Source organism: Momordica charantia, assembly GCF_013281855.1.
Source record: "Momordica charantia cultivar OHB3-1 chromosome 1 unlocalized genomic scaffold, Mcharantia_2.0 BLBB01000001.1, whole genome shotgun sequence".
Lineage (NCBI taxonomy): Eukaryota > Viridiplantae > Streptophyta > Magnoliopsida > Cucurbitales > Cucurbitaceae > Momordica > Momordica charantia.
In genome coordinates, this window is record NW_028275157.1 from 2408055 (window position 1) to 2460193 (window position 52139).

The window sequence follows — 52139 nt, forward strand, 5'->3', positions numbered from 1 at the left end:
CCACGTCATCACTAACCTCCCACTCCCCTGCTATTAAGTCTGAGAATGTGTTATATTAATATTAATTATATTATTAATAATAAATAATATATATATATATATAATTAATTAATTAATTAATTAATTAATCTTAGTAATTAGATAATTATTAATCTAATTAACAATTAATTAATTATATATATATATATATATATTAATCAAATAAATAATTCACATTTAATTATTTATTACCAAATAAAAATCATATTCTAAAGTATTTCTCTCGTATAACCTATAGTTGTAAAGTACATCTTATGCATATTATTTGTAACCTATATTTTTAATATGAATCCTATTCATATTAATTGTTTATTTGAATCTCATTCAAATAATTTCTCACATAATATATGGTATTAAGTTTGAACATTTATCGAACATTAATATATATTTATATATAATGTATCAATATACATTATATGCATCTCCAAAGCGAGCATAGCTCAGTGATAATTGGCATATACCTCCAACCAAAAGGTTGTGAGTACGAATCCCCTCCCCAACATGTTGTACTAAAAAAAAATACATTATATACATCCCCTTATATAATTTGAAAATTTCAAATTATTTCATAATTCTTGATCCTCGTTACCTGTACAAGGAATGTGAAAAATAAAAAATAAATAGAAAACAAATAAAAAAACGATATTTCCCTTAAATTGTCAACTTGCTAATCAAGTAAGACAATCCTTTCCTAAAACTAATTTTGATAAAAATAAAATAAATAAAAGGAAAGTCAAATAAAGATCTTTCTTAAAATCCACCAACTTGCTACCCAAACAAGGAAAATTATTCCTTAAATGTAATTTGATAAATAAAAAATGAAACCAATGAAAATATAAAAAATATAAAGGCAATAATTTCCTTATTTGTGAAAACTAGGTGGCAACCAACATCCAAGGAGGCACACACGTGGGGGCGAAAGCTGACGGGGCATGATGGGGCGCTAAGCGTGCAAGCATGGTACTGAGGGGACGTGGGCGTGGCGTTGAGTAGGTAGGACGTGCGCGCAGGTGTGGGCGACATATCGGTAGACGGGCGTGCGGAAAAAGGCGCTGGGCAGCAGGTCGGCAGGTGGGCATGCAGATGAAGCTGGTGCCTTCGGATGGGCATTGCAAGGTTACCATTGGCCGGGGCATGTGGTAGGACGTAATAGGCGCACAGGTTGGGCATGCGGGAGGTGTGGACTGACACAGGAACTGTGTAACGCCCCAAGATTTTCAACATTCAAACAAGGAACATTACTAAAAGCCACTTAAAAAGTATCACTCGTACTAAAGAGTTAAACCACTGGAAATACAAACTTTGACAAATTCTCACCACGCTTCCGCTATGCTACTCTGATTAATAACACTTACAAAAGCTTGCACTAAACAAATCAAACACCAATAAAGTTCTAACGAAACTCAAATTCTTCTCAGTTAATAATTTAGTAACAATCGAACCTTATAAAAACTTTGCACCAAAATCTTCACTAACCATAAACTATCCACTACACAAAATTAACTTTCTTGAATAACAGCGACGCAAAGGCTAATTCAAGTTCAGCTTGAACAAACGTATTATCCTAATAAATAACCTCAATAGATCACATCATCAAAGTTCAAGTAGCTAAACAAAATTAATTTTCTTAAACGAATCGTGAACTGTCAGCCCTAAAACATCCTTTAAAAAAAAAGAACTTAACAACCCAATTTAATAATCTAACAACAGACTCAGTTACAAATAAACAACTATAACTATCATATCCTAATTGAAACATAACCATGCAACGTTAAATGGTCTCTCTAGTCAAGTCTCCTCCCCGCCATCACCATCTCAAGAGCTAGATCGGTACCTACAAAACTGGAGGGGGAAAAGAGGGATGAGTACAACCACAGTACTCAGCAAGCAGCCCTTATCTGAAGGGTCACGCACAAACAGCATGCTTATCAAGGATACAACGTGTCATGCTTATCAAAGAATCAACACATCATGCTTATCATTAATCTCGAGCCTTAAATGAAAGAAACATATTTCAAGAAGCAGTTTATGTATAAGTTTAACTAAAAATATACCATACATGTCAAACTCAGCCTCACATCTTAACTCACTAGTGCTCTTTCTTGATTTCTCCAAGACTTACTCCTTCGAGTCGTACCGACCCCTGACCTCGCGTAGTTAAAGCATCAACACTTTTTTACGGTGCTCGGTGTTGGACCTTGACATTTATCCCCAAGGCCTCAACTACTACTCAACGTATTGGTCCTTGGCCTCCAAACAACTCCTAACCTATCACACTATGTTAGTCCTCCAAGTCTAACTCCTCGAATCATATCGGCCTTTGCCATTTATCCCCAAGGCCCGACACTCATCTACAGAGGCTTGGCGTTAGACCTTGCCATTTATCCCAAGGCTTCAAACTGTCCATCACATTATATTAGTCCTCCAAGTCTAACTCCTCGAATCGTATCAGCCCTTGCCATTTATCCCCAAGGCCCGACACTCATCTACAGAAGCTTGGCGTTTGACCTTGCCATTTATCCCCAAAGCCTTGAACTGTGCATCGACCCTTGACATTTATCCCCAAGGTATCAACGGCTACTCAATGTATTGGTCATTGACCGCCACCACATCAAGACCCAATACTAATTCAACAAAATAGAATCACTGTGCCGACCCCCGACCCTTAGTACCCGGAGCCTCGACACTCATCTCTATCAAGTTGGGGTATCGATCCCCGACCTTTGCAGCTGGAGCCTCGTTACCCAACTAGTGACGTGCCAGCCTTTTTGTCCCGGTTAGTTCTCCATTTACTTTATTACATCCCGGAACTTTCACCAGAGTCCTACTACATACTTTCTAGGCCATGACCCATGCAGAAATTATCTCACAACAATGGAACATACGTTATGCACAACACCTATGTCACTATCATCCAGACATGGCCATCCAACATCACGAGGACACCCTTCTCTCAACACTCAACATGCTTTACACACGATAGCGCAGATAATTCACAAAAGAAACGTAACCGACATATATCCATATACGCATCCAACACTCTAAAAATTTCATAGTAACCAGAACACAACCTAACTCATCCACTTCATTAAGGACCAAACTCCCACCAGAGTCCTACTACATACTTTCTAGGCCATGACCCATGCAGCACTCAACTCACAATAAAACCAGCATGCTTCCGGAACAAAAAACAGTAAGCTAAAAAAAATGAAATGACAGGTCCCCATGCATGCGCAACACAACAGATTTCTCCCACATTATTTCAGTATGCTTTTATAAACACAACCATACAACGATAAAATCATTCATAATCCATAATGCTTTCAGAAATACCAGTAAGCATCAAATCCAACAACGAAAAGCAAATCAATTATAAACAACCAGAACCAACATGATTTCATTCAAACTACTTATAATCATTAGCCAATATTCACAAAGACACAATCAACTTACATATTAATCAATAATAAACACGCCGAAAGCACCAAACAATTTATACATATTCATACAACAAACATCCCCCAAGTAAGAACTACTTACCCACTCTCAATGTTCCTAATTCTTCAGTTGATTCGACACCTAGGCATTCAAATAAAAAAACAGCATGTCAAGAAGACAGTTTCAGTCATAAAAAATCAATTATAAGGAGGGTTCGAAGGGTCCGTTAACACAAAAACGATTTCGTTTGAGTGTGGGTAACTCATATCTAACTTGAGCAAGGGTGGGTAACATAGATCGGGTTTCAAACGAGTGTGGGTAACCGCCAAACACCACGAAACTGCTGCTGTCCACGTTTTGCAGCAGAGGAACGCGTCGAAACAACTTCCAACGACTTCGTTTTGCTATCTGTTACTACAAAACGACTTCGCTTAGGTGTGGGTAACTCTTATCTAACTCGAGCAGGGGTGGGTAACGTGAATCGGGCTTCGAACGGGTGTGGATAAGCACGAAACTGCTGCTTTCCACGTTTTGCAGCAGAGGAATGCGTCGAAACGTCTTCCAACAACTTCGTTTTGCTGTCCGCTACCACAAAACAACTTCGCTTAGGTGTGGGTAACTTAGATCTAGCTTGAAAAGGTGTGGGTAGTGTAAATCGAACTTCGAACGGGCATGGGTGATTGCTGAACACCAAGAACTAAGTTGTTTTTTTTTTGCGTTTTTACAGCAGCAAAACGCACCGAAAACACCCCAACCGACACAAATCAGTGCTGCACACCACCGGAACACCCGAATTGATGGGCCGCCATTGCTACAAGTCGTCTTGAGTCGTTTTCGTCGTTGATGACGGCGGTGCTGCACGGGTCGCTGGGGGTGGGGGCGGCTGCAATGGTGAGAAGGAAGAATAAGAAATCGAGGGGGGTGGGGGGGAGCGGCTACAAGGAAGAGGGAGGAGGAATAGGGTTTGTTTTATTTAAAAACATTTTCCTTTAATTTCTTTTCTTTTATTCCAACTTCTTAATTTTGGTTTTAAACTAAAAAGCCCAAATTCTCAATTTTACAAGAAGGCGCAAAACAAAACCCCAAAGAAAACACTTTAGTAATTAAGAATAAAATCCACCACAACCAAACACAAAATGATTAACTTAACTCTAAGACGCAAGAATAAAATCCAAAACTTAAAGATTTAAATTTCTGAAAACCTTGGATTTAAGATTTAATTAAAACTCTCCTCCAAAGTTCGAAAACTTAAATTATTTAAATCAAAGAAATTAAACTTAATTCTAATTTACCCAAAATTAGAACTCCCAATTAAAAATCAAATAATTTAATTTAACAACTTAAAGGGAAAAAATCCAAACGCTCAATGTAAAACTTAAAATAAAAATAACCCGAAAACTCGGGGCGTTACACACTGGCAGAAAGATGGGCTATGGGGGGTCACTACGAGGTTGTCGAAGAGGGGGATGCAGGCGCGCGGCAGACAGGACGCTATGAGGTTCGTGCCTAGTGGGTGCAGGGGCACATGCACAGTGGGGCGTGCGCCTGGTGCGTCTGGTTAGGTGTGCATGGGTATGAATGCACGTGGTGGATCGTAGGCGTGCGTGTAGCGAAGTTTGCATGCACTTGATGGCATTGAGCGTGCGGTGATTCTCTCCTCTTAGCTTAACTCGGTTCCAAAGATTTTAGGCCAATTATGATCACATCATTAGATGCCAATTGTATAAATGAAATATGCCTAAAAAACCCAATGTAAGAAAAAAAAAATTCTACTCAAGGAAAAAAGGTACATATTTGATATAATCTAATAAACCCAAAAAATACAATATATTTTACTCTCCCTCGTGAAAACATCACTTTAGATCTCTAAGCCACCCTATTCCAATGTCATGTACCAATTATTCAAATATTGCAGTAAGTAATGTCTCTGTAAATACACATGTCAGGTTATCTTTCGAACAAATTTGTTGAATAGTGATGTTGTCAGTCTCTTCAAGTTCATGAGTGTAGAAGAGCTTATGTGAAATATGGTTTATTATATCTCCTTTAATATATCATCTTTTGATTTGGACTATACATGTTGTGTTATCTTCGTATAATAACGTTAGAAGATTATTAAGAGATAAGTCACATGTTTTACGAATGTGTTGAGTCATTGATCTTAACCATACACACTCTCGACTAGCCTGATGAATTGTAAGAATTTCAGTATGATTTGAAGAGGTAGCTATTATGGTACGTTTCACTGATCACCATGATGTAATAGTCTCCCCACATGTGAATAACTAACCTATTTTAGATCTAGCTTTGCGGAGATTAGATGAATATCTAACATTTACATAACCAACTAGATTAAATTTCAATTTGTTTGAATAAAAAAGCTCATATCCGTCGTTCGTTTAAGATAAAAGAAATATATGCTTAACTCCATTCCAATGTCTTTTTATTGGAGAATAACTATATCTAGCTAATTAATTAACTGAAAATGTGATATTTGATTTTGTATTATTATCAAGATACATAACTGCACTAATAGCACTAAGATATGGTACTTCAAGACCAAGAAGTTTTTCATTATCTTCTCGAGGTCAAAATATATCTTTCTTCACATCAAGTGATCGAACTTACATTGGAATGTTTAATGGATGTGCTTTGTCGATATAAAATTTTTTTAAAATTTTCCCTGTATAAGTTGATTGATGCACAAATATCCCATTTGCTAAATGCTCGATTTGCAAAGCAAAACAATTTGTTTTTCCGAGATCTTAATTTCATTTCAAATTCTTTCTTAAGATACTCTATTTCCTTTGAAGTCTCTTTGCATGTTCCAATTATATTCAAGTCACCAACATACACAGTTATAATAGCAAATCTTGACTATGATTCCTTTTTAAAAATACACGGACAAATTGAATTATTTTGATATCCTTCTTTAAGCAAATATCCACTTAGTTGATTGTACCACATTCTCATTGATTGTTTTAATTCATATAATGATCTATATAACTTTATGGAATACAATTCCTGAGAACTTGAATTATATGTTTTAGATACCTTAAAAACTTATGAGATTTTAAATGATGTGAATCTCGGAGCGGAAGCAGTAGAACGTGTTCTTGAATTTATTTTGAAATTTAATACACAGAAAAATATAAAACAGGGAAGAACGTTGGATTTTACCTTTGAAGACTCTTCTTCGTGTAAACCCAATGAGACAACACCACTTGATCTTCCTCGTTAAGTCTCTTGATCGAGAATCCGAATTGTGGGATTCAATTGCAAGGGATTGAGAGAGTAAGAGTGTTGCGAGAGTTTTAGCGTTCCTTTAGGGTTCAACTTACTGTTATATTTATAGAGAGAAAATCCTAAGATCATTAGGATATCTTGTCCTTTTGGATATATGATGTCTTCTCTTGAATCTTGAGGAAATCCCAAGAGCATCAGGATATCTTCTTCTTTTTAGTTACTAGTAGGAAATTCAAAAGTAGAAAATAGAGATATTTCCCATATATCCATAACATTTTCCCACACTCTCAAAATACATAGTATTCATTTTTAATCGTTATCGAAAATCAACATATATTTTTATAATGTATCAATATACATTATACACATTCCCTTAGATAATTTAAACATTTGAAACAATTTCATAATTCTTGATCCTCGTTTTACCCGTTGTGACCTAGCAAAGGGACCTCATGGACCTATAGATCAGAAGCTCTAATTATACGAGATTAGTTACTCAAACTCATTAACCGAGTTAATCAACATCCGTTAACTGCGGGTCACTCCAATAAAGACCCCCAGTTGCACTGTAACGCCTCGCGTTCTCTTGTTAGTTTATTTTAAGATTTAAATTGAGTCATTGGATTTTCCCCCTAATTGGATAATTTAAATTATTGGATTTTATAATTTTAAAGTTCTAATTTTGGGTAAATTATAATTTAAATTTAGTTTAGTTGGATTAAGATAAATTAACTTTTCGAATTTTGGAAAGAGATTTTAATTAAATCTTAATTCAAAGTTTTGGAAATTTAATTTTTCCTTTTTTGATTTTATTCTTAAGTTTTAAAATCAAGTTAAATCTCTTAAATAAAATTTTCAAAACCTTTTTAAACTACGTTTTCTTTTTCAAAGAGATTGGCCTTAAATATTATTTTGTTATATTATTTTTGCTTGGAAAAGAAACGAAAAGAAAAAAAGTGAAATTGAAAAGAAAGCAAAACAAACCTTAGTCCCTCTTTGACATATTGCGATTGACTCCACGGCGACCCAAGCCCCGATTTGGTGCGGCAACGCGTTCCTGACGAGTATTGAAGCGACGGTGGCGGTGGTTTGCAACGCCAGCCCCTGTAGTAGCATTTTCCGATGGCCTGAGTAGAGATTCGACTTATTTGCGACGTTCTTTGGCTCGACAACCTACGGCCACCAAGCATTGGCTTGAATCCGGCAACCCCGAGTCTAGATCTACGATGCCCAGCCCAGTTTCGTTGACGATTCCTTCGTTCCAGCTACATTCAGTGTTGACCCAACCTTGTTCGAGCTAGTTTTGAGTTACCCGATTCCTTCGGCACCCATTCGACACTTACCCATACTCAAACGAAGCTCAACCTGAGTTACCCATCATTTTTTGGTATCAGGCCGGCAAGTTCGAGTCTTTTCAAACTGAGTTTTGAAGTGTCGGGCTCATTCGACATCGACCCACTCTTAACTCAAGAGGTTTTAGTGTGAGCTACTAGGTAATGACTCACCTAAACTAAGTTTCAATTAAATTTAGATATTTCTAAGTGGTTTCTAACCCGAATTGTGATCTCGTTTATTGTAGCAATCCACTGAGCATCCACATACACTCCACTCCTGCAACATGCACTGCCCATACTCGTCGTGTTGTAAAACTTTGCTCCAAGACCCCAACCGTGTCGCACTCTAATACAACATTGCATCGTCACAACCATGGCCTAGACTAAATCCACCTAGCCACTTATGCTCATTTTCACCCTTGTAACATAATGCCACAAGAAACATTAAATGGATTAGTAATATTGTCTATTGAAAAGAGCATATTAATGATGATATGATCATAATTGACCCCAAATCCTTGAAACCAAGTGCAGCCAAGAAGAGAGCATAGTGCACCCGTCTATGCCATCAACAGTCAGCTAACCTAGCTCGCAAGGTGTCACCTCACGCACGTCATCCAGCACATTCTATAGCACCTGCACGCATGTCAGCATCCAGCTCGTGCATGTCTACGCCCTTCCATCTGAATGCATGCCCTTTGCCTGCACACTCAATCACTCACTTGCCTGCTGCCTCAACAATGCATGCACTCCAACTCCATGCCCCTCCGCACGCATTGCCTCCGCCTGCACGACCATGCCATGAGTGCCTTGTCGCATGCCTCACCTCAATGCTCATCGCGTCCGCCTATAGCTTGCACATATACAGCCCGCGTGCCTGCTCACCATCGCCTTAGCTCCCTCATCTACTGTGCCATGCCGTCTGCGTGCTCTCGCTTGCCACCCACGCCATGCATCCATACTCCGTGCGTGCCCCTTTCCCTTTTGCACCAAAATACTTGCTTGCTTCCCACTCCACCCCTTCTAAGGAAAATATTTCCTTTTTATTTTTCCTTGGTTTAATTTTTGATTTATTAAATTACATTTAAGTAATAATTTTCCTTGCTTCATTAGCAACTTGGTGGATTTTTGGAAAGATCTTTATTAGGATTTTCCTTAGTTTATTTTATTTATATCCAAAATAGTTTAAGGAATAGATCGTCTTACTTGATTAGCAAAATGACAATTTAACGGAAATATCTTTTCATTTTTTTTACCTTAGATTTTAGGATTATTTCAATTTGTAAAGACCATGAGCCGTAGTCTATAAATAGGCATGTACCCCCGTTTTAGAGACACTTAAACCCCCTTTGATTTGATATAGAATACGAAAATTGAGAGTTTTCTCACCCTTTGCATTGTGCAAATCCGCCCCCCCTAAATATTGTTTTCTTTTGTGTGGTTGGAGTTAGGAATTCATATTTTACCCCTCGGAGCATGCTTGTTTACCATTGATTATTTGCATACATTTCACCAATGTGTTATATGCATAATTATTTCGATGATATTTACACTTCGGTAAATATGCATAAAACCAACAATAATATGCATTAAAGGTTGAGAGTCGATGATCATTAGAAAATCTAAGTAAAATGAGAGGTAAATATTATTGAGGTAGTTAGGCTTATATACAAAAAAATAAATTCCATAATCTAAAAACGAGAGGTAAAAATGCATTCACGTAAATAGATCAAAAATCTTTTCATAATTAAAAGCAACATATGTAAATAGAAGTAGTTCCATAAATCCATAAACGAGAGATAAACTACCTCAATGATAGTTGCACTTAGCTAAATATGCATAAAACCAAGCAAATGAAAGACTGAGAGTCAATAATCATAAGTAAATCCATCGAGAATGATTCAAACAACTGTTTATTTAAGCTTCTTCTTCCATTCATAAATCTAAAAACGAGAAGTGTAAATATCCATAAACAAGAATAATTTTATAAATAAAAAAATGAGAGGTAAATATGCATAAATCCAAGTAAGGAAAATAGCAATACAAGTTCTAAACACAATAAATAAATATAATAGTTTATTCAATTTCAAAGAAACATAAGTTATTATATGGGTCTGAACATTTCCCTTCCTCTTCCTCATTTTCTAATTAAGGTAATGAATCATATTTCTTTTGAATACGCTTTAGAAGAATATGTTATACCAACGACTTTTGAGCCTATTTTGACCTTTAAAAAATTATTCTACTTATATTTATGTAAATATACCAAGTAGTTGAAAATTATTTATATAAAAGTTAATAATACAAGAATTGACATTTCACTAACATCCCTAACAATATCCAAAAATATATATATAGGAAATGGGTTAGGGAATATTTAAAAAAAATTAACCATTTTTTAATTTTTATAAATGAAGTCTCATTTAAATAGAGTTATGAAATCTCAGTTTGTACATAAACCTACAGACAATCCACCATTAATGTGTTTTCTAAATTTGGAAATCCTTGCCCACTGGAAGACGACTCGATTTAAAGAATGATTGTCGCATGAAAAAGCAACCTCGGTTGGGCGATGGAAGAGGATGGGGTACTAGGTAGCAGGACAACTGCTTGAACGAGCGAAAGAGGGAAGGACGACATACGAAACAATGACAGACAAGAACAACGGATGAAATGGCTATGGGAGCATGTAGAATGGGACAACAGACGGTGTGTAGACTGATTTCTGGCGGGTTGCAACGATGGATGAGTGTTCCCTTACATGCAGATTCCTGGACTTGAACAAGGGACCCCACCCTCTCACTGGCCTGAGAGGGACTTCCGGTTATTGGTCGGACTATAACCGAGTTGTTCATTAGAGGAGCAGTAGTATTTAAGGAACAAGATGTAATTCAGGGGTAAAACGGTAATTTGATCAAACTAGAGTTACGAGCACTCGTGAAAGATTGACTTGCCGTTAATGGTCATACATCCGTGGACACACATATATTCTGTAGTGAGAAGAGTGCAACTACGGGTCTTTAGTGGAGTGACCTGCGGTTAACGAATGTTGATTAACTCGATTAATGAGTTTGAATGATTAATCTCGCATTGTTAGATTTTCTGATCTGTAGGCCTATTAGGTCCCCTTGCTAGCTCACAACGGCTAAAATGAGGATCAAGAATTGTAAAATAATTTAAAATGTTCAAATTATACAAGAGAATGTATATAATGTATATGATACATTATATAAAATATATGTTAATTTTGGATAAAGATTCAAAATTAATACTATGTATTTTAAGAGTGGGGGCTAATGTTATGGATAGAAAAAATCTCTATTTTCTACCTAGAAATTCAAAAGAAGAACATATCCTAATGATCTTGGGATTTCCCCTAGATTCAGGAGAATGTATCCTATATCTAAAAGGATAAGATATCCTGATGGTTTTAGGATTTTCCCTCTATAAATATTACAGGAATCTGAACCTTAAAGGTACACTAAAAATCTCTCAACTCTCTTACTCACTCAATCCCTTGCAATTGGATCCCACAATCTGGATTCTCGACCGAGAGATTTAGCAAGAAGATCAAATGGTGTTGTCTCATTGGGTTTACACAAAGAAGAGTCTTTAAAGGTAAAATCCAACATTCTTCCATGTTTTATATTTTTATGTGTTTTAAATTTTCAAAAGAAATTCAAGAATGTGTTCTACTGCTTCCGCTCCAGGATTGGATTCACATTCCTTCAGGTTTTGGGTGCATAGGCACGCCAAGCTGTACGAAGCCCTGATGGATGGTCGGACGCTCTAGACAGTTAGTGGGTGGTGCCTCCACCTACAGGTATGTTCCCGGCAGACTGCAGGTTTCAGGCTACAATCCACGGTATCTCCCCCGTACAACCATGGTGGTGACCCATTTGTGCGGCCGCACAAAGTATGGTGTTCACCATCTGTAGTCCTGTACCTTGTTGTCGCTCTCGAAATCCGACGTGTGTGCTCCTTAGGTTTCTCTCTCAATAGTCAGCCCTCTTTCGGAGTCAAAATACCTCACTTATGTTCAGAGACATCATGTAAATGTTGTTGAAAATGGGTATTAGCGACGACGTGGGCCGTCGTTAATACCCATTTTCAGTGACGCGCAAATGTTGTTGCTGAAAGCTAAAACGATGCATTTTTAGCGACGAATTATAGTTTGTTGTTAAATGATTCAACGACGCAATGAAGCTTTCAGCGACATTTTTGCACGTCTCTGAAACCCTTTTTTCTTATAGTGAGTATGTACCATGTATTGACCTCCTAATTTTGACAATTGAGTTTCATTGTGATACATATATGTATTGACCTCCTAATTTTGATATTTGAGTTGCATTGTGATATATACATATATTGATCTCCTAAAATTTATAATTGAGTTGCATTATGATATATACATGTATTGATCTCATAAATTTGATAATTGAGTTGTATTGTGATATATATGTGTATTGACATCCTAATTTTGATAATTCTTGAATTTGTATTTACATGTATTGTCCTTCTAATTTTAGTAATTGAGTTGCATAGTTCTATATACTAGTGTTGCCATTCTAAATTTAATAATTCTTCAATTGGTACATACATTTATTAACCTTTTAATTTTGATAATTGAGTTGTATTGTCCTTCTAAGTTTTATAATTCTTCAATTGGAATAGAAATTTATTGACATTCAAATTTTAATAATTCATCAAATCTTTCAAGGGATGACACAAAGTCTGATGAAGATCGATGAGATGGAGACAGTAGAACAATGACAAATCATTTAAATTAATTCAAATTCAATACAAAATAACTAAAATAATATATTTAGGAAACAACTTAAAAATCCGTTGAATGTAGGAAAGGTAAATTCAAATCAAGTTTGTTAGGTGGTTGAATATGAGAAAAACCAAAAACACGTGTAAAAATGTAAAGTTGGAAAATCACCATATTTTTAAAACTCCTAAAATACTCTTTAGCCATTTGAACAAAATTAAAAAGTAATTGTCATTTTTTTAAATGGGTGCCAAAATTTAGCCACCCACCTAAATTATCCCTTTTTGAATTGGGTGATCTTGGCTGCATGCACTTGACCCAAATCAAGTTTGTTAGCTAGTTGAATATGAGAAAAATCCAAAAAAACATAGGAAAGGGTAAAGTTGGAAAATCACCATATTTTTTAGAACTCCTAAAATACATTTTAGCCATTTGAACAAAATTTAAAAACTAGTGGTCATTTTTTTAAAATGGGTGCCAAATTTTAGCCACCCACGTAAATTATTGGGATAAGAACAGATATAACCATTTAAAATAGACAATTTCAAAAGATGGCTAAACAACTTTAAGTTTTCAATAATCGCCAACGTAAAAATAGAAAAATCTCTATTAATCTTTTAGTTACGAAACTACCCTCCCTTAAATGATTTTAAAAGGAATATATTATTTTCCGTTTTTTATAGGAGAATCCTACCTATATTTTTCTCTACCACGGATAATTTAAATATTATTAAAATCTTACCTAACTCAAATATTTTCCCAATAAATTTTCAGGAGCATTATACTAACAAATCTAAAAAACTTATATTCATTAAACAATAAAATCATTATCGAAAATGATACTAAAAATCTTGAATAATATATAATAAACTTCAATAAACAAAATGTAATTAGAAACACAAATACTAAGACTCAAGACAACGTAGTTAGAAACACAAATACTAAGACCCAAAACAAATAGATGAACATGGAACAAAGGAACAAATAACAAATACGGTGAACAGAGGAACAGATAACAAATATGATGAACAAATAACAAATATGGCGAACAGAGGAATAAATAAGAAATACGGCGAACAGAGCAACAAATAAGAAATACGGCGAATAAAGGAACAAATAACAAATACTACGACGAACAGATGAACAAATACGGTGAATAGAGGAACAAAAGAGAAACAAATACAGTAAATGGTGAATAAAAAATGTGAACAAATAAGGTGAACATATAACGTAAGTGTTATGTATGGAACAATACAACTACATCAAGAAAGACAACCAGGACCATCGACAGGCAGAGTCGGCCCAAGACACGGAGGCCGGCCCAACAAAGGGCCAACCCCACCTCAACGTCGAGGCGCCGACCCCTTCTCAGCCTTAGGTCGAGAAGGCCTCGGCGCTCTCCTTTTTTCCTCTTGATCCCTCTTTCAAGTGTGTGGCGTTCGGGCCCCAAAGCCGAGCCCTGTTCCCGTTCCTCTACCGATGTTGGAGGCATCCTGGCCCAAAGCCCACGAATATCAAACCTAGGGTTGACATCTTGAGAAACCCTAGGGAGGCCAAATCGACTATAAATAGGGAGGGGGTCACCCCTTGAAGGTAAGCCAGAACTATACTTTCAAGTATCTTATTTGTTTAGTAATCTCTCATTTTGCTAACTTAGGCATCGTAGCCGGTGTGACTGTGTTTTACTCATTTTTGCAGGTATCCGGTCCCATAATATTCGAGTCTGGTGCATGGAATGGAGTAAGCCGGTCTACTAGAATCCAAGCATCAACAATTGGTCTTGTCTATGGGAAATGATACAAGATTAAGCAAGAACCGAGACGAAGCCCAAATCCGAGGAAGGTTGGAATGAAACGAGTTGATACGAACTCCGAAGGACAACAGTGTTTCGAAGAAGAGAGCCCCGAGGTGGCAGTCAACGGCTCGGGAGAAATATGCCCGAGCCCTTGTCATCAACCAAACCTGAACACCTTCGACAAGGGAAAACCAGAAGAAGGGGTAGAATCCATATCCTGACACCCGATGATAGGGCAGTCGACGATTCGGGAGAGATATGTTCGAGCCCTGATTAACTACCAAATTCAGCCTCCTTCGATAGGGGAGAGCCGGCTGAAGAGGTGGAATTCATCCCCTTGACATCCGATGATCGATGGGTCAACACTGGAACCAAGTTGGGAAACAAGGAGAGAGCGAACCTTACCTTAGAAGCAATGTCGATGTATTCGCATGGTCACATGAGGATATGCCCGGAACTGATCGAGGAGTCATGGTCTACCGACTCAATGTCGACGAGAGCTGTAAACCAGTAAAACAGAAGCATCACGCTTTCAACCAGGAAAGAAACGAGATCGTGGCTGAACAGGTGGAGTAACTACTAAAAGCGGGTTTCATCCAAGAGTTCCATTATCCCCGATGGATATCCAATATGGCCATGGTATGGAAGCCAAATGGCAAATGGCGAATGTGCATCGACTTTACGGACTTAAACAAAGCTTGCCCAAAGGATTCTTTTCCTTTACCTCGTATAGCTCAACTAGTTGACGCCACCGTTGGATATGAAAGGTTGAGTTCCATGGATGCCTACTTCGAATATAATCAGATTAAGATGCATCTACCGGATCAAGAGAAGACGTCATTCGTCATTGTCGCAACGTCATCGCGACGCGGAGCGGCCGACATCATCCCCTGAAGGGTCTCTTTCGAGATAAAGGTTTGGAGTCGCCACCAATCATCTATGAGGTGTGATTGGTCACCTAAAAATAAAGACAAGGTCTGCGAAAGCAGATTGTTGGTTGAGCGTAGGGAAAGGTGTTAACACCCTACGACACCCGTTCGAAAATGGTATCACATTTTGTCAAAAATTATCCTATTATTTTATCTGGTCCAAAAGAAATGTTTTTATTTTATTTAAATATCTCATATTATATTAATTCACATTTTGTTATAAGATATGAATTAATAGGTATGAGTGGCATGAAGGCCGCTAGAAAAATTTTGACACCTCGAGAATATTGAAAGGTTTCAATTCCGTCATTAGAGTTTTTGAAATAATTATTTAGCAAACAAAATAATCAATAAAAATAATTTTAATTTTAGGGAATATCAAGACTTGAACTTACGACATGAGTGCTGACACTAAAACATCACACCAATGTGCCACCACTTTGAGATATAAGCTATGCTCTTTTTTAAAATACATATTTTATATTTTTGAATTTTGTTTAAAAAAACAAGAAAAAAAACTCTAAATGAAATCTTTTATTTAAAATAATTATTTAGTAAAAACAATGATAAAATGAGGCATTCAAAGATTCAAACTTGGGTCAGGTACATTAAAAATCAAACATCTTATCACTATGCCAACATCTAAAGATGTAAACATTATATTCTTTTACACAAACAAAAGTTTTAATTTATTTTTTTAAACTAAAAAAAATTACGAATTTTGTTAAATTAAAACAAAAAAAAAACTTTTTTTATTTATTTCGAAATTAACAAGATTATTTAAAAAAAAACTTTTATTTAAAAATAAAGTCAAATTTACTTGAACAAAACTTGTGTGCTAAAAAATTGATTTTTTTTGTTAAGATTCTTTCCAAAACCATAACCACCAAATCATTAAAAGAAAATTAAAAAAAAAAAGAGATTTTATTATAGAAAAACTATGTTTTTATCTCCTCCTTTTTTAAAATCCTGCAGGAAGACTCTTTTTAATTAAAAGATAAAACAAAGTTGACCAAAAAAAAGTAAATCTTGTTAAAAAATTTAAATAAAAACTAACTTTTAAAGTTTGAATTGAAATTTAAAAGAATCCAAATTTTTTTTAAACCAAGATTTATTTTATAAACCGCTTTTTTTTCAACGTATTTTAACCAAAATTTTAAAGTAAAATCTTTTATTAAAATAAAATTAAGTTTAAGATTTATTTCATTAAAAAAAAACTCTTATTTATTAGAAAAAGAAAAACCTTTTTATTTTAAAACAAATTTTAAAATATCAAAATCCTTATTTTATTTTCAAAAACTTATTTAAAATTAATTTAGAAGATTTTTTTATCTTAAAAAAAAGGTTTCTTAATAAAAGCATTTTCTTTAAAAAAAAAGTAAAAAAAAAAACTTTTTCTTAAAAAAAACATTTTTTTCCTAAAAAAATCTTTTCATAGAAACAAAAGAATTTGTTTCAAATTAAAAGCATTATTTTCAAAGCCTTTCCGTTATTTAAAAAAAAAAATCTTTCCAACGTATTTGATACTTACTTAAAACGCACTACTGGAAACGAAATCGTCGGAGTGCCAGCGGGCTTGGAAGAAGCTGTGAAGAAGGTTGTTGCTGCTGTCGTTCACACCGTTCCCTTGCGTCGTCGGAGGTCGTGGGTATGAAGGAGAAAAGTGGTGATGTGGGATAAGAGGGATTGAGAGAAGAAGATACGGTGATGGGTTTCTAACTCTCTGCACTGTGTTCTTCTGTACGTTGTGTGCCCTTTAAATACAAAAAAAAAAATAACAATAACAATGAGATGGTTAGAGAAGAGAGATGGAGGAAATGAAGGAGAAAATGACACGTTACGTTCCTTTGACGAGGAAAAAATCAAAGAGGAAAAACAATCAAAGGTTTTGTTAAAATGAAATCTTTATTTAATTAAAACAAAATCCTTTTTTTTAAATAAAATTATTTAGTTAAAAACAAATCATTTTTAATTTAATAATAAAATAAAATCTAAACAAACATTTTTTTAGTTTCTTATTAATAAAATTAAACATTTAAATAAATCCTTATTAATAAAATTAAACATTTAAATAAATCTAACATTTTAATTTTAGTTAAACTTTATATTAAAACTAATAATAAAGTAAACCTATGTTATTCTTTAATTAAAATAAAACTCAATAAAGTAAAATACAATAATATAAATTAAAATTAAAAATAAGCCAGACCAAATACGGTGTCTACAGTCACAAATCGAGGCCTATATTACTACACAGTAATGCCTTTTGGGTTGAAGAATGCAGGCGCGACTTATCAACGAATGGTAAACCGAATGTTTGCGACGTTGATTGGCAGAAATATGGAGGTCTGCGTAGATGATATGTTAGTAAAAAGCCGGAAAAGCAATCAACACGAAGCAGATCTGGCAGAAGCATTTGGGGTTTTTAGAAAGTACAAGATGAAGTTGAATCCCAATAAGTGCACGTTTGGGGTGACCTTAGGGAGATTCCTCGGATTATTGGTACACCAACAGGGAATTGAAGCCAACCCATATAAAATCAAAGTTGTGTTGGAGATGAGTCCCCCTAGAGATTTAAAGCAACTACAAGGGCTCAATGGGAGAATAGCGACACTCAACACATTCGTCAATCGCTCAACCGACAAGTGCTTGTCATTCTTTAAAGTCCTAAGGAAAAAAGGACAATTTGAATGGACTGAAGAGTGTGAGATTGCATTCAGGGAGTTAAAACAATACCTGGGGGCAACCCCGCTCCCCTCAAAATTAGTCACGGGAGATGAACTCTACTTGTACCTAGCCGTATCCGACACCGCAGTGAGTTCGGCGTTGATAAAGGAAGAAAACGGGCGACGATCTCCAATCTACTACACCGACAAATCAATGGTGGTTGCAGAAGTTAGATATCCTTAAATGGAAAAGCTGGCATTGGCATTAGTTACCTCGGCTTGGAGATTACGCCCATATTTCCAAGCCCACAAGATAACTGTCTGCACCAACTTTCCTCTACGGCAGATTCTGCAAAGGCCCGAGACTTCTGGCCGACTGGTAAAATGGACTGTGGAGCTCAGCGAATACGACATCCACAACAAACCGTGAACTACAATGAAGGGGCAAGACATAGCAACTTCATAGCAGAATTAACACCAGTAGAACATCAATCATGTAGCATCATTTCACAGGCTGCTGAAGTAGAGCAGCCCTGGACCTTGTACGTAGATGGGTCCTCAAACTTCAGAGGCTGCGGGGCGGGATTTCTGTTAGTTTCCCCAGATACAGAGAGGTTCGAATATCCGCTACGATTTAGTTTCCACGCCTCCAATAACGAGGCTGAGTATGAAGCTCTACTAGCAATTTTGAGAGTAGCCAGGTATATCGGAGTCACGAACATATTAATACTTAGTGATTCACAGTTGATTGTGAGTCAGGTGAAAGAGGAATTGCAAGCTAGAGAGCCATGGATGGCGAGGTACCTTTCCCAGGTAAGAGACCAATTCGGCCAATTCTCGAAATACGAGATCTGATAAATTCCACATACTCAGAATGTCAACGCAGATGCATTAGACGACTGGCGGTAGCCTATGAAACCGACCTGGAAAGAACCGTACCAGTGGAGATTTTACTCGAGCCGAGCATAGAGGTCCAAGATGCAATGGAAATAGACGAACCAGGTCAACCCGATTAGAATTGGATGAACCCTTTGATTGAGTATTTAAAAGATGGGACCCTGCTTGATGAAAGGATAGAGGCCTAGCAACTCCAACGGCTAGCAGCTAGGTATGTGCTTAGAGATGGAAGTCTGTATAAAAGAAGCTACTCTTTGCCACTTTTAAAATGTTTAGCGCCAGAAGAAGCCGACCATGTTATGAGGGAGATACAGGAAGGCGTTTGTGGTAACCACTCTAGGGCACGATCCCTGAGCCACAAAATCATCCGACAGGGGTATTACTAGCCGACCATGTTAAGCGATGCAACACAGTTCACGAGGAAATGCGACAAATGTCAATGGTTTGTAACTGAAGGGATGTGAATCCCGGAGCGGAAGCGGATCTTCGTTGCCGATTTTCGGGATAAAAAATCGAATTACAAATAAGAAAAATACAGGGGAAAAACAAACCTTTGAAGAACGTTTCTTCAGTGAATTCCCCTTGAACACCACCACCGGATCTTCCTCGCTATCATCTTGGGTCTCGAGATCGTGCTTGTAGTAGCACCTTGATCGAAGAGAGGGAGAGATTGAGAGAAGTTGAGAGAAATTGCAACGACCCAGAATTTTTTCCGTGCACCTCTAGGTCACATTAACTACCCAACTAATCAAATTTAACCTCGGCTACATCCTGCCAACTTTCAATGCACATAAACTTATAAAAAATCAAGTTCCAATCCTCATCAAATTAACGATAAACCAATCTCATGGAATAACATTCAACAACATTCGTGGACCACCTCACGAGGCAAGTTTATTAATCAATCTATATGAATCTAAACAAAAGGAATAAAACTCAAATAGGCACCTACCCCGAAGCAAGACTAACAACAAGGAAAAATCTCTCAATTATTCAAATGCAAATAAACCGTTTATTGGCCACAACATAAGGCCCTAACCAATGAATTAAACTAAACAGGAAAACTAAGCAGTCTATGGTCCTTGCTCGTCAGGTCTCCTCCGTCCCATCACCACGGTCACCCACAAGTCCTTCACCTGAAACAATCATTGTAGAGGGGGGGGGGGGGGGTGAGTATATAAAATATACTCCGTAAGTAGCCCTCATCAAGCACACACAAACATCATGCTCATGACCATAAAGGAAACATACATCGTCATGCTCTATCAGTACAATATACGAACAACCATAGACATGCTCTACTAATACATTATACATTCATCCATAAACATGCTCTACAAGACCCGATGCTAACCACAATCATATAAAAACCATTGCCGTCCACCTGGCTCCCTAACACCTCACATACAACTATGTTCACCTCAGTTATTCGAGCTCTTCGAAACCATTCTTTTGATAGTGTCGGCCCCTGACCATTTATACCCAGAGCCCCAACACTAGTGCATCGACCTTCGACCATTTATACCCGAGGCCTCGATGTCTTACAATCTATTGGCCCTTGACCATTTATACCCAAGACCCCAATAGTTCTCCCTTTCGAAAGACTCCTCGCATCTACCCCCGACCATTTATATCCGAGGCCTCGACGCTCATCTTTATCCAATATTGGCGTATCGACCCCCGGCCATTTATACCCGAGGCCTCGATACCCAATTAGTGACATATCAGCCCCCGACCATTTATACCCGAGGCCCTGACACTCACCCATTCACTTCATAATTTGCAAAACTCCACATATCGTTTCTAGCCTCCAACCAAGATTCCAGTACTAACCCCTTAATACCACCAACCACCACAACGCCCCTCAACAACACCACCACTAGTATGATTTCAATGCATCTCACAACTCCCCAATACATTTCAGCATGCTTCCACAACATAAACATTATTCTAATAGCAAAACAATAAACCAAACATGTTTTCACAACATACCAAATCTTAACAACAGCGCCACAGTGAGTTTAGTCATAATGGAGCATAGTCAACAAATTTCAAACGATTGGAGCCCAACACAATTCATCCGAACACTTAATATCCAACGTCCATAATAAACACTACTAGATATAATAAAAACTCATGAGACACGCCAAACACTTCATACGAATTCAGACAACGTACATTTCCAAAATAAATTCACTTTCACGAACATTCACTACAATCATACGTCATTCTACAATAGATCGCAGCAGTTCAACAATGCAGAATTCACACTATTAACACCAACGGACATTTAACACTAACCAGGCATACAAAACTACATAAACAAGAGTAACACTGCACAACCACGTATCAGAACCAATATTAAGCATCATAGACAGTACATCGGCAACCAAATAACATACACCAACTCACGCACCCGCCCCCGTGCTACTTACACACAACCGCGCCCTTAAGTTTTGAGTCGACCTCACCCTAAGCACACCAAAACAGAAAATGCAGCATGTTACGTACGTTATTTATCCTTCGAAATTAACTCTAAAAGGGTTCGAATGACGCATTACCACCAAAACCGACTTCGTATATATGTGGGTCACCTAGATCTAACTCGCCAAGGTGTGCGTAGCCTAAATCGAGCTTCGAACGGATGTGGGTCGCCGCCAAACGTCCAAAACACCGCTGTAACGTTCAAACTCTGCCGCCGTTCCGCTGCTGTACGCCGTTCGCCGTGCGCCGCCGCGAGGAGGAGGCCGCGCTGGTTCTTGCAGATCCCGGGGGCGCCGCCGCTGCTGCAGACCGTCGGAATGTCGGGGATGAAGAACGCTGCCGTGCTCGCCGCTGTACCTGTTCGCAGCCGCTGGAGCGCCGGGTGTCCGGCCGCCGCTGCTCGAACGCCGCCAAGGGGAAGGTCGCGCCGTCGCTGCTCGTGGAACCCAGGTCGCGCCGCCGCTGCTCGTCGGACTTACCGTTCGCGGAGGACCGCCGCTGCGTCGCACGCACAAGGAATGCCGGAGAAGGGCCGCGGCCTGCTGGGTGTCGCCGAATCTGAAGACGCCGTCGTCGGAGGGGGCTGGGTCGCCGGAAAACGAAGGGGGCGGCTGGGCAAGGGAGAGGGGGAAAAGAAGATGGAGCTTAGGGTTTATTTTGTTTTCCCCTTTTGTTTTTCTTTCTTTTTGTTTTAAAATCAACCCAACCCAAAAGCCCAACATACCCAAGCCCAAGAGGAGAAAAGAGTCCATTCCATCCTTAAAACAAGGCCCACTACACGAAGTCCGACGAATATAAATTTAAATTGGAGTTTAGAGCCCGATAGTAAAGATAAATTTAATTAACAATCAATAATTTTAATTAACAATAAATTTAAAATTAAATGAAGGAGAGAAAGAGAAAAAAAAATAAAAAGAAAAAAAATCTCCTTATTCGATACTAACTAACCTGAGGGACTCGAGGTGTTACAGAAATCCAGGGAGTTTTTTTTTTCTGTAACAAAACCTCTTCTTCACCTTCTCCAACACTTGAAGAAGAAGGGTGACGTGGGGTAACTCCCCACGTCACAACACCTCCCAGTCCCCTGCAATTTTGCAGGGGAGTTTAATAATAATAATAATATTATTATTATTAATAAATAATATATATAATATATATATATATAACAATTAATATATATATATAATTAATTAATCAAATTAATTAATAAATATAATTAACTATTAATCAAATAAATAATTAATAAATATATATATACATAAATAATTAACACTTAATTATTTATGATAAAATTAGAATCATATTCTAAAACATTTCTCTCGTATAACCTATAGTTCTAATGTACATCTTATACACATTATTTTTAACCTATAGTTTTAACATGAATCTTATTCATATTAATTTTATTTGAATCTCATTCAAATAATATCTCTCATAATATATAGTTTTAATTGACAATTAACTATATATTATAATATATCAATATACATATAATCCCTTAAGTAATTTGAACAATTCAAATTCTTCCAAAAACTTGATCCTCGTTTTACCCGTTATGAGCTAGCAAGGGGACCTAATGGACCTACAGATCCGAAGCTCCAACGATGCAAGATTAATTGGTCAAACTCATTGACCGAGTTAATCTAGATTCGTTAACTACGGGTCATTCCACTAAAGACCCGCAGTTGCACTCTTCTCACTGCAGAATGTTTTCGTGTCCATGGATATACGACCATTAATGACGAGTCAATCCTTCACGAGTGTTCGTAACTCAAGTTGGGTCAAATTACCGTTTTACCCCTGAGTTACATCTTACTCCTTAAACACCACTGCTCCTCTAATGAACAACCCGGTTATGGTTCAACCAATAACCGGAAGTCCCTCTCGACCTATGAGAGGGTGTGGCTCCTTGTTCAAGTCCCGGAGTCAGCATTTAAGGGAGCACTCATCTACTCCCCTAAAGTCGGGGAGGAGTGAATTCCATCTTGTGAAGTTATGTTCCCAGCTCCCCACTCGGTCTCATCCCCAAAATGGTAGGAATGTTGAGTCGGCGACTCGGGCCACTCTCACCCATACAGATCAAAGGACGAGCCCTCACGGGCAGGAGTCCATAACTCACTCAGGATTGAGAATGAGTTGCCTGGTCATCCTAAGAAATAGCAACCTATTAGTTAACAGTGTTACATCTAAAGATTGCCTATTTCGTGGTCCGGTCTTATACAAACTCATTGTATAGGATACCCCCACTCGCATGTCTCCACACGAACGACCTGGATCCAGTCGTCTGTAACCTTTACAGAGTGGGCCGTATCCATAGTGTTGCCAGGATAAGGTACCCAACCTTATCCATATACTATAGACCCTTTAGGTTATTCACAGGATATTATCCATTCATATATTAGGGGTATATCAAATATATACCTCGTATATCAACTATATACCCAGTATATATACTGTCCCGATTACATCATAAATAACCTTGGATATTTAGTTTATTGGATTTTGGACAATGCAAAGCTATGATTCAACAACAAATTTATTGAATAAACTTTATTAAATAGAAATTTGTTTTTACAGAATACAAACTACGAGTTTAGGGCAACACACCCAACAGCAACAGTGCCTAGGCAATCGCCAGAACCATTAACCAACAAAATAAGTCCCTGGCCATTTGCCTAATAGGGAATAGACCTCATAGGATCTCTCCCACAAGGAAAAGGTCAGACAAAGTTTGCAGTCGTAGTAGTTGATTATTTCACCAAATGGGCCAAGGCTAAAGCCCTGGCAACAATCACCGAGAAGATCATCGACTTTATTTGGAGAAGCATGATTTGCCGCTTTGGGATACCCTACACCATTATTAGTGATAATGGAAAACAATTCGATAATGTAGCTTTTCGGGACTTTTGTTGAGAGTTGGGTATCAAGCACATCTGCTCTTCGCTAGCACACCCGCAAGCTAACGGCCAGGTCAAGCAATTAACAATATTATCAAAAGAACTCTAAAAACTAGATTAGAAAAGCTTAAGAGGCAGTGGGCATAAGAACTTCCCAGTGCACTATGGGCCTACAAAACAACACCCTGCACATCAACTGGTGAAACACCATTTTGATTGTCATTTGGTTCTGAGGCAGTAGTGCAAGTGGAAACCAGACTTCCTTCCCCAAGGGTAGAACGATTCAATCTACCTGAAAACGACGAGTCTATACAACTCAACCTTGATCTACTAGAGGAACATCGAGAGGTAGCACGACTACGAACGGCCGAGTACAAAAATCAGATCGCTCGATATTATGACTCAAAGGTCAAAAAGCGTAGCTTTAGAGAAGGCGACTTGGTATTAAGGAAATTCATGCCTAATACGAAAGACCCGACTAGCGGGGTTCTTGGACTGACAGAAGAGGGCCCATACAAGGTCACCAAAATGGTTTTGACAGGCACCTATGCTTTGGAAGATTAATTCACATGGAAAAATCCTACCTCATCCATGGCATGCACAGCATCTCAAGAAGTACTACCACTAGCTTGTTGACGCATTCCATTTATTTTATGAGCGACTGTTGCACTTGTTTATGTCAAACGACTGGTTATTTTATTGTGTTAGAACAATTTTCGTTTTAATGAAAGTTTACGCCCTTTAACATGATACTTGAGCTCTTATGTTTATGTGAAAACAAATTTCTCAAGTAGGGGACATGGTCAAAATAAAGGCAGACGAATAAGGTCAGGATATAAAACCGTTTGGCGAATGCCAAACAGGTTGGAAATCCAAAGACTTCAATACTAGCTCTGCTAAAGTTAGATCCCAAGGCCGAAAAGGAATGGTGAAAACCAGATGGGTAAGAAATCCGGCCCTGGAGACTTGATCATAATCAGGAAATTCAACAAAACATGAAAACTGGAAAGACTTCTAATTCATGAGACAACTCGGTGTTGGTACACAACTAGTAACAAAAACCCGGTCTTTTAAATCCAAAAGCTGGATACAAAAGTTTTGGTAGAAGCTCAGTAAATTAGGAACCTTGGCATCAGCTAAGAATTCGATACTAATGACACATATAAACTACTTTGCAAACAAGCTTCATAGCAACCACGAATAACGAATACTCTCAAAACATGAATCTGAGCTTGATCACAAATTTCATATTCAGTTTTGAGAGTGGGGACTACTGTTATGTATGGAACAATACGACTACATCAAGAAGGACAATCGGGACCATCGACAAGCAGAGCCGGCACAAGAGACGGAGGCCGGCCCAACAAAGGGTTGACCCGCCTCAACGTCGACCCCACCTCAGCACCGAGGCGCCGACGCCTGTCGAGAATGCCCTCGGCGCTCTCTTTTTTCCCTCTCGGTCCCTGTTTCAGGTGTGTGGCGTTCAGGCCCCAAAGCTGAGCCCTGTTCCCGTTCTTCTACCGATGCTGGAGGCATCCCGGCCCAAAGCCTACGAATATCAAACCTAGGGTTGACATCCTGAGAAACCCCTAGGGGGGCAAATCGATTATAAATAGGGAGGGAATCACCCCTTGAAGGTAAGCCAAAACTACACTTTCAAGTATCTTACTTGCTTAGTAATCTCTCCTTTTGCTAACTTAGACATTGGAGCTAGTGTGACTGAAGTCATACCGGGTTAGGGTTTTATTCGGTTTTGCAGGTATCCGGTCCCGTAATATCCGAGTCTGGTGCATGGAATGGAGTAAGCTGGTCTACCAAAATCCAAGCATCAACAGTAAGAAACAAGGTGTATTTTTGTAAACAATTAATATAAAAAAAATATAAAAAGTACTCTACCTACACAATCTGTAGAAACTCAACATATAGGCCTCTCTCTCCTCCGCTACCCGCCGCTCCACTTGCAACAAGCTCTATCACCCACCGCGTTGCCCCACCATTGTTCCCCCACCTAATAAGATCTTCTTTGCTATCTCTGTTTCTCCCTCCCCTCTCCCCCACTCTTACCGTCTCCCTCCATGATCTTCTTCGGTGTGATGTCTCCTGGTGAGTTCTGTCTCCACGCATATATCAAAGAATAGTGGTTAGAAAAAAAACTAGAATCAAGGAGGGATAGAATCTAGGAAAGAAAATGGAAGTTAGAATATTTGATTTTAAAAATAATAACAAAAGAAAAAGGGTAAAAGTGTCAAAATCAAACCTGCAAAATAGTTAGAAAAATATGAACGTACATTTTTCATTATCCAATATAATTTAGCCATTTTTAAAAATTGGATGATAAATAGGGACACCTATTGTAAATTCTCTAAATTATTCCTTTTTGAATTGGGTGATCCGGGTTGCATGCACTTCACCCATTAGGTGGGCTCGTTAAAAAATGGTGGCCTTAATAAAGCTTAAAATCCGTTTTTCTAATGGAATAATTTAGCATTACCTTCTTTTTCTTTTTTTAACTTATCTAGTACTATGTTTTGTGCTTAAAAGTCCATGAATTAAAATAAATGTTTATTCCATTTAGCTGTTATTGTAGCATTAATTAAGGTGTTCATGGGTTGGGTCGGGTCCGGTTAAGGGTGTTTTCTGGACCAGTCCGAATTTTCAGGTTGGTCAGTTTCGGGACTCGATGGAACCAAAGTATATTTGCAACCCAACCCAACTCAACCCTTATATTTTCGGGTCAGATTGTCGGGTTGCTAATAAATTAATTTTTTTGCAGAGGAGACGAGAAATGGGAGGGTTTCCTAAGAGCTTTCTCGCAAGATTTGGAAGTGAAGCAAAAAATTAAACCATCGTTGAAAAGAAATATCAATTAAACACATATCATTAGAGAAATCATCACTATAAAACGCCTATCGCAAGATTCAAAGCTTTCATGGCGGTCTCAACTTCTTTGAAGGACTTGAGAGGTGAGGGAGATCGAGACATAGAAGGGATGAAAAATAGAGGGAGAGAGATGGAATATTGGAGAAAGAGGGGAGAGAGGTGAGAGAAAGTGGAGGGAGACAAAGGAGGAGGAGGGACGTGAGAGAGAACAACAGCAAGGGGTAGAAGAGAAACAAAGGTGGAGACGGCTAACCCTAATAGTTAGTATATATATGTTTTGTCTTTAATTTAACGTTGAGTTCGATTCAATTCGGGTTGAGCCGGCCAACTTGATTTCTAAAAAAAACAAACGAACAAAAAAAAAAAGAACAAAACAAAGCAAAACAACATTAATTGCCCACTTGAGTATGGTTAAACTAGTTAAAGCACTTATCTTCAACCAAAATGTCATGAATTCGCCTATATGTTGTTCTCATAATAATAATAATAATAATTCAACTCAATTAATTTATATAGTTTCATTACATGTTTGCATCCCCATAATTTCCACATCTTATGTTAAAAAGAAAAAAGTCGTGAACTTAAATCTCCATTTTTACGTGCTATACTAAAAAAAATACATCTTTACATGCTACCATGAGTATTTGGGGTGGGAAGCAGAGATAATATGAGGTCTACAACTAGTTAAGGCACCCCATATTGTACTAAAACAAATTTGAATTCAGGGAAAAAAAGTACAATGGTAAATTTCATTAAATAGAAGAACTATGGTAAATTTCATCAAATTCATAATTGTTGCTCCTCAGCATTACCTTTTTTTTTAGGTGTATATATATATTTGAATAAGCTTTTAGATACTTCTTGATGATTCATTAAAATAACTCTACAATTATTGTTAAGTTAAAATCAATTTTTGTCCTTTGTACTTTTATTGGGGTAACAACTTAGTCACTGAACATTAATTTGTAATGATTCAATCCTTATATTTTGAAATTTATAAGAAAAATTTTAGTAGGTGACAATTAGTATAGCGAAAAATCAATAAAATGATAAAGAATCAAATGTGTTTTATAAATTACACACAAACTAAATAATTAAAAATAATAAAAATTGACTCTTAATTTTGATAAGATTTTTCATCAAGGACTAAATTATTACAAAATTCTAACTACAGGGATAAAATTATTATATACTAAAGTACAGATACTAAATTGTTACAAATTGGAATGTATAATATAAACTAAAGTTTGACTAAAAAGTATTTCTTTTTAAAGTTCCGTCCATATGACATTCTCATCTATCTGTGGGTTCGACATCGACATGGAAGGTAAATCGACATTTCCATTTTACTACAGAAAAGAAAAGGCTGAAAAAATATGAAAAATGTCAACAAAATGTCACTAATATAATATATGCATAATATTAATATTAATCATTTTTAACCTATTAAAAAATATCTAAAAAACTTATTCAGAAATAGAAAAATTTTATTTGTTAATCTAAATAATTTTTAATTTTTTAACTTTTACAAAAATATCTATCAATTTGATATTTTACAGATATTTCCATGAAATCGACATCTCCAACTTTTTATATAGTGATCCACATTTATAAGTTTGATTATTATTACAATGGGATTAGTATAGTCTATTTAGAAATCATAATTACGTAAAAGGATGGAAAAGTATACAATTTACATTTTGTGATGAACCAATCCCTAATTAGATGGTACCCATAACACAAATTACTAGTATATTCTTAGGGTCCATCTCAATATTAAATAATTATTAAAATTTAGAGTTGGTAAATTAGGAGGTCAAATCCCTTAAAATGTGCTAATCATACTTTCCAAAATTAAAAAATCCAAAACCCAAAAACTCATCCATTTTCGAAATACACCCCTTTCTTCTTCCTCGTTTTTCTTTTCTTCCTCCGACTGTCGGTTTTCCATCCTCCGTTCCTCTTATCCGATCGTCCGTTCCTCTTCTCCGACCGTCTGCCTTCCTCTCCGGCCAACTCTGTTTTTCTTTGTCGCAAGAGCATTTCATCTCCGGCTGCCTTTGAAAAGAGATTTCTGTTGGTTCTTATTCTCCGGACATTTCTGCTTGCTTTCGTCTCCAGTCAACGTTTGCCTGCCTTCATCTCCAACCGCCTCTATTTTTCTCAGTCGCTAGAGCAATTCATCTCCAGGTTGAAAGGTTTGCATTCCAATAAATGTTTTCAATTTCTGATTTGGTGTGAAATATTGTATATGTGAGGATATATACTATAACGATTTGATTATGATATATCTTATAACTCAACTTGTATATATGCCGATATATACCATAGTGATTTTGAATGTATATATACGGATATATAAGTGGATATATCTTATAACTCAACTTGTATATATGCAGATATGCGGATATATACTATAGTGATTTTGAATGTATATATGCAGATATATAAGTAGATGTATACTGTGATTTTGAATATGCGGATACATAAGTGGATATATACTGTGATTTTGAATATGCGGATATATGTTTATTGAAACTTTAAAAGATGTTTATGTAATTTTGAATTGTCTTGAAGATTGAGCATGGAGTGAATTAAGGAAAAATCAATTTGATTGAAGTAGTAAATTAAGATTTTGAAGGAGTGAATTAAGGGATTTATGGCCCATAATAATTAAAGGATTATGATAATAATTTATTAAATTAAATCTTTTATATTTCAAGAAAAACAAATAACTATAATAAATATTAATGCACGGATAAAATCAGAATTAAAATAAAAACGTACCATATGAAATTAGAAAAATTTAGATATTTGTATAAATAAATGTTTTGAATTTTTAAAACAGTCCAAAACAATTTAAAAATAAAACAGAAATCGATTAGAATAGAATAGGGCTTGGGCCGATTGAAGCAAAGATTATATTGGTATATTTAGAGGAGAGGAATTAGGGTTTTTGTTCTTGTAATTCCGAGAAACCACCACACGGAGCCTCCAGAGCTCTAAATCGTCGCAAATGGTTACTTTCAGGGTAAACCCTAATTCCACTCTCAACTTCAATTCTTTCTTCATCTTTGGCTCTACTTTGATGATGCAAAGCCCTCTTTCTCTGCGTTTTTTCTTTTGCAGTTCCACCAGTACCAGGTTGTGGGTAGGGCTCTCCCATCCGAATCGGATGAGCATCCCAAGATTTACAGAATGAAGCTTTGGGCCACTAACGAAGTTCGCGCTAAATCCAAGTTTTGGTGAGTTTTTTCTATCGTGTTTTTGTTTGAAGAGGGGTATTGTGTTCTTTGGCTTATCGATTAATACAATCGATACTCTACGCTTACTTGATTTCTCTTTTTTCCTGTTTTCGTGTTAGGTATTTTCTGCGGAAGCTGAAGAAAGTCAAGAAGAGCAACGGTCAGGTGCTCGCTATCAATGAGGTAATCTTCATTTTATCTGATCATTGGTTTAGGTGGTCTTCATTTTCCATGAGAAAATTGAGGCCTTCATGCTGAGCCCTTTTCCTTGTTACCAGTTACTGTGTTATTCTAATTTTCTGAACGATCTTAGGCAATTATTAACTTCTTGTTCCTTTGTTGATCCATACATCCTTTATCCGTTTGATTGTAATAGTGAAAACTTGGATGGGGTTTCGATTCTCATCCAGTGTTTGTTTGGTGTGGCATCGCCTTTAGAACTTCTGGAAGTATTGTTATTATAGTGAATATTTTATTGCTGAAGAACTTATGGCAGATGAGGAACTGTGGGTTTTTGCTTGTATTTATGTACTGTTGTGAATAGTATTTGGATTAACTATACACTCTCTCTATTCTATTAATTTCTTGGGTAGTTTATTGATTAATGATTTTGAATGCTTTTTGAAATGTGAATATTGGAGAAAAAAAAGTATCAACTATGTAAATGAATGCATTTGATGTGTCCATATGGTGGAAGATTTTTGTGATCTATCAATATAGCAGACCACTGATTCTTGGTGGAACAAAATTTGACATGATTGTGATTCTTATTTCTGAGTTTGTTTTGGTAAGCATTTACTTAATGGTGTTGAGTTCCTGACCTATTTCTGGTTTGCTAAGTTTTCGCATAACATACTGCAACATCATTAGCTTTATTTTTTACTTGGGCCGTTCTTATCGAATTGTCATTTTCTGTAGATCTTTGAGAAGAATCCAACAAAGATCAAGAACTATGGTATTTGGTTGCGGTACCAAAGTCGTACAGGATATCACAACATGTACAAGGAATACCGTGACACGACCTTAAATGGAGCTGTGGAAGCAATGTACAACGAAATGGCTTCTCGCCATAGGGTCAGGTATCCTTGCATCCAAATCATTAAGACGGCAACCGTCCCTGCGAAGCTTTGCAAGAGGGAAAGCACCAAGCAATTCCATGACTCCAAGATCAAGTTCCCCTTGGTATTCAAGACAGTTAGGCCACCCTCCAGAAAGCTGAAGACCACATACAAGGCTTCAAGGCCCAATTTGTTTATGTAATTTGTTTGCTTGTTTGAGGAATGACGAAAAAAGGTAACAGAGTTGTTTTATTTTGAAAATTTTGGTAGAGACCATCATATCAGTGGTTCTTCAACGTTTATCTTCTTTTTACCAGACATTAATTTATGGGGTTTATTGCCATGTGTTTTTGTTTCTGATGGAAGTATATGGTCGTTACCTTATGAAGTCTATGGATATCATATTGTTTTGCATACTTGTGTTAGTCTTGTTGTGGCTGGTTGTGTCACGACCCCAAAAGTTGATGTTGGGGGTGTGATTTTTGGATGATAAGGTTCATAACCATGTTGATCTTATGACCATGCTTAGTAGACGTGCATGTGGTGGGCTATTGTTATACTCTTATGCCTCCTGTTGTTGAAGCGTGCTACAGTAATTGTACTCGATTGACCCTTAATCGATGCATCTAGTTCGCATGGGCCTTACCACTGGTTGCCACGGGTTAGACGTTCGTAACAGTACCCACTTCGCTGAGTACTATGTGGCTTGCCTTTGGTGAGATCAGGCTTGACCAGCTCTTATAACAATAGCTAAATTGTACCAATTAGCAACAAAGAGGAGGCCGGGCTTGTGAGGTAAACTGACGAACAGTATTAATGAGAAGAATAAATGCCACTCGGGGCTACATTGAAAGAAACACCTTCAATAGCACCTGAAAGATTCCTATAGCACGCTTGTTTTGAGAGTTGAAGCTACGATTAATGTATTCAAAACGCAGATCACTATGCTTCCCAGATATCCTCCAGCCAAACTCCACATCCTTCGGCCCGACCGACCTCCAAGACCTTGGCAAGAAGAGCTTGGTTAAACCCCTCGAGATCCTGAAAATTTGAACCCCCTAGTTCTTTAGGCCAACACAATTTCTCCCATCTAAACCACTGAATTTTCCTTTTTTCAGCGGAAGAACCCCACCAAAATCTCGCACACATCCTCATCAGATCGTCACAACAGACCTTAGGCAAACAAAAAACCTCCATTGCATAGGTAGGAATAGCCTGCCCTATATGCTTTTTGTAAGAATCTCTTTGCCCACAACTGAGAAAAAATGGCTCTTCCAACCCACTTTATCCTTCAGGAGCTTCCAGTCATTTGATTTGCTCTTAGAGAAAGCAGAAGGGAGGCCCAAATACGATCCTAAAGAATCCGCCACTCGCACTCCAAGAATGGACTTGTCAAAATTAATAAATGATTCAATAAATAATGCAATTATACTAATATTTGGGATTCTAATTACGCAAAATTCTGAATGTAATTCCTTCCATTTTTTAACCTATTGTTCCCTGTTTCCTATTGTTCATGCTTCCTTCTAGCAGCTTTTTTTTTTCTTTTTTTTCCTCAAGCATCTGGCAGTAAAGCTCTCTTCTCAAGGTTCCAGTGATTACTATTTTCCGACGTTCTTGTTTTATCCGGCGACCACGACATTTCCGGCGGCTCTACTGTTTTCAAACAACTCTTAATTTTCTCCGACGACTCACGTCATTGATATGTTTTCTTGTTCTTATCATTTTTAATATTATTTAATCTATGTAATTTTCATGTTTATTTACCCAGCAAATTTCTATAAATTTTTTTGTAACTAAATGATTATGGCTGCCTAAATAACTGGATTCCCCAAAAATTTACTGTAAATTGTTCGGAAATACCTCTGGTATATTAATATCTCTTAGAGAAACTTTCTATAAAATATATGATAAAAATATACTCGTCCAATAGATTATATAATATATATTTTTTATTGGTATATACTGGGTTATATAATATATATCATCTAAAATTTTTACTCTAATCATATGTCTATATATCTTATGTATAATTATTATCTATATATGTTTGGTATAATTTTCCTTGTTACAATATATTTCTAAGAATCTTTTGTGGTAGTGCTTGAATTCCTATTTGCATGCTACATGGTGAAATTAAGTATACAAATTGCTATGGGAGAAATAAAACTCTTTATTTTTAGCAAGCTACAGAAACGAACATTAAGCCGAGTTAAGACAGGGCCAGTAAATGTCCAAAGAGTTGAACTCCAAGGTGCTAGGTCAAGGTCGAGATCAGGTCGTGGGCTAGCCTACCCATGAGATAGTCCTGGTGCCTCAATGCTGGGCCGAGACTAACTAACCGAGGCATACTAACCCTAGTGCTGGTGCCTTGGAGCGGCCGAGGTTGACCAACCATAATAGTTTGGTTGGTCATCCAATTAGCCTCTGGATTCCTACCCAAAGAGTGTTCTAAGCCCAATTACTCGAGATAGTTTAAAAAATAAGTCCAACCATTCAAAAAGGAGAAGTATCTTAGTAACAGAATGATTTTCTCCTCTATAAATAAGAGAAGAGAACTCGTATTCAAGGTACACTAAAAAAATTATATTTCTTTGTTATGCTTCACATAAACTCAATTGTAACTTAAGCATCTGAGTGTGTGGCTGTTAACATTTTTGTTTTGCAAGTTCGTCAAATTCATTTTTATTCTAGAAAATTGGTACGAACATAGAGATTTTTTTAATAATGTTTCTTTTAAAACTTTTTTCAAAAATATATTCTCCACCAAACTTTTTACAAGAATAATCCTTGGAAATAGTTTGTCAGTCTCTTCCTAGTGATATGGCAGTGCACGTAATCTCAATATGTGGTCTATTGAAGAGACGACCATCCCTCTATTTTAGTCACTTATTGTAGTAAAAGACGACTAGTAACTGATTTTTTTTTTCAAAATCTATTTAACATGTGTGGCACCCTAATTTTTTTTAATAAACTTTTAATTAAATTTAACTAAAAAATCTAACAAAATCTTAGCAAACCAATTATTAAGGAATCAATTTTTTAAACAAACGTTAAATAAAATTTAACTAAAAAATCTAACCAATCTTAAAAGAAGTCGATTATGATAAGATTGGTTAAAAAAACAGACCTTAAATTAAATTTAATTAAAAAATATTTAACAAAATCTTAAAAACCGACTAATAAAAAAATCAATATCTAGTTATTATTAAACATTTTAAACTTTAAGCCTGATTTTAAATCATATGGTGTTGGGTTTTCGTTTGATAAGATACTAACCTCTTGTAGCGTCGCAGTGGAATCCACGAAAATCAAGTCATGGTTGGAGATCAATCACGAACGGAAAAATCTCACGATTCACTGCCTGAATTGTTCAAATGGTGAAGAATTTTGAGACAATTCAACTCGATTCTTTCTCTATACAGGAAACTCTCTCTGTGTTTTCCAGGAAAAAAACTCCCGTATAACACATACCCCTAGTGAGAGAGAGAGGAGACATTTTAGGAGAGGAGCAGTTACATAACTGCTCCCCTATTATGAAATTCAAATTCAATGTGAATTTCTTTATCAAAACCTACATCTCCCACTCACACACCAATACTTTCATTATGGGCAGACCACACAAAAATTATGTCTCATCTTCTTATGAGGCTCTTTTAATGTCTCAAGAACAGGAAACACATTCTAGTTCACCAGCACAAAAAATCATACAAGAAAAACATGTCGTGTGACCGTCATACTTTAATTTTGAGAGCGAGTCACTTTACAACTGCTAAGTATGTAAAGGAATTTGAATAAGTGAGTAGAGTCAGTATGAAGTGCCCTAGAATCATTTAGTCACATTTATCACAACTCAGGATCTTTTTTGAACTATTAATTTCATATCTGTGTGTATTCACAATTATATTACAAAAATATAATTGGTCGACCTGTGAATATATTATAATGTGATACGCGAAATGATCTTCCATTTCCTAAAAGATTTCTATTCCCAAACAACTGCTTTCTAGGTAGGTCCCATTAGATCGAATTAGTCATGACCATTGGTAACCTCCCTAAGAAAAGTAACATTGAAATATAACTTCCAAAACTTAGCCAAAAAGGTCATAAGGGTACTTGTGCAGATTTATTAATCTCACGGGTCTCACACAACAAAGAAGTAGATATCAATTAACTTCTGCTACCCTTGGTGGTCAAATTGTGCACACGTGGTATGAAACACGTGTTACAGTATTTTACTCTTTGTCGTTAGAGCGTATGTCTCAACCAAATACTGTACAGATGATAGTTCAAATATACTCAATATTTAATTTGAGTCCTCAACTCTACCTTAGTAATTTATCTAACTAATGATAATAGGACTTCCATCTGGCATTCAAAAATAGTTTAAGGTGAATAATGAGATTTGTCACCTTCGATCATAATATGATCTCATCTTGATCACATATCAAGGCGATATCTCATTTTAAGCTAGCACTTGCTCTCAAATTTTATTGTACTACTACAACAATAAAAATGCTTAAAATTATCTCATTTCCTACTGACATGCAATTCATAGAAGCGATTACTCGTTTGTGAGAGTCAATCTACCATCCGACATACTTCCATTAAACGTACTAAACATTTTGTGTGTATGCATAGTAAGGTACAAAACTTTATTCCATAGTTTAAAATACACAATACAATTTGTTCAGAAATACAAACTCAAAACCTTCGCAATCCTAAATATTTAATGTGGCTATTAAATACATCTCTAGGAATAGGCTTAGTAAAGGGGTCTGCAATCATGTTGCTCGTTGATATATATTGCACATTTACTTCCTTTTATGCAAATCTCTAACAAAATTGTATTTGATATCTATATGCATTGTCTTATAGTGATATTTGGGATCCTCCGTGAAAGCTATAGCAGCCTGACTATCAGAGTTTACCAATACTGAGTCAGGCACACTTTTTTTAAATCCCAAATGACTTAAGAATCTCTTAAGTCATACTGCTTCTTGTACCGCCACCGAAAGTGCGACAAATTCGACTTCCAGACAAGGTTATACAAGTTTGTTTCTTGTTACTCCAAGATATTGCTCCATTATTGAGTAAGAAGACATATCCCGAGGTGGATTTTCTTTCATCCATAACCCCTCCCAAATCATCGTCCGAGTAGCCTTCTAATTTTGAATTGTTTCCTTGATAGCACAGCGAATAATTCATATTGCCTTTGAGATACCGAAGTATTCTCTTAACAGCCTTCCAATGAGGTTGGCCAGGGTTTGACTGGTATCTGTTTACTATGCCAACGACAAAGCAGATATCTGGTCTCGTACGCATCATAGCATACATAAGGCTTCCAAAAGCACCCTGGTAAGGAACTTTTCTCATGAGCTCTATTTCCTCAGGAGTCGTAGGACACATTCTTTGACTCAAATTTTTGCCTTTTGTGATAAGAGTATCAATGAGTTTGCAGTCTTGCATATTAAATCTTTCAAGAATTATTTTTGGATGTATTAGCCTTATGATAGGGCTAACATCATTTTGGAGCGATCTCTTTCAATCTTAACTCCAAGTATATAAGTTGTCTCACCCATATCTTTCATTTGAAAGTTTGAGGATAACCATTCCTTAATGACTAACACATACTCATTATCCTTTCCATCCAATAGTATATCATCCACATATAGTGAAAGAATCACAAACTTATCTTTGTTTGTTTTGACATACACACAGTGGTCCTCATCGATCATATGAAAATCATATGAGATGATTACTTGGTGAAATCTGATGTACCACTATCTCGAAGATTGTTTAATGCCATAAATTGACTTCATTAATTTACATATTTTATCTTCTTATACTTCGATAACAAAATCGATGGGTTGTTGCATGTAAATTTCTTCTTCTAATTCACCATTTAGAAATGTTGTTTTTACATCCATTTGATATAATTTCAAATCTAAACGGGCTACTATGGCTAGAATGAGTTTGATAGAGGTAAAACTCACAACAGGCGAGAAAGTCTCGTCATAGTCCATTCCTTTATGTTGTGTGAATCATTTTGCTACAAGTCTAACTTTATATCTATTGATAGAGTCGTCATCCTTGCGCTTAATCTTAATAATCCATTTGTTACCAATTGCTTTGCGTTCTTTTGGGAGATCGGCTAACTCCCAAACATTATTAACTTTCATTAACTCCATTTCTTCTTCAATTGCTTTCATCCATTTCTCTCTATTGGGACATCGAAGAGCTTCCTGAACACTTCTCGGCTCTTCATCATCATCAGGTGTAATCATATAAATTCCATCGTCAAAACGACGTTTCAGTATTCTACCACAATTACTACGTCTTATTTGTGATTCTGTTGATTGTTCACTTGTTGATTCCATTTAATCACGTGACAACTGATCAATTGAGTCACGAGTGGTTTGTAGTTCGTCCAAATCACACATAGTGTTCAGATATCTCCCACTTGGATAAGATACTGTTGGTACAATACTGAGACTATCCCACGATAGATTTGATAAAAGCAAATCATTTGGATTATAAGTTTCAAATAGGGATATTTCATCACTGATCTCACCTCTTCTTGGAAAATCATTCTCGAAGAAAGTAGCATCTCGTGATTCAAATTCAGTTACTCTCCCACTTTCTTGTTCACCAATGAACACATATCCTTTTGAGTGTTTCGAGAGTATCTTATAAATATACTCTTTTTACCTCTTGGACCTAATTTTCCATGTGGATGTGATGACTCATGTATATAAGCAAAACAACCCCATGGCCTTAGACCACTAAGGTCAGGTATTCTACTAGTCCGTAACTCATAAGGTGTGCAAGCAACAAATTTGGAAGGCACATGATTAAGGATATAAGCAGCGGCCAATAGAGCATCACCCCAAAAAGTGATTGGCAATTTCGCTTGAGTGTTAGGACTTTCTCTACCTTCAAAAAGATTAGAGACTCGTGCAAGCGCACACGGTCACAAGTAATACTCGGAAGTAATCCAAGGTTGAATCCTCAGGGACTTGTTGCTTATCAAAATCAAGTAATGTCGTGAAATGGTTCAAATATGCAATTGTGACTTAGGTAGAAAAATGTGATGAAATGTTGTTGTTTGGGGTTTTAACTAACAAGCAATTTAATAAAACTCAACATCTTTGTTTCCTACCTTAGTTTCGATGCAAAACATGGAAAACACACTTTGTTGGGAAAACGCACCAGGCGCAATCCTAGAATTTCTTGGAAAACTGAGTTCTACTCTTTCACTACCACTTTTGGTTGTTGTAGAGGCTAGGGTAACCTACAATCATATGTCTATGTGTGATTACAATCCTAGAGAATAATTATCAACTCACATGCATTATGAGTCAGAGGACTTATGTCTAGGACCATATTTTATGCACTTATGTCTAAGTCACATCCCATATTGGTTTCCTACTATTTTAACTAACTCATCCTTCTCAGGGTTAAGCTTTAGTGTACCACTAGCCAAATAGAAAAAAGACATAAAGAGAAGTTTTTAAAAACCAACCCAAAAAAGTGCCAGGCGCAATTCTAGACAAATCCCGAGCGTGTTGAAAATCAAATCATTTTGACTAAGGCCTTCCACAAAGAGGTTGATAACTAATTTAGAACATTTTTAAAGGAAAGAAAATGCACGAAAACATAAAAGAAGTATTTTTCATTGAATTAAACCGAATAAACGAGTCGTACAATGAGTTCTAGTTTGACCCTCTTCTTTCTCGAGTGTGAGGGGAGTGCAAACTCACTAAAGAACTTAAGAATAACAGAATAAAGGAAGAACAAATGATAGAAGTTGAATTAAAGGCAATACGGTAAGCAAAAGTATGAAAATACAAGAAAATAACAACTAAAACTTAAATCTAAAGACTAAGAACGAGTTCTACAATGAAGAAGAAAGTAAATGAAGCTGAAAACGAGCTTGGAAGGGATGATTTGCTGTTGGAGGGATGACTCTCTTATATATGCCCTTGGAGTTGTTGAACTTCCCACCTTTTTAGGTGGAAATGAGTTGAGATACACCTAACAACTCCCATTTAACTTAAACTCATGGTTATACTTGGATTCAAACACATGGAAATGTCCTCCTTGCCCTTCATTAATCAAAACGCACGTTTTGGCAAAATTGTCCTCCAAAATTGCGCCAGGCGCAATTCCTGCAAAACAGAAAACTGTTATTTTCTTCCAACTTTGACCGCATTTTTCTCATATTTTTCCTAAAGTACTATAGTTTGACTTTTATGCAGAAATGTTCTATGTATGTTCTGCTTTAAGAATATGTAGTTCTTTTGGACCAATAATGACCTAAAAGTAGTAAAAAACATAGTCAAACAGGCCTACCGACACATGTTTATGCAGTAAAAAGTCAACCTTAACAATGAGCCATCATTGACCTAACCATTTCAAGAAGAGTTTTATTTCTTCTTTCAGCTACTCCATTCTATTGTGGTGTTTGAGGAGTAGTTAGCTGCCTTACTATACCATTTTCGTCACATAGCTGTCTAAACTGATTAGACAAATATTCACGCCATCGGTCAGTTCTTAAGGCCTTAACCTTTTTATCTAATTGATTTTCCACAAAGTTTTCAAATTTTCTAAAATATTCTAATGCTTCAGACTTGTGAGAAATCAAATAAACATGACCATAACGTGTGAAATCATCTATGAAAGTGATAAAATATTCACTTCTATGTCTAACCTTTATACTCATGGGTCCACAAATATCAGAATGAATTAATTGCCATGGAGTTTCATCCCTAGTTCCCTTACCAAATGGTTTTCTTGCCATTTTTCCCGCTAGACAGCTTTCACATAAAGGTAATTCTATTTTGTCGAATTGACTGAATAAACATTCCTTAGCCCATCTAGCCATTCTATATTGATCTATATGACCTAATCTAGCATGCCACATAATCATGTCAATATTGGCATCAACAGATGATGTTATAAGGGAAAAACTTGCAGAATTATAAGATATTATTTCAGCAACATCCAATACAATAAAACCATTACCAAGTTTGAGAAGGACAGTAATAGAAAGCAAATTTCGCCGAATATCAGGTGCATACAACATATCATGCAGAAGTAGAATGCGCCCATTCCACATGTTCAACTTGTAGGAACCAATGCCCTTTACATGCACTCGGGCATTGTTTCCTACATACAGTCACCTAGCTTCTGATGGAATTCGACGAAATTCCACATACACCCCACGATCTTTTGCTATGTGGTCGGTTGCTCTTGAGTCTACAGTCCACAAAGGATGAGATTCAGTCAATAAGACTCTTGTACCCTAGAAAGTTTATACCTTCTTGAGTTCAGTACACTCGCGAGCATAGTGACCCTTCTGGTGACAATTGTAGCACTTGATATTTGCTTTCTTATTTTTAAGACGAATCATGGGACGTTTCCTCTTACCCTTGTTATTCTGACTTTGCTTGGGTTTCTTATTCTTGTGATCTATTTTCCCTTTAAAACTTCCCTGATGTTTACACTTGTGCCTTTTGTTCCCATGTGAACTAGGGCCAGCAACATAAACTTCAGCATTGTCAAGCCTTGTTGCCTCTAAAAACGGTCTTCTTCCAATTCAAGATGATGTGAAACATCAGTAAGAGTTAAAATTCCCTCATTATGGATAAGATGAACCTTCATGTGTTCCCAATTTTGGGTAAGAGATCGAATAGCAGCTTGAACTTGTTGTTCATTAGTCAGGACATGATTAGCTTCTTTCAGCTCAGTAATCATATTAGACATCTCTCTCATGTGTTGTTTCATATTATGATTAGAGCATTTTTTTATAAGTATCAAACTTAATAGTAAGTTGTCTAACTTTGGTGACAGAGGTTCCACCAAATTTCAACTTTAACGCTTCCCACGTGTCCTAGGCAAGGTCATAAGAGGGAAACTCACCATGACATCATTGTCCATGCTGTTTAGCAAAGTTATGCGAGCAAGTGAGTTTTCCTTCTTCCAGGCTTCATAAGCCTCTTTGTCCCTCCTATGTTAAGCACTATTGTCCTCCTCAGGCTCAGTCAACACATTGCTTAATATTTCTATAGCATCTTACTCTTCTAGTACATACTGGATTTTCATGGCCCAGATCTCATAATTATCCCCATTAAGCATGAGTTAAAGAGATTTTGAAAAAAATACGACCTACAATACGTGGCCAACATAGACCGTCTCTGACAACATATTGAGATTTAGCAAAATAAAATAAAATTTAACGATGCATGTAGTCTCTTGAAAATAATTTGGTGGAGAATATATTGTTATAAAAAGTTTTAAAAGAAACCTTATTAAAAAAAAAAAGTCCCAAATTTGGTAATTATGTGAAGTTAAATTTAGGAAATTTGAGATTTAAAATAGATTCTTTGGGGGGGGGCGGGGGTCAAGTTTCTTTTTTTTCGTTCTTATCTTCAATTTTTTCAAAAGCATAATAAAAGTATTATTTTTTACTTTTTACTTAAAGAATGCTTAAAAAATATTAAAATAAGGTCACTAAGTTTAAGTTAGGTATCTATTTGGTCCTTAAAATTTCAAAAGAGACATTTTTGGTCCCGAAAGCTTGGAAGATGATTTTAAATGGTCCTTGAAGTGAGTTGGCCGTTAGTTGACCTTGACTGGGCTGTTAAATGATGACGTGGCTTGTAAACTTGGCAATTTTATAAATTATGTGGCAAATGAGCTGGAAAATTAGAGTTTGACAAATTAAAAATGATATTGGTTAAATTAAAAAAACGGAGAAAGAAGGTTAACAATGAGTGTTCCACATTCCTTGAAGATTTCGACGAAGACTCCAGTCGAAATCAATGATGATGAGATTTTGTTTTTGTTAGGTTTTGGAAAAGACTGATTTTGCCCCAAATCAAGATGTACATGGGTTATTCTTGAACTTTGAATCCAATTCAAGAAATAAAGAAATGGCAACCAATAGGGGTTTTTTTTGTAAATTGTCGCCCTAGAGCCAGATGAGAAGAGGGTTTTTGGGGAGGCGAAATTGGAGCTTGGGTTTTGTATATGCGGAGTAGATGGCGGAGGCAAACGGGGAGGTAGGGTTGACCGGAAGATAGCCACATTTGGCCGGAATAGCTTCAGTCGGAAAAAATGGAGATGGAGTGGTGAAGACTCTTCCGTTAACGAGAATTGACTCAAATGACCCTCCTAAGTTTTCACTTTGCTCAAATAACCCACCCTTGAAAATTTGTTTTAGATGACCCAAAACAGCTTTTTATGACTTGTCAGTGGAAGTAAATGTATCCAACTACCCTTCGCTGGCAACGTAATTTCTCGGGCGAGATCGGTATATTCTCGGGCGAAATTGGTGAAAAACTACAATATAAGGTTGTTGATGGGCGAGAATAGGGCGAGAAATGAAGTTGACTTACCTTAAATTCATGGTCGTGAAATTTAATTGTTTTGCTCGAGAATTGCAAGTCTTTACTATTCAGCAAACCATACTTACGGAAGTCTTTACTTTTCATCTGTGCATTTTGTACTCAGCTATCAGAAAACAAAAAGAATATTGTACATTCAAAGGCACTCATCCATCTGCATCTAGTTTGTGACTGAATAAAATTTCCACACCAACGAGATTGGTGATATTTCCTTTAGAAACGATGTTCTGTTGTTGTGTATAAACTCGAATATTCGCATCTCTGCCTTCTTATGATTTTTTTTTTTTTGGAAAACATATGGTGTATCTGTGTTTCTTTTTTTCCCCGTTGACTACAACATGTGGGATGGATAAGTGATTGCGAAATTTTTTTATGATTCTTGATAAGACTTGATCAAAGGCTAAAAAGAGTAGTTTTTATGCTTAGTTGGGAGTTAATTATGATGGAATATGTATGTTAATGCATATAATTCGTGGAAAATGTGCATATTTCATTATTAAGGACTTAGGCAATTAGTTATAAGAAAATAGAGGCTAATTGATGAAATTTGTTTATTTTGTAAGGAAAATTGGAAATTGATGACTGCCATGCGTTAGGCACATCGCACGCCAAGTATTTCAAGATTATTAGAAGAATGCACCAGCCACATTTGATGCATAGATTGTCAAAACGGAAATAACAACTTTTGACCAAATTATTGGTCCAAGATTCAGTTTTACTCCTAAAATCTTACAAAGGGTGGTTGCCAACTTCACTTGAATTTCTCAAATACTTGTTACTTCCATGGCCTATAAAATGAGCCTTCAAGCATCACTTATATCATCTCATTTCCATGCTTTGCTTTTTCTTTCTCAATTCTTGCCAACTTTAGCTTTTAAGTTTTAGTTCCAGCTTTAAGTTTTGTTCTTCCTTTATTGTTTTTACAACTATTCCTTGATTATTTTATCGCAATTCTAGTTATTCTAATTTGTGTTCTTCTTTCCCAATTCAATGAAAATGCATTATTTTGTTATCTTTTTTTGCTGTTGCATTTATTTTAATTCTATGAGTAGCTAAATTAATTTTTCAACCCACCTACGAATGGTTTAGTCATCTATTTTAAATTACATCTATCAGTGAGCACGTCGTATTACTCTCTCTTTGCTTATCTTGATTGATACAATTTATCTAGTTGATTTTCTTGTTGGCCACTTCTTTAAACCACACTAGTTTGAGTTTAATTCTGAGAAGGTTAGAGTCAAACGGATCTCATCAAGGTAAAACGGGAAGTTACTTAGAAATAAGAACAAAAACAAGATCTTAGACATAGGCTCTCTTACCCGTTAAATGTAAGTTGGCATTTAATTCATTTAGGATTCTAAAGTTGCATAGTCATGTGTAAACACTAGCCTAAACTTCTAAATAAACCAAAAGCGGTATGGAATAGGAATTGAACCAGTTTGCATAAATTGAGCGTAATTACGGGCACATTTGGTAGGTGTAACTCATCATTTTAGAACTAAACAGAAGTAGGGGGTTGGCCTTTTAAATTCTATTATTTTCGTGTGTTTTTCGTGATCAACCAATCTCACCAATTTTTATCACAAACCTGATTGCTCATTCTAACAGTTTTCAAATTCAATTTCAAAAGAAAAACTAGTCCCTATGAAGACAAACTTGGAATACTTCCATATTATTACTTGTGACGGTGTGCACTTGCACTTATCCTCTAGCTATTTAGCAGAGGCGCAACAAGTTTTTGGCGCCGTTTTCGGGGACTTTGTTTTGTTTTAATTTTATTCTTTGTGAATTGTTTTTGTGTGCGATCACTTCACCGTTTCTGTTCTGAAAATATCTCCCAATCTAACCTAAAAAGTGATCATTAGTGCATGAGCACAAATTCACACTTGCTTCCGTATGATCCCGAGATCGAGAAAATTTGTAAGAGGCTAAGGCGTGAGCAGAGACTTAGAAAACAACAAGAGAAAATCCAAAAAGAGAAAGAAAAAGAAAAAGAGAGAGAATTTGATGAAGTAAACACCAAGATGGCAGAAGAAGTACCAAATCCAATCTTGTTGGCCGATCGAAAAGACATTGGAATGCGCGACTATCGGCCACTACCTTACAGAACTTAAACGCGGGCATTACAAATCCAATTCCAGACGATGTCCAATTTGAATTCAAGCTGATGATGCTCCAAATGCTTAACACTATTGGCCAGTTTGCAGGACTCAAACATGAAGATCCACATTCCCACCTTAAATCTTTGTGGCAAATGCTTTTAGATTATCAGGAATATCTGATGATGCTTTAAGACTAAAATTATTTCCTTTTTCCCTTTCAGGTCAAGCAACTGCATGGTTGAATGTTTTTCCTCCATACTCCATTTATTCATGGGAACCATGGTGGACAAGTTCCTTACAAAGTATTTCCCACCCACAAAAAATGCAGACGTGAGGGAGGAAATCATTTCTTTTAGGCAAAGAGAGAATGAAACAGTCAACGAAGTATGGGAACGTTTCAAGGAGCTAATGAGAAGTTGCCCAAACGTAGGAATTCCAGCCTGTGTACAAATTGAACATTTTTATCGAGATTGCGATATACCAACAAAAATGATGTTAAACACAACCGCAAATGGAAAGTTCACTTCTAAGACATACAACGAGATCATCACCATTCTTGATCAGTTAACTGAACATAACTATCTATGGTGCTCAGAGAGATCAAGGACTCAACCAAAGACCATAGATCGTGCAGGAGTGTTTAATCTTGACGCGATGTCATCAATGCAGAGTCAATTAGATACCCTTATGCAAATGATGAAGAATATGCAAGGGAATAATGTTGCACCTACACCAACATCCACAAATACTAATCTTGCTCCTGTTTATCATATGATTGAATCTATTTGTTATTATTGTGGAGATTCTCATAATTCTGAAAATTGCCCATCTAATCCAACTTGTTTATGTTATGTAGGGCAAGGGAGTTCCAACAATGCGGGTCAAGTTCAAAACCAACAATATAAGACCTATAACCGCCCAGGAGTCCTTGTTTTACCTCCACCTCCACAGCAACACAATCAACAGAAAAATGCATCACAGCCAGTGCAGTTTACTATGAGTTGTATGGAAAGTATGATGAAGGAATGTATGACCAGTATGATGAAAGAATTCACGATTAGGAATGACACAGCTATGCAAGAATTCACGACTAGGAATGACACAGCTATACGAGATTACACATCTAGAAATGACGCAGCTATGCGAAATTTGGAAGCTCAAATGGGGCAGCTTGCTAGTGAACTCAAGAATCGACCTCGAGGTACATTACCTAGCGCTACGGAGGAGCCCAAAATAGAAGGTAGGGAGCATTGCAAAACAATTACAACTCGGAGCGGGCTAGCTTATGAAGAACCAAAAATGCCAAGAGAGGGATCATCATGTCCCACAAAAGAAAAAGAGACAGCAACAGAACCTGACGAACCAATAGAAATTGAGGTAAGTCGGCCAACTGCCCCATAGGTAAGTAACTCTAGACCTCCTCCTCCTTTCCCCCAACGTTTAGTAAGGAAAAATCAGGACAACAATTTTCGTAAGTTCTTAGACATCTTGAAACAACTGCACATTAACGTACCTTTTGTTGAAGCTCTTGAGCAGATGCCTACTTATGCAAAGTTCTTAAAAGACATAATAACTAGGAAGAAAAAGTTAGGAGAGTATGAGACAGTAGCTTTGACAGAATGTAGTAGTAATGTTTTTAAGAGCAAAATGTCCCCTAAGCTTAAAGATCCTGGCAGCTTTACAATCCCTTGTTCAATAGGAGGTAAAGATGTAGGGAGAGCACTATGTGATTTAAGGGCTAGCATAAATCTCATGCCTTTGTCTATTTTTAAGAAGTTAGAGATAGGGAAAGCTAGTCCTACCACCGTCACACTCCAGTTAGCAGATAGATCGATCACCAAGCCAGAAGGAAAAATAGAAGATGTCTTAGTAAAGGTTGATAAATTTATTTTTCCTGCTGATTTTATTATTTTAAACTGTGAAGCTGACAAAGATGTGCCTATCATTCTCGGACGCCCATTCCTATCTACAGGAGAAACTCTAATTGACGTAAAAAAGGGAGAACTCACGATGCACGTTGATGATCAAAAGGTGACGTTCAATATGTTGGATGCAATGAAATATCCGGACGATATGGAAGAGTGTGCAACAATTAGCATTAATAAGGGACTTACTTGTTATGAGTTGGATGATTTGTTAAATGCAGAAATAGAGGCACAGTTAGAAGAAGCAGAAAAAGAAGGCATCATTACGACAATCACTTTGAAGAAAGAAAAGAGAAAGTCAATTTGGCCTTTAAAAATAGAACCACCATGATAGGGAAGGGATTTAAGCAAATAAGCGACCCTCGCCTTGGTTTTGGGAACTAAAAGGGGGATTTGTCTTGTATTTTATTTTTTTTCTTTCTTTATTCACGCATTGTTTGTTTAGTTTATTTTGTTCTTTTTTAAAATTTAATTATTTAGTTTGAATACTTTTGCAGGAACAAAAACATGTTTAAATGTGAGAGGTTAAGATGAAAAGAGGAAATTTTGCTAAGAACTTGCGTTGGTAGCTAGACAACACAACCATGTCTACTTTCCACCATCTTCAACCACATGGTGATGTTACAAATAATGAAGAAAATGATTCAGGCAGTTTTTCTGACCTCCAGTATTATTTAATTCAATGCATGTTCTATTTCTGTTAATAAATTAGTAGATGTGCATGTTAGGACTTAGGTAGTTAGTTGATTTTGTCTTTTGAAAGCATGCTATCAAGTCGTGGATATTATGATATGTTGCTCTGAGCTAGCATTGACATGCATGGAAATAACAAAATTTGCTGCCAGACTTTTGTTTTTGTGAATCTTCAAGTGAATGCACAATTTTCTTCTCAATTTTTAGCATGAAAAGTCTTGGATTTACCATCTTTGAGTGGGTTCTTGTTTTTTTCTCATGTCAATGATGATATTGAAGAATATGCATGAGCGGTGTTTTCTACTATTTAGATCAAGCTATGACTCATTTGCCATGTTGTTTTAAGATAAACTCATTTCTGCTTCTTTAGTTTTAACCTTTAAATTTTTACATCTTTTAAGAGGATCATTGTCCTTTAATGATAAAAAGATTTTACGCACCACCAAAAAAAATTTATCGCACTTAAAACCAGTGAGGACACTATCTCCTTCAAGTTTGGGGGAGTCGCTTCGCTCAAGTTTGGAAGTGTAGCTTAAGCAAACATAATAGAATGTTAAGATGTAGTGAGCCAAAAAAATAAGAGAGGTAAGAAAAAGTGTAGAAAAACAAGAAAAAATTTTGTGCTTTCGAAACAAGAAAAAGTGGCAAAAGAAAAAAGGAAAAAGTGATAGAAAATTTTACAAAGAAAAGCAAAATAAAAATAAGAGTGAAAAGACAAAAGCGTGAAAGGAGAAAATATATGGCAAGAGAACTTAATGAGAGAAGAAAAGTAAGGAAGCTTGACTTAACTCAGTTCCCATTCTGTTTGCTAAAAGAGTCTCACTTAGGTATACTCGTAATTTTATGGTAGCAACTTTGATCTAGCTTGACTTTGTGCAACTCACTAATCGACAAGCTCGGATTGGTTACCAGCCTAGAGAATCCCTTGAGTGACTGTCTTGTTTTTTAGTCATTTTTATGCTAGAAAATTTTCATTAAAGGGAGTGTGCATAGTCTGGATTTGAAAAAGTTTTTTGAGTTAGAAAATAGAAGAATTTGAAAAGCTTTTATCTTTTAAACAAAAGTGGCCTTATGATGATTTTGCTTGAGAAAAGTAGTAGGGACTAAAGCTTTGACGTTCCTCCCGAGACACCATATGAGCAAGTTACTCGGCTCTGCTTGATGTTTGGTTTATTCTTGAATGTTGCATGCTTATTCTTGACTTGATAAATTGTTGTTTTTGCTTGAGGACAAGCAAAATATTAAGTTTGGGGGTGTGATAAGACTTGATTAAAGGCTAAAAGGAGTAGTTTTTATGCTTAGCTGGGAGTTAATTATGATGGAAAGTGTATGTTAATGCATATAATTCATGAAAAATATGCATATTTCGTTATTAAGGACTTAGGCAATTAGTTAGAAGCAAATAGAGGCTAATTGATGAAAATTTGTTTATTTTGTAAGGAAAATTGGAAATTGATGACTGCAATGCGTCAGGCACATCGCACGCCAAGTATTTCCATATTATTAGAAGAATGCGCCAGCCACATTCGATGCATAGATTTTCAAAACGAGAATAACAACTTTTGACCAAATTATTGGTCCAAGATTCAGTTTTACTCCTAAAATCTCTACAAAGAGTGGTTGCCAACTTCACTTGAATTTCTCAAATACTTGTTACTTTCATGGCCTATAAAATAAGCCTCCAAGCATCACTTCTATCATTTCATTTCCATGCTTTGCTTTTTCTTTCTAAATTCTTGTCAACTTTAGCTTTTAAGTTTTAGTTCTAGTTTTAAGTTTTGTTCTTCCTTTATTGTTTTTACAACTATTTCTTGCTTATTTTATCGCAATTCTAGTTACTCTAATTTGTGTTTTTCTTTCCCGATTCAATGAAAATGCATTATTTTGTTATCTTTTTTTGCTATTGCATTTATTTTAATTCCATGTAATGACCCAGAATTTCCCACACAATTTTAGGTCACGTTAACTACCCAACTAATTAAACTTAACCCCCAAATACGTCATGTCAACTCCCTATACAAACAAATATATAAAATCAAGTTTCAATTCTCATCAATTTAACGATAAATCAATCTCATAGAATATCATTCAACAACATTCGCGGACCACCTCACGAGGCAAGTTTATTATTCAAACTAGGCAAAACTCAATGAATGGAATAAAACTAAAATAGGCACCTATCCCGAAATGAAACTAACAACAAGGGGGAATCTCCCAATTATTCAAATACGAACAAATAGTTTATTGACCATAACATAAGGTCTTAACTAATCACTTAAGCTAATTAGCAAGAGTGACTAAGCAGCCTATGGTCCTCGTTCGTCATGTCTCCTCCGTCCCATCACCATGGTCGCCCATGAGTCCTTCACCTGAAACAATCATTATAGAAGGGGGGTGAGTATATAAAATATACTCCGTAAGTAGCCCTCACCAACACATACACACATCATGCTCAACTATATCAAGAAACATTCGTAGTCATGCTTTTCAATACATTATGCATTCAAACATAAATACATTCCATAAAATTAGTGACAACCACAACCAGGAAGCACGTTAACAACCAACCTCTAGTCTCCCTAATATCACAAGTACCTCTACGCTTATCACAGTTATCCTAACCTTCCACAGTTATCTCCTTCGAGTAGAGTCGGCCCCTGACCATTTATACCCAGAGCCCCGACACTACTGCATCGGCCCTCGACCATTTATACCCGAGGCCCCGATGACTTCACCATCTATTGGCCCTTGACCATTTATACCCAAGGCCCCAATAGTCTTCCTTCCAAAGGACTCCTCGTATCGACCCTCGACCATTTATACCCGAGGCCTCGATACTCCATTAGTGACGTATCAGCCCCCGACCATTTATACCCGAGGCCCTGACACCCACTCATTTATTCCCTCCGAGAATCCAACTCTCACCAGAGTCTTACTATATACTTTCTTATACCATTAACCTTGCATCTTTCAACTCCCAAGTACAATTCAGCATGCTTGCACAACATAGACAACTTTCTAATAATGAGATAATAACCCAATCATGCTCAATATCCAACATCATTATTTAACAAGCATTACTAAGGATAATAGCTCACAAAACACGCCGAACAATTCATGCATACCCAGGCAACAAACATTACCACAGCAATACTCAACAGTTTAGCAAAGCAGAAAACTCACCATTTTGATCGACAAATATCCAACACTACTCCAAGTATATCGACTAACACAACGAGAATTATTTAGCACAATGACGTAACAAAATTAGCATTAAACGCCACAAAATCAGCACGTTAGAGACCATTTAGCATACATTAACGCACGCACACGCCCCTTGTCTACTTACCCACAACCGCGCCCTTAAGTTTTGCGCGACCTCACACCTAAGCACTAAAACAGAAAAATACAGCAAGTTACGTACACTATTTAGCTTTCGAAATCAATTCTAAAAGGGTTCGAATGACTCATTACCACCAAAACCGACTTCGTATAGACGTGGGTCACCTAGATCTACCTTGCCAAGGTGTGGGTAGCCTAATTCGAGCTTCGAACGGATGTGGGTCAACACCGAAAGTCACCGGGAGGAAGAAAACGCCGCAGAACTGGGCCAAGAACGAGTTGTTCGTTTCTGTCCGAGTCGGGGAGGGCTGCTGTAGGTACGGGGCGCCGCAGAAGATAGACGCGCCGCTGCTGGGTATCGTCAGAAAAGGAGGCCGAGGGAGGAAGTTCGCTGCAGAACTCGTGCGCCTCTTGTCGGACCTGTCGTTCGCGGAGGACCACCGCGGCCTCGCACGCAGAAACACCGGAGGACGAGTCGCGCGGCCTGCTGGGTGTCACCGGATCATTGTCGAAGGGAGCTGTACACCGGGTCGCCATCGGAAATCGCTTCACGTCTGGTTTGTGGTCGCGCCGCCGCCGGGGAATGCCACGACCGTGAGATTCGCTAGATCTAGGCTGCTACCACCATGGACAAAATCGCAGCCGTCGTCGGAGGAGCCGTGCCGGTGCTGCTTCGCCGAAGAAGAAGGTTCGAAGGGGGGTGGGTGTGACGGTGGCTAGGGCAAAAGGAAGAAGGAGAAGAAGAAGATGAAATCCCTCTTTTTTTTTTGTTTTATTTTTCCCTTTGTTTCAAAACCAATTTAACCCAATAGGGCCCAACAAGTCCAAGCCCAAAAGATAAGAAATTCATCCCCTCTTAAAAACAAAACCCACCACACGGAGTCCGGTAAATATTAATTTAATTGGAGTTTAGAGCCCGATAAATATAGATAAATTTAATTAACAATTAATTTAAAAATTAAAAGAAAAATCTCCTGATTCGAG

The 52139-nt window shown here is 36.8% G+C and overlaps 2 protein-coding genes and 1 pseudogene across 2 annotated transcripts; 2 read left to right on the forward strand and 1 right to left on the reverse strand.

The window, feature by feature from the left end:
* The first annotated feature begins 30256 nt into the window (after nucleotides 1–30256).
* Nucleotides 30257–32096, forward strand: LOC111024455 (large ribosomal subunit protein eL20). Its single transcript, XM_022302150.2, has 4 exons — nucleotides 30257–30410; nucleotides 30509–30624; nucleotides 30744–30807; nucleotides 31543–32096. The coding sequence occupies exons 1-4, from the start codon at nucleotides 30396–30398 to the stop codon at nucleotides 31882–31884; spliced, it is 537 nt and encodes a 178-aa protein (XP_022157842.1). The 5' UTR covers nucleotides 30257–30395; the 3' UTR covers nucleotides 31885–32096.
* A 4569-nt stretch (nucleotides 32097–36665) lies between these two features.
* LOC148213082 (secreted RxLR effector protein 161 pseudogene) lies at nucleotides 36666–37151 on the reverse strand (annotated as a pseudogene).
* A 9475-nt stretch (nucleotides 37152–46626) lies between these two features.
* Nucleotides 46627–47451, forward strand: LOC111024449 (uncharacterized). Its single transcript, XM_022302144.2, has one exon. It carries the CDS (start codon nucleotides 46732–46734, stop codon nucleotides 47449–47451), a length of 720 nt encoding a protein of 239 aa, XP_022157836.2. The 5' UTR covers nucleotides 46627–46731.
* The last annotated feature ends 4688 nt before the right edge of the window (nucleotides 47452–52139 follow it).

Bases quoted from the DNA above. Each gene is read 5' to 3' on its own strand.
- LOC111024455 (XM_022302150.2), top strand. The intron at 30,625-30,743 runs GTGAGTTTTTTC...TTTTCGTGTTAG, and splicing joins CGCGCTAAATCCAAGTTTTG to GTATTTTCTGCGGAAGCTGA. The intron at 30,808-31,542 runs GTAATCTTCATT...CATTTTCTGTAG, and splicing joins AGGTGCTCGCTATCAATGAG to ATCTTTGAGAAGAATCCAAC.
- LOC111024449 (XM_022302144.2), top strand. From the start codon at position 46,732: ATGCCTACTTATGCAAAGTTCTTAAAAGACATAATAACTAGGAAGAAA.